This window comes from Amphibalanus amphitrite, unplaced genomic scaffold, assembly GCF_019059575.1.
Source record: "Amphibalanus amphitrite isolate SeventyFive unplaced genomic scaffold, NRLGWU_Aamphi_draft 001202F_arrow, whole genome shotgun sequence".
Lineage (NCBI taxonomy): Eukaryota > Metazoa > Arthropoda > Thecostraca > Balanomorpha > Balanidae > Amphibalanus > Amphibalanus amphitrite.
In genome coordinates this window covers 39,574-111,662 of record NW_024882696.1, presented here as the reverse complement: position 1 = coordinate 111,662, position 72,089 = coordinate 39,574, and the positions used below count along the sequence as shown (strand labels likewise).

The 72,089-nt window shown below is 47.5% G+C and overlaps 1 protein-coding gene across 3 annotated transcripts; it reads left to right on the top strand.

Annotated features, from left to right (window-relative positions):
• The first annotated feature begins 14,821 nt into the window (after positions 1-14,821).
• On the top strand, positions 14,822-51,410 carry LOC122371079 (golgin subfamily A member 6-like protein 22). 3 transcript variants are annotated; one of them, XR_006254666.1, is made up of 4 exons: positions 14,822-14,912; positions 44,577-47,437; positions 47,618-48,047; positions 49,859-51,410. XR_006254666.1 is itself a non-coding variant. In XM_043347169.1 (2 exons), the coding sequence occupies exon 2, from the start codon at positions 44,585-44,587 to the stop codon at positions 47,957-47,959; it is 3,375 nt and encodes a 1,124-aa protein (XP_043203104.1). In that variant the 5' UTR covers positions 14,822-14,912; positions 44,577-44,584; the 3' UTR covers positions 47,960-49,469. The 3 variants fall into 3 exon arrangements, 1 of the variants encoding a protein (XP_043203104.1); XR_006254665.1 differs by having other exon boundaries at positions 44,577-48,047; XM_043347169.1 differs by lacking the exon at positions 49,859-51,410 and having other exon boundaries at positions 44,577-49,469.
• Positions 51,411-72,089: the final 20,679 nt, after the last annotated feature.

Below are 72,089 nucleotides of genomic sequence, written 5' to 3'. Positions count from 1 at the left end.
CCTTAAGGATTACGCTTACATCCTTTGCTTATGAGGTCGGTGGTTGGAAATTGTGAGGGGCTCAGCCATTTTTGACCACGGATATGGCTTTATCACATGATGAGGAACATGCTGATAAGCGTTTTATGTGTCATAACAGCACAAAAGTATTTTTAATCATTTTTCAAAAATAGCCGTTCTGCCGTATCTTTCAGTGCAAGGTGCCGTCGGTCATCCCCGACGTTACGTCACGCCGGGGATTGCCAGATTTTCCTACTAGACTTCGACGCCCCCTGAGTACATGTATCCACAGTGTATATAAATACAGTGGCAGCAAATGCGCTTGGTCACGTGACCAAATCTGCACGTGCGGTTGTGGCGAGGGCACTTCCCGAAACTCTGGTGCCAACGGCCTCGCGGCGCCCATAGAGAATACATGGGACCTTTTCTTTTCAGGCCTATCGTGTCTAAACCAAGTCATTTAGTGCAAGGATACGACTGGTTTGAGATTCAGTATTCTTTTGGCTATAAGTCGGCATAAGAAACGTATTTTTATCGGCAAAATTCGCAAAGTACCGGGTGGTTTTCCGATACCCTGCACGCCTCCTAACCCCCGGCGGCCGACCGGAGGAGTCGGTAGCGCTCCACTCACGACTTTTGGCGATAGCTCAAAACACCTTACAGCTAGAGGACTGCTATTTGGCACACCTTATCCTTGCTTCCATACGCATCTTTGGAAACCAATTGCATTTCCGTCTCAGGTCAGATCACTGACTTATGACGTCACACGTGAACCTCTGCAATAGTCCCAAAATACCGAAACTTCGCAATGCCCTCGGTGCCAGAGGAGCTGTCACAGCGAGATGATATATACAGGACCTAGTATCCTCTAGAAGTCTCAAAACTTGTATATCTCGGATTTCTCCTAGAGGTCACATGAGGTCAGGCCGATCGCATGACGTCACCATTACAAGTCAATGGGGAAAATATAGAAACTGTAATTTTGACGCCGAGAATGATCTAAACCTAGCTCAAGCACATGGAATCGCAATTTCATGCAATTCTTGCAATGTCTAATGCTTCACTTTTGCATCTTTATCCTAGCGTGACGTCATTTATTACGTCACAAAGGTCACAAGTTTTTTCGTCAATAACTCCTGATAAAATTGAACTGGCAAGTCGGAAAAGTCGCCAATATACTCGGGAAGACTTACCGAATCGAATGATATACGATATTAACCTCCTCCGACCAACTTCGTGACCTGAGTGCCTCTGACCTGGCGTTGACCCGATGTGAACACCTTATGTTGACCCCACCCAAACAAAAGTGTACCATTTTGACGCACCGGAGCATGACAAATATGATGGTACTAAAATCGCGACTCTGCGCCGTTTTTGGCAAAGTTATTTCTCAAAACCCGAAATCGTATTTTGGCCCTCGGGGCACTTGACCTGACCCTCAGAGGCCACCAGTTGACCTGACACTTTTGAACCGTGCATCAAATATCAATCGCTGCGTCCCCGGTCCCGCAACGGCACACATGCTTGTTTTTCCCGCGAGGCTAGCTCAATTAGGGCGAGGGAGTCGTACCCGCCCGCTCTCGCGGCCGGGGCGTAGTAAAAAAACTAAGAAGTCTGGTGATGATTGATACAAGATTCTTACAGATAATAGTAGATGAAGGTAGGGCATAAGTTATTAAAGATAAGTGAAACAAATTTGCAGCCCTCAGTAGCCTTGATTTATGCATTTAAGAGAACCAAGAGCCAAGAACCATAGGCGGCGGAACGGGGAGGGCACCGGGGCACCGTGCCCCCTTTAATTTTGGCATTTTAACATTAGCCCTATGGGCGTTGCATGGAAAGAATCTGACCGAAAGTCGGCAGTGCCCCCCCCTTAATTGAAGGTGTTCCGCCGCTACTGTATAGAACAACTGTAAGCGCAGGCTCAGCTCTTCAGTTTCTACCTATGCCTGCAAGCACAATAAAATCAATGGAAGAGTAATAATAGATTAATTGTATTTTATTGATGATATTCAAGTTTCAGTGGTAACTATGTCACCGATGATTCAATATTATTTGCACGGTATCATTTACCAACACACGGCTAAATATTTAGTATCCAAAATAATGCAGTAAAATAAGCTGCGCCACGTCTGTCGACAAAATCTGGTGCCAACTCAAGGTCAAACGGAAAATGTGGTCACGTGACCAATGTCCGGCAGCTGCATGTATCCATGTCAACATGGTCAAAAGTTCGTTGACACATTTTCAATGCCAATAAAGCATATAAGAAAGAACAAGCCAAAAATATAAGGTTTTGATGCTTATGTGTACACTCATGGGCGGCGCCAACGGGGGGGACGGGGGGGACAGGTCCCCCGCTATCGAAAGTTAGGGGGGTACAGTACCCCCCTATCGGCGAGGCCCGTTCAATAGTTGATAATAATGCATTGTAGAGTTATCCGTCGTATTTAATGCATCGTTGGTTAATCAAGGCAGGTTCTGAATAAAGATTGCTGTTGTGATGTATCGCAGGGGGTCCTGGCCATCTGCAAAAGGTGTGGAGCTGTGATGCCTGTAGTTATAAGGTGATCGGCAGGGCCTCGGGGATCGTGCCCCCCCCCCCTTTTGGGGCGCCAGGCAGGGTTATTACCTCCCCACCCCACTGCCAGACCCCATTGCCGACAAAACCAAGTTTACTGAAATTCCATAGATTTCCGCTACTATATGGATATTTTCCATTCCTAATTAGTCGAATTCAAGCATGGCAGTTCTACCACAGGAACCATTTGAAATCTATGCCATTTAACCCCAGCACTTGTGGGGAGAAGTGTTCGGATAGATCACAGGCAGGACCAAAAAAAGCACGCAGTAGCCCAAGACCTTATAATTGGGTAGCATCGGCTCCCTCTCGTCAAGGGGTTCGATAGCACTCGTTTTTTTTTCTGCAAAACTAAGTTCGGTCGGCGGCCGAACGGCTGGGGGTCTAATCGAGCCAACCCCCCCCCCACTCCCCTTCTTACGTCAGCGGCTGTGAAAATCGGAATCCTACCCGGCATTTCACCTGCAGAGGTCGCCGGACCCGAGACCCTTTCACTCATTTTTTTTTTCAACGATGCATGCGCTCGTTTTTCCCGCGAAGCTCTTGGTAAGTAAAATCCATCAGAAAGTGTGATCAAATAATGGCTGGTGACCTTCCATGACCTAGCATGACCTTTTCAGTGACCACCGATGACATGACCACTGAAGGCTAGCCATTAGCTGCACCCTGCCCGTTGCATATGGATCAGGTGGTGGTGGTGATGTCATGATTCTGAAATTATATTGCAGTTTTGGCGCACTTGTCAGAGCAGAAGACATTCCCACTTTTCCTCCATGACTATATGATGGTGAAGCCATGAAGCTGACCAGACGTAAGATTGAAAATTTGAAAGTACGAAACGTAAGAATGGTTGGCACTGCTACTCATCATACCTAAGTAATTCGCAGCTTGTAGGAAACCAGCTTTGAGTTGGCAAGACTGCAAATTTTGATTTAGAGGCAAGGATGCTTGAAAAGGTGATCGATCTTAGGTGTCCTAGGATAAGTTTGGAAACGGGATGCACCATTCGATGTGTTTTGGGCTTTACCAAGTTTCGCGGCGTTACGTGCCTCGTTTTTTTTTTTTTTTTGCATACACGATCAGTATCTACTTTTGGGATTTTCGGTCAGGCAGGTCCCCGTCCCCCCCTATCGAAAACCCGTGGCGCCGCCCCTGTGTACACTACCCAAATGCACGTGCTTTGACAACGAATTCGGAATGTTTGAAACCAAACCTTGACCAAACCCTTTGCTGTAGCTCCAAAAATATTTGCCGGTACCGATTTTCGTCGCTCCGTCAGCTGATAAAAGGTGGCCTGCTATCAAGCTCTTGCAGAGAAATCCCTTGCAGTTTCTGCGTAGGCTTTAGGTTTAACGAGCTCCCCGGCCACATTTGCTTCTCCCTAAAAGCCGACAGCTTGCATCGACAGTTGAATATCATATATCTAGAGCAACATCAAGTGCAAACAATCTGCCAGTGAGAAGTCAAAATCAGTTGGAAATGAAAGCATTATAGTGCTTCATTTGATTATAAATCGCAACCACCTCACTTTCAATAAATTTATTTTGTTTTCTGCAGTCAGAGGTTGAGAGGGCATTAAGAAGAGGGACTGATTGGTTGGTCCGACGGAGAGGTGAAAGTTGTACTTGAGATAGTCGCCGAGAGGTGGATATACCAGACACTGGATGGGAAAAAAGAAGGCACAAAAATGTGAGTTAACATCTCTTTCTCATAACAATGTCCTTGCCATTTCTGCAATCTGGTGAAGAATAAAAGAAAAGCAGGTTATATTCCTAGTCCAGTTATATGGAGTAGAAAGTAAAAATTTGCTGTCATTTCTGGCCTTAATCTTTCCCTTAATGTATATTTAACTTCCTGAGTACTTCATGCATTCACATGGATATGCAGAGTTAGCTGCAGCTGCCCCCGGCACGGGGAGTCAAGAGATCACCTGACCAGATAAAAACCAAACTGAAAAACGTAAGGGCAGAATACAATAAAAGGAAGCTCAGTCTCGGAAGCTCTGGAGGAGGATCCCTGGACCCGCTCCCACACCAGCACATCCTTGACGGGATCCTTGGCTCAAGGCCATCCGCAACGGCACCAACGATGGCATTCAATGCCACATTCAACAGCCTGCTAAGTGAAGGTATGTGAAAATAAACCAAATTGTTCTCAGCCTACACAATCAATATGTGATCCAGGTCAATTACTGGACTGGTGGTAGTCAATGGAACAAAGGTCTACCCTGCCCTGGTCACCGCCTGTAGAGACTAGAGGAGCTTCGGTAGCAGGCGTCTGTTGCGGTACGGCTCCTGGCTGCTTCAGCTTATTTGGGAGCAGGTGAAGGCTGCTCTGGTCCCTATTGTCTTGGGTCTCACTGACATCTGGAGGATTAGAGGAGCATTGTTCTTTGTCCGATTCGTTTTCAATTGCTCTGGGACTGCGCAGACTTCAGGATGCTCCGGAGCCCCGGAGGCGGTGGTCGGTGGACATAGGCCAATCTGTTTGTCCATGCTCCGATTCCGATATTTCGTTTTGTCATGGGTATTGATGGAGGAGCTTGTTGACCTTCCTTGTTTCAAACCAGCTGTGGAGCTGTCAGGCGAGTATTCTTTACAAGCACAATCTTGCTCTTTCTTCTTTGGGTCTTTTGAAGGCTGTTCCTACGCCTATGTCAGGCGTTAGGAACAGCCTTAGTTAAAATAAATCAACGACATAATAAAATGCAAATAAAAAGTTAATAAAGTAAACTAAAGACATTTGTGAAAAATATTCACCTGGAAGACCAGAAGTCGTGGGCTGATCATAAATTGGAAGTCAATTCCATCGCCCGCCTGGAGCTCGCTATGACCGTGGTCTATCGTCGGGGGGGGGGGGGGGGGGGCTTTGTCATCGCTCTCGATGGCGGCGAGAGTGTCCATCACTGCAACCCAGTTGTCCAGGAGGGACGTGAGGCAGCGCTCGTTTGTTGTCCATCTTGTGCGCAAACAGGAGCGCAGACGAGGTGCGTCATCAGTTTTTTGGCGCTCAAACACCGCCAGTCTTGGGAGATGCCCCGATGAACTCTATGATGGCCGATGCTTCGTTGTGCGAGTTTCTCAGCGATGCAGTTGTGGCCCCCAGCGTTGTCAAGTTCCTGGTCAAGTTCATGCGGCGTGCCGCAGTGAGGGAACACCGCAACTGGCTGTACTTTACCAGTGCCTGCACTTCGTTGTACCGGCCAGACATTTGAGGCGCCATCGTAGCATTGCCCGTACAACATTTCGGTTGACAGGTGCAGGCGCTTCAGAGTGTCCAAGATCAGCTTAGCGAGTGTGGGACCGTTCATGACCTCGGTTGCATTGAAGCCGACGAAGAGTTCTTGTGGATGATCATATCTAGAATGATGATGTCTTAGCATCGCCTTAGCATCGGCACCCCTTGAGAACCCCTGGGTTTTGGGTTTGTCTAGGCATGGTCTGGGGTACTGGAAACAGCAACATTTTTTAGTTTGACCTGACCTGGAAGGTCAATGACTGACCTGAGAAGGTAAAACTGGGTATCATTGGATTCGTCTCTTCCCAAAGAATCTTTTTGGTCTTTACCGCTAAGCTCTATCTCCAACAGGAACGAAATGGCGCGGGGGGGGGGGGTGGCAACCCCCCATGTGCGTTCTAAGATGGGAAAATGGCATGTGCGGGCGAGGGTTAAAGCAGATCGTTTCGGCCTTGATGCACTCCTCTTACATACTGCAGACGTCCCTTCAAAATCCGAGATTTCATTAGGGAGGAGCCTGTTTCTCCTCTAAGCGTACAGTTTGGTGCGTATCTTGGTGCCCCCAGGATTTTTCGGTACACCCTATTGCAGTTTTGCAGTTTCATGATCTCGGTCTCTGTAAGAGTTACTACGTTGGTTCCATACAGTATTGACGGCAGTGCGACACTCTTCCAATATGTCTCCGATCATTAGTTTGTTGTAACTTTTACCCGTTATTCCATGTCATACTGGCCAGTTTCTGTGCCTTTTGAATTGTTTGCTTTTTCTGTTCGCTAAACATGTCCTTTTTGTTAACGATTTGCACTCTGAGTGTAATCGCCACGCCGATTGTGGATTGCTCTTGATCGTCAATACATACATACATACATACATACATACATACCTCGTCTGCTCTCCGATCGAAATGCCTCCGATTTCTCGCGTCTCTTGCGCTCCTTCTTGGAAAATTAGTATGACACTTTTCTGTTTGCTAATTCTTAGTCCACATTTTTCACTTGCCTGGGTTAGTACCTACCAGTGATGCCATCCACATTTTTGCTCCATCCCAAGATCTCGACCAGAATTTCCCAAGATTCTCGTCTCGAATCCCAAGACTACCCATCGCATATCCTTAGGAGTACCCCAAGTAAATCCATAGCTTATTTTGGACATGTTAGTGTGTTTAGTATTCAACTTTCTCTTCTTCGGGTCCACCCTTGTCCTTATTGGCGTCTTTACAGCAGCTAATGTACCTATAGGTCGGGGGGAGGGGAGGGGGAGGGGGTCGATCGGACTCCTACAGCTGATCGGTTCCTGACCGAGTATAAGAGCTTCACGAAAAATGAAGATGCTGGCCTAGACAACATGAAGCCGGTGATATCTGCTACTATGGTCAGGTCATTCGTCGACCGTCAATGGTGGGTCAATGACCCAAAACACAAAGTTCGAATCTGTTAGAACTTCTTGGAAACGAAGTCTGTGGCATTTTGGATTTATTTCGAAATTTGTCTCGTGACACATTTGGGGAAGCTAGGGTCAGGTGAGGTCAGGCTGATTTTTAGTGTTTTCCACCACTGAGTTTTGAAATATGGGCTCCAAAACAAGCTCTTAAAAGCTTATGTGAATCCCGAAATCGAAAAGCCTATGCTCTGAATCTGCGCGTAAGCCAGTGCCCCCTGGGGCCCATGAATTTTCAAGCCGACGATGGCGAGGGGGTCTAAACGAGGGCCTAACTCGTCCCCTGGACTATATAGTTACAAGACGTCAGCAGTGTTGTGAAGGTCGCAAGGTTACGCTTTGATTATTTTTGGTCCAGCAGAGCCCAGAGGTCAGGTGACCAGACACTTTTCCGAGGTCAAAGACAAATTGTCCTTATTTTGGTTCGCGGTCAACGGATAAGCCTCCATAGAGCAAAACCGTAAAATGAAACGCTTTGTGCGGGAGCCGCATTCTGAAATATTTTTTAGGCATAATGTTTGTAAAAGATTTTCATAGCCATCCAACATCATGCCGCCAAACCACCCATCCCCGTTGATCGGTAGTTGAAAATTAAACAAATGAGCGCCAGTTGCGAACAGCGACTGAAAGCTGCTACTATACCCATAACAAGTAATGGTACAAAAATAATCCTGCGATCTCGGGAAGATAATGCCTGCAAGAAACATCGCAAGCTTCGTCCGTTACTTCAATATGTTTGAATGCTATTAACCGTCCGTGAGGCAAATCCATCCTAAATTTATTATCGACCAAGGAAAAAAGCATTCGACAGCATGAGAAGACAAAGTGAAATCAGCTTCTGCCAGATCCCAAGATATGCAGCGCAAATCACAAGATCCCAATGTTAATGTTCAAATCCCAAGATCTTGGGACAAATCCCAAGGAATGGCATCGCTGGTACCTACTTAAATCATCATCTCTGTCTCTATTTCAGACTGTGAGAAAAGCAAGCCATCATCGGCAAACAGCAGAAGAGGGAGGTAGATGTTTCCAAGGCCGTATAAGAGAGGTAGAATCATCCCGCGATTTCCAATGGACCGGTCGCTAAGCATTAGCGTGACGTCACTGGTGGAGACCGGGCGGCGCCCGGCTCCAAGCTGTACGTCGGGTACATTTGGCACCGTATAGTTATTACTGAACGTAATGACAACTAATGACTCTTAATAACTTTTTTACTCAATTAAAGCTTATTTCCTTGCCGGTACATTGCCGACCCGAGCCCCAGGGTTGACAATCATGGGATATGGGTCGGATGGGCGACCTCGCGGCGGGAGAAGGAACAATTGCAATTGTTGTGCCCGCACCGCCGATCGCATTCTCTATCTGCATCGGGGGGGGGGGGAAGCAGGGGGCACGTGCCCCCATCGGATCAGGGGGCCTCTCGGGCCCGAGGGGCCTTGCGACGCCAATTGGCGGCTGAGGGTCCACGCTGGCATCTTTCGACTCAGAAGGGCCCCACAGGGCTCTGAAGAACACCTTATGTGCTCCGAAGAGCCACACTTTTATCCATAAGAGCCCCACACCTGCTTTTTAGTGTCACACCTGCTAGTCGGCCTTTGAGGGCCCCTTGCCGGCTTCTCAGGGCCTATTGGCGACCTCTGAGGGCTACTTGCCGGCCTCTGATGGCCCTTACCGGCCTATCAGGGACCAGCAGCTCTAAGGGTTCCACAAACGCCTGCGATGACCCCCAAAACCAATGGTTGAATGCCCCCACAACGGCGCCTGCGAGGGCCCTCACCGGCGGCTGTGAAGGCCTCACACCGGTGCCTAGCTGAGGGCCCCACACTGCCACCTCTGAGTGCGACCGGCACCCTTGAATGAGGTCCCGAAACCAGTGCTTATCGGCGGCTCTGGGGGCTCAACGCCGGAGCCTCTGACGGCCTCAGACGGGACCTGCGCGTCGGACGGCCACTCACCGGTGACTTTTGAAGGCCCCACACCGACGACTCTGAGGGCCCCACTGGCGTTTGAATGTATCTTGCTGGTCTCTAAGGACTCCACACTCCACAGGGCTCCCGAAGGCACCGCAGACCTCTTGAGAGCCCCTGTCGGACTGTAAAGGGTTCGAGCCAGCAGCTCTAAGGGTCCCGCACCCGACTGTGACAGCCCCACACTGCAGTGTCTCTGAGGGCCAACAACGGCAACTGTGAGGACCCTCACCGGCGCCTCTGAGGGCCCACACTGGCACCTCTGGGGACCCCGCACCAATGCATCTGAGAGCCTCACACCGGTACCTGTGAGGGCCCACACCAGTGCCTCCAAAGGCTTCATAACCGGCGGCCCTGAGGGCCCTTCACACTACACAGGTGATTTTGAGGGGCCTACCGAAGGCATCACACAATCCCTTAGTCTCGCTGAGCTTCCATCCCAATCCCATACCGGCTTCTATCCCAATTCCGGCTCAACTAATTAGCAGCCCCCCCCCCCCATGGGTCAGCAGCGCCGCGCCGGTGCCGGGGGCCAGCGCCATCGGGGGCGGCAGTCGGCCACGCGCACTCAATGGTTAGCGCTTAGCACCGACGGCTAGCGCACGTCCGGTGTGTTATCGGCCGTGAGCCGCTCCAAAACGGCTGCAGTAACTAGTCGATATAGGTAGTAAGCAGATGCAGAGATGCAGGTGGATTGATGACCGGCAAGCTTTTGTGTTTAACGAGAGTGAAGGGTCGAAGTCGGCTGCTAAGTGGTGAGCGGATTTTATCAGATGCCGGTTCACCATGACATTTGTCCGGGTCCTGGTACCCTGACGCACTCTTGGAGAGCCGAATCACAGCAAAAATCCACCCACGACTGTATCTATACGGCTTACGCTTTTCTGAAAACGTCTGCGTTTGGCCTTCTACGGGCCCGGCCGGCCGGCCCCGATTGGCGGTCCTCCAGTGACGTCACCGGTAGTGTTAAGCTGATTGGCGAATAATACATGGGAAGAACCGGGACGACATCCCCCTGGATGTTTCGGTCATTGTACCCCATTCTGGTTGTAATAAACTCTTTTGCTATTTCGGAGGTATCCCACAGCTCTCCCCGGCCGGGGAGGTACCCCCCAGCTCTCCCCGGGGCCGGGATGGCACTATGTAGCTTGAGTGTCGTCCCGGTCTGGCCAGACGGGCCCAAAAATCATCATGTGTTCACTTTTAATAACTATCCTGTCTCTGTTGATATGATGAATGTGTGTATATGTGTCAGATGATGTAAATAAACGTAAAAAAACTCTTGCTATTTCGTATGTTACCAACTTGAACAGAGTGGTACTTCCGGTGCAACCTTGTCTGATTCCGCTGGTTATGCCCGTTATGTCTATGCTCTGTTCGTTGCCGTTGTTCAAGCTGATGATCGTTCTATCTTCCCCGTATATGGTTCCTACTGAACTGATCACCTCTGGGTGGATCTTGTACTTTTTCATTATGTCTATTACCTCATGCTTCTTCTCACTAAGTCAAGGCCTTTGCATAATCAATGGCTGTTACCTACAATCAGTAGGGTAGTATGGGGTAATTTGAACCTATTTCTACTTCTCCGTTGTACCAAATTCCAGCTCAACCCTGGATGAAGAAAAACGTTCAGTAGCGCATGTGTCACTTGCTTTTACCATGCAAGCCTCATTTTTGGACGAGCCGAGCATACCTTGAATAGCATAGCATCACTTCTCCACCAAGTCACAGTGTGTTCAAATTGCCCCACCGTGGGGTAATTGGAACATACTGCCTTTACCTGCCATAAAAACGATATTCTCGCCAGCACCGATGTTGCTTGACCAGTGGCGCGGGAACTTCTTCCAGACTGGGGGGCTGAACCATCACAGAGATCAACCTAGGGTACCCCCAAATCTAGTTTTCTCATCGGTTTTAGGCCACTTATTTTTCAGATCTTGGCCTTTTCAACGAAAAAAAAGAAGAAAATATTTGCAAAAAAAAAGTGAGGTATTCCGTCTCAGCTGAGTGAAGAAACTACCGTTTTGGCAACCTGGAATAAAGGTTTTAAGCTGCCAAATGAGTTGCCGAGTCAGTGAAATAGGTAGATTTTTCACTCACATGCTTTCTTCCTTTGTTCTTCCTTTCTTCCTTCCACAACCCCTAATTTGGGGAGAACAAGCTGCCCCAACGGTTCCTGGCCTCATGAAAAGTTGTGAGGCACCGCCCCCACGGCCCCAGAGTTGTGAGGGCAAGCTTTCCCCACTGCCCTCTCCCCCGGTTCCCGCGCCTATGTATGAATCTATTAAATTGTGTTGGTAGATTTCCGATTTCGATCCCTCCAGCTGGGGGGGCTCAAATACATTACGAGCCCCCCCCAGCCAAAAAGTTGGAGGGGCTCAGCCCCCCCTAGCCCCCCCCCCCCGGTTCCCGCGCCACTGTGCTTGACCCTTAAACAAATAGGCAGAACAATTCTTAACATACCTTCACTTGAAAAATCAACACAACAACAAAAATAACAGTTGCAGTCGCAGAGTATCAATATCTGCACGCTGCACACCGGTCAGTTGTCAGAATTCGCCTCTCTTCAATTAACAGAACGTCTGTTATCTCCGTTCGATAAAAACTCTACCAAACCTTACTTCATCTGTTATAGTGGTGCCAATCGGAACCTGGACATTCGGAGTTCCTATTCTTTATAATGTCCAATTCGGAATTGACTTCACAAGGGTATAGTAGTCTGGACAACATTGGACGATGGCCTGCCACACTTAAGCATTTTTATCAAGTAATCGTGCGTAGCATTGATTGGCGAATGGAAAGCTTGTTAAGCTCTCAATATAATGAACACTTTTTGGCTGGTAAAATTACATGATAAGCAATATAAATGACGGTTTTGAGTGTTGATAGCTGCATAATTTTCGGACATATTTGGACAAATAGTAGACTTTAACATTTTGGACGGAAAATCAACAAAAATGCCGGACATTAGACGGATATTAGCCGTAAATTTTCTAAAACTGGCATCACTTATCTAATACTGCTTTGGGTCGAAAATATTGGCAAAAAAAATGGGAGCGTTGTTTTTCGGAGCTATCCCTGTCTTCATTGAAATTCTCACACTATGTTCAAATTACCCCACGCTTAAAGTTATTTTGCCATTTTTAAAAACAGGGTTCAAAAACAAATTTCTTGGATTGAAGGCACTGATTAGGTCATTGTACAAGAAAAGCCGTTGCGTATAAGGCCCTAGCAATGCAAGATTTTGCGCTGCAATGAAGTTGCAATGACGTGTTGTTAGGCGTTTATCCTTGCGAAATTGATTTTTTACACTGTGCGTCAACATCGTCATTCCCTGAAACTTTAAACCCCGTTCATATGATAGCCCTTTTAGTAACGATAATTTCTTTCCTTGGTCTTACTGTCATGCCACTTACGGATTTTCCGTAATTTTGTGTTATTCACACTATGTTCAAATTGCCCCACATGTTCAAATTACCCCACCTTACCCTAAATTCTTTTTCTTGTACGATTGCTCTACGCAGTATTGTAGCAGGAAAATATCGCCTTCTACCGCCCTTTGTCTGTGAAGCCAGCTTGGATTTCCATGATCTCCTTGTTCACTCTAAGGTGCTCTCTATCTTGTTTCTGAAAACACTCATGTATACCTACATCTTATAGGAAGCGTCTGTTAGAGCAATCGGTCGTAGTTTGTGTTGCTTTGCCGTGGGTTTGGAGTTCTTTGGGATCATTTTTGTAAGTGATCTTTTCCAGATCTTTGGCTTGTTGCTAGCAGACAACTCTCATTTGATGCATGCTTTTATGGTATCCACGCCTTCTGAGCTATTTGCAAGTTGCTGGTAGAGCTCGTTTCTTAAACCATCTGGTCCTGGTGCTGTTCTGGTTTTCAGTCCAACAAAAGTTGAATTTATTCGCGTTTCATTCATTTAATCAGCTGGCAACCATCACCCATCGTCCTCGATGTAGTCGAACTTGGCGCACTCGGATAGTGTTCGAAATTTGCGACGCTTGCTTGTTGCTATGGCGTGAGGCTGAGGCTCGTGAGGCTCCAAAACCATTCAATACATCTTCAAAAGAAGTGTTTTGTCACATTTTCGATGTTTTTTGGGCTTAATTGCTAGCTCCATTCATCCTATCTTGCAGGGCCTCGTCTAAGGAATTTTCACTGGGTGGGGTGGGGGGTGGGGGCAGAGACTGAAGGAGCCAAACCTAGGGTACCCCCAAATCCTGTTTTCTCACCGGATTTATACCACTTATTTTTCATCACAGCCCTGACACCATAAATATTTTTGTTTTTGTTTTTTTAACTAAAAAAAAAAAAAAATAGGTCATACGACCCATGCTTGTATATTAGTTTATAGCCTCCTCGCATTGCCCCATCAGACAATAATGATCACACTTCTCGTTTTTGAGCGTGTGTTTGAGTGGCAGTGCCTTGTCTAAGGAATTTGCATGTCGAGCCTTATGTCGAGGGCCCACACGCATCTATCTATCTATATATATATATATATATATATATATATATATATATATATATATATATATATATATATATATATATATATATATATATATATATATATATATATATATTTTTTGCGAACCACATCGGTTTCTGATGGGCCCCTCTGAGCGCTCGATGCCGATCTCTGAGGGCTAATGCCAGCTTCTGGATCTACGACGGCATCTATGGTAGCCCGCACTGGTTTTACTCGTATATGATGTTTTCCCAGAGTTGTTTTACTTCTTGAGTGTTCATTGGGATGCTTTTCGTGTTTGCCATGTTTTGGCTACAAACATGTAAGTTTTCATCAGTTTCGGACTTAAACCAAAAAATGCGAAGGAATTCTTTGGGTCAACTTTTTTGTGACACCCTGTACGTAAGCACTGCCAAAAAAAACGCAGTGTTGAAAGAGTTACAAACGGCAAGAAAATTAAAGTCACCTATGTCCACCTCTCCAAAAACAAGTAAAATGCCAAGATAAGAGTTAGATGTACAGTCCTCAGCAGACTGCGTGGTAGGTATTCTTTTTTCGACAAAACCGATAATTACTCAAAGGCTATGTTATCAGTCGGTCGGAACTAACTGCAAATAGATGCGCCATGCTCCACTCCTTCGATTTGGTCTATCACTAAACAAAGTGTACACCTTGTCTGGTAACAAAATGCAAAAGTTTGTTTTGAGGGCAAATATAAACTTTTGGGTTTTGTTGCCAAACTGGATGGAACATAAATACGATGATAATGCCAATCTAAGGTGCGGAGTCTCGCGCGTCTTGCTGTTACGATTTCCGAGTGACCGATAGCATAGTATTCGCGTTATTCTCGGTTTTGTCAAAAAAAGAATACCTACCACGCAGTTTGCAGAGGGCTGTACATTCAAGTTACCAAAATAACAAATAAAGCATTACAATCTAATCCAGCATGTAGTTAGTGAACTTTGAACAAGTTGAAGAGCATAATAATCTCATTGTCAGTGTCTACCACCCACAGAGCGATAAGCAATCTGAACGGCTAAGTGCAATGACAAAGAGATGTCCTTGATTTATGATTCATGCCCTGTGACCCGTTGAAAGATAGCTGCTTCATGGAGCGACAATCTCTGCACTGCGGAGTGACATCAGGTGACTGCGCACCGTTGACCCGGCCTGACCGCTCTCACGCGCTCCGGTCAGCCCCAGAGCAAAACGGTAAGTATGTAGATGCATCTGAGCTGCTGCACAATGTTTTCGCATAATTGATGTCAATGTAATTAGGCGCAGAAAGTGGTGTGGTGGTCTATAAAATATTTGTGTGAGACACTGGCGGATCCAGGGCTTGAGTACCGGGGGGGGGGGGGGTATGGGAAGGAGCCAAACCTATGATACCTCCAATTCCTGTTTTCTCATCGGATTTAGGCCATTTATTTTTCGCCACATCCCTGATATTATTTTTTTAATGGTAGGCCATTTGACCCAGTAATCTCTACCTGACCCCACTGGCGGATCCGGGGGGAGGGAACACTTGGGGACCCCATGGGTGCCCGAAATCCAGGATAATTTGCGGCTTATCAAGAATAAAACGAAAGCTTAACTTTTATTCTGAAAACAAATACATATTCGGAAATGCATTGTGGGGCTCTCCGAGAAGTCCAAGTTACCAAAATAGTACAGTAGGTCTATTAAAAAAGTCCCCAGCACCAGTGGGCGCTGCCTTCGCTGAGCGGAACCCCCGTCTGCCTGTCCCATATCGCGCCGGGCTCAGGTCACGTGGGGTCAGCGGGACCGCTCGGTCCGGCCCGCGGGCGGTGGACGGGCGGCCGGTAACGCTTTCCGCCAGCCAGCTGAAGAATCCAACAAACGGGACGGCTACCGCTCAGCGCAGCGAAACCGGTGTTAAAGAATGGCAGTAGATGATCATGGCCACAATAATTATGAGATAGTCATAGCCCGTGCCCCACAGGAATGCCTAGATCTCACGCCCTGTTGGAGGGGAAATGGGGATTGAGCATCATTCATATAACTCATACTCAGCTTTGGGCATTTCAGTGGTATTCTGGTATTCGAAGTAGCGTCAAAAGTAGCAAAGAAAAAAGAAAAAAATACTTCAGCCAATTTTAGATCGGGTCAGAGCCAGAGGTCATGTCACCAGAGGTCATCGATAGTAAAATTTTGCTTGGACAGGGTGCGTTGAGCGCACCGGTGCATTGGGTTTCCAATTTCCATGGAAACATCAACAGACTCGAAAGCTGGCAATGCTAGCGTGGAGCCGAATTCATATCAACCGCCGCAACAACCAATGCAGCAGCGCAGCGCAGCGTGCTGCAGCGCGGGGCCGTGAAACACCGCCCAGGGCTATCCATGTGTCAGGGCAATCCAACCCACGTGATGGGCTCGGCCCCAGCGGAGCATGAGGTCCAGGACTCCCGCCCAGGTCCCCTGTCTCCGTAATCCTTCCCACTCTGCAATCGACCGAAAGAGCCTAACCGCCCTAACCTAACACAACAATCAGCTCGTTTACCGCTATGTCGGAATAATATTGTCAGATTTAATTAAGGTCAACGGCTTAGCACGTAAATAACAGCAACTGCCACCATTGGTATGACAAGAAAACGGAAAACCAATTGCTTTTTCACAAACACTTAAAAGTTTTTAGCTTAAAACTTGCATGAAATTAATTTTACCAGCCTCGTGTTCCTCTTATCAAAACGCTTCGAATGAATCAAAAGTTTATCTTTAAAGGTCATTTGAAAAATTTGGCCAATGTTCAAAGACAAGACCTGGCCAGAAATGGTCATGATGCATACCAGGATATTAGATCCGTATCGTGGAACTTTACAAACACTTCAGATGATTTCATAACTTAGCATGTCTATCAAAAATAATCATTACATGGCTCATATGTAAGCTGGGTGTGTGATCAGGCTTAGGAATGTGTTGAACGCAACTGATAATGTTCTGTTGGCCACAATTTCTATATCTAATTTATCCTCCCGGATTTCATGTTTCTATTAATGACACCTTGACGATGTCGAGAAAAAAAAAACGCTTAGGAGATTTAACAGCCTGAGATACATTCAGTATGAGGAAGGGACTCTGCCGTCCTCGCTATCCTCAGGAAAAAAAAAACAATCCGCATCGCCCCTTGTCTTCATGCTTCCCTTTCTGGACTGGAGGCCACCCCACCAGCCAACCTGTAGTTGATGTCGGATCCATTCCAGTCCAGGACACATACCTAATCCTCTTCGGGTGACCATTTGGGAGACGGCTGGACCGTCCCGACAGGGCAATCGTCCCACGGGAACAGTCTCGCTTTCGCAGATCACTGGCGCTGGCTCGCACAACCCAATTACTACACCAGAGCAATGTCATAGCTCTGCAAGGGCCTTTTCAGACCGAAAAAGATGGCTCTCAACAAAACAAACAATTTTCTCATTCAGTATTGTATCTCATCAAGCACCACATGTTTTCAGAGTGTTTATTATGCGTTCCGTCCAAAAAAGCGCAGTTCAATTTTCTCCCATTGACTTGAGCGATCTCAAAATTGACCCGGCCTTTCTGTCAACAATGTCAAACTTGCAAAGTAAACGTTTCAATTACATATACTGTTGCCCATTGAAATCGCTGAAAGTTCTAAAGCGATCGGTTAGTCGGTGTATTTAGATATAATGAGCAGCAGGAACTTTCCTTGAGGTAAGGTCGCTTGACGTGACCTGGTGTTATGACCTTGAATTGAAAGACTTGGGCGGGAAAAATGGGTCATTTGAAATCTTAAAATGCTAGATTTTAACAATAATTGCAAGCACTATCCCGGCTTAATAGTGAATGAGAAGGTAGCGATTCCCCAACCCCATGTTTAGCTCCTATAATTGAGCTAGCTGCTAGATCCTCGCGAAAAAAAAAAACGAGCGCTTGCGTCGTTACGTGACGCAGTGACTGGTACCACATTTTAAGATATCAGTGACCTCTTAGGGCAGGTCAAGGGCCCCAAGGCATTAGATCGGTTTTTGGTAAATAACTTCGCAAAAATGGTCCCATTATCGTCATTTCGATACAATCGTGTTTTCTGTTCTCAGACGCGTCGATTTATATGCTTTTTTGTTTAGGTGAAACAATTTAGGATGTTTACCTCAGGTCAATGTCATGTTAGGGCAACACAGGTCACGAAGCTGTTGAAAGGAGGACATGTTGCATAACATTTGATTTGGCAAGTCTTGCAAAGTCCATTGATGGCTGTCCCGAATGGCTAGGTCATTTTGATCGGGAGTTATTGACGAAGCACTCCTATGACCCTAGTGACGTCATAAATGACGTCACGCAAGGTGAACAATGCAAAAGTGAAGCATTATACCTTGCCAAGAATGAATGAAGTCACGGTTTCATGTGCTTGAGGTATAGTTTTAAATAATTTCCGACGCCAAATTAACAGTTTCCATATTTCCCCATTATGCTCATATGACACTAAGTGCATTGCGGACTTGCACCATTTTATAACCGACAACCGTGCAGAGGTTTACTTAACCTGCGCCGGGCAGGTTCTCTGAGATTCCGCGCCGGGCCGGGGGGTGTCTGAACACCCCCCCCCCCCTTCTAACTCGGCTCCTGGGCCACGTAGCGACACGCGGTAAGCGCAATCGAAAGAACGTCCAAAATAAGGACGAAAACACTTCAGTCATTTTTTGGGTCAGGTCAAAAGTCAGGTCACCAGAGGTCACCAAAGGTAAAATGTTGACAATTTAAACATTTTGAAAACTGCCGACGGCTGTCTCGGGAACCGATAGAGCTACAGCGCCGCGGAAAAACGCATTCGATAGCCCTTTTACAGACCTTTCTGAATAATGTCTCAGATTTGACCTCAAGTCAACGGTTTAGCCTTCAGAGGGCAAAAACTCCAAAAATAGCCTTTTTTACGAAGTGTTTTTTCGGCAATAACTTTTGACTCAAAAGAGCCATCACACTACTTTTGCCAGCATTGTGTTCCTCTCGTCGAGACGCGTCGAATGAACTATAATTTGACCTTGAAAGGTCAAAATTGACCTGACCTAGGTCACCGATATCAAAATTCCGAGACATACATTTCATAGATAATGTTGCTCTCATCAATCGCTGAGAGTTTCAAGGCAATCGTTCAGTCGGTGTAGCTACGACGAGCATTCTTATTTTTTCTGTGAGGTCACTTGGCGTGACCTGGTGACCTGACCTAAGGCGACCTGGGTCTGAAATTTGCACATGTGTGGAAAAGATGCACGAACAGGTGTGCCAAAAACGGCGGCGCGGAAACCGTAGGGGGGAGGGGTGTTCAAACACCCCCCCCCCCCCGGCCCGGCGCGGATTAAGTAAGACGTCATAGCTAAGTGACCTGACCTGAAAACGTAGTTGATGTCAAATGATCCGGCTTGAATCAAATGTAAGGCATATGAAATGTCAGCCTTCTATCATCAGTTTTGCAAAAAACATGGTGGCGATATCCAGCCCTCTTCTCGGCCGGCGAGGGTTAACCCTCGCCGGACCTATTGGTTTTCTACATACGCGCCGGCCGAGGGGGGGGAGGGGCGGGTACGACCCCCCCTCGCCGTTTCGCCCCTGGTGGAGATAGCGCGTCGCGGAAAAAACGAGCGTGTGCGCCGTTACGAGACGCAGAGATTGGTACCCGATTTTAAGGTCCTAGATGAACCGGTGACCTCTGAGGTCAGGTCAAGTGCCCCAAGGTACGGTTCAGTTTTTGGTAAATAACTCCGCAAAAAATGGCCGCAGAGCCGCGATTTTGGCAGCATCGTGTTCGCCTGGCTCAGGCGCGTCGAATGATATACTTTTTGTGCGGGTCAGGTCAACTTAGGGTTTTGACCTCAGGTCAAGGTCAGGTCAGCACCCCCAGGTCACAAAGTTGGTCGAAAGAGGTCATGTCGCATATCATTCGATTCGGCAGGTCTTCCTAAGTCCATTGGTGGCTTTCCCGACTCGCTATCTCAATTTGATCAAAAGTTATTGACGAAAAACGAATATGACCTTGATGACGTCATAAATGACGTCACGAAAGGTCAACATTGCAAAAGTGACGCATCTAACCTTGCAAGGAGTGCATCAAATCACGATTCTGTGTGCTTGACACAGTTGGAGATCGTTCCCGGCGCCAGAATAGCAGTTTTAATTTTTCCCCATTGACTTATAATGGTGAGGTCACGAAAATGACCTGACCTCATATGACCTTTAGGAAAAATCCGAGATATACAAGTTGTGAGACTCATAATGGATACTAGATCCTGCAAGTTTCATTTCCCTGTGTCATCTCCTCTGGCAGTGAGGGCGTTGCGAATTTGCGACATCTGAAGACCGTGCAGAGGTTCACTTATGACGTCATAGGTCAGTGACCTGACCTGACCCAAAAATGCGGTTGGTGTCAAAAGATCCGGCTTGAATCAAAGGTCAGGTATGCCAAGTTTCAGCTCTCTATCGCCAGCGTGTTCGGAGCTATCGCGAAAAAAACCCTATGGGGGGGGGGGCGGCACCCGCCCCCCCCCCCCCCCTCGGCCGGCGAGGGTTAAACCTCGCTTTAAATTATTGCAGATAATGATGCGACCGCAAACAAAGTATTCATCTGTGTCTAGAACGGCCGCTGACTTGTGGGACAAGATCTCCAATATTGATTTGCTAGATGGGAATAAAATGCTTGGTATGTGATACATATATACCCCTCGATCTGCCCTCGCGCTAAGTCTATTCCAATCATCACTGTCGCTTTTTATACGAGATGATGTCGCCGTTAAACGGGCTGTTTTGTTTGCTTGCTTGCATTAAATGGTCATTACGGATTGATTAGTGAAGGATTATGATAAAATAGGAATGGGGCAAGGGAGGATATGCACTGCGTCTGCGTGTGTTCAATTTAGATCACAAAGGCATCATTTCCGGCATCGTGCAGAGTCACTATCTTCCCCTCCTCTGCACTACGGCATCTCTGCGCCCCACACACGGGCACGGCGTCCTCACTCCATGGCCGGCCGCCGCCAACTGACCCACTCGCCGAGCGCCGCGACCTGACCCGTGTCGCGTAACCTGCGCAGTAGAGTCGGGGCTGGAATCCGGGGATTCGGCCGGCCGTCCGCCTCTGGAGCGGGGGACTTTTTTAGTAGACCTACTGTACCTTCTGAGTCACCAGTGGCTGGTTGTCAGAGGCGTCGGTGTGGCGGCCCCAGAGAGAGAGAGAGAGAGAGAGAGAGAGAGAGAGAGAGAGAGAGAGAGAGAGAGAGGGGGGGAGAGGGGGAGAGGGGGAGAGGGGGAGAGGGGGAGAGGGAGAGGGAGAGGGAGAGGGAGAGGGAGAGGGAGAGAGAGAGAGAGAGAGAGAGAGAGAGAGAGAGAGAGAGAGAGAGAGAGAGAGAGAGAGAGAGAGAGAGAGAGAGAGAGACGCCGCTGTGGGACCATCAGGGTCGTGGTCTTAACTCGTGCATGACTGGGGAGGGGGGGGGGGGGGCTTTACAGAGCCCCCTCCCGTTTTTCGGTAACATCTTCCAAACTGTTTAAGTTAAACTTAATTTATTACTTTAAGTTCACTTAATTTTTAAGAAAATTTTAAATTCACTTAAATTGGTAACAAAGTATATCATTCGATGCGCACGGACGTGCTGAGTTCACACTCACAGTGCTTTTAGTTTTGCTATATCTTTACTAGATAAAAAGATATAAGCGAAAAACCTTTGACATGTTTTAGCGAAATTCTTACATTTGCAACCCCCGACCCCCCCCTTAATATTGACCTAGAGCAACCAAATTTCCACAAGGGCGAGATCTCCTACGGGCCCACCTACCCTGTAAATTTGGCGTTTCTAAGTGCCGTAGAAGCCAATCGTCAGAGGGGTCGTACCAACCCCCTTTGACCTGACCTGTGACGTCATCGGTTGGACTGAGGTCAATGAAATTGGGTCACAAGTTTTCCGGTGGGGCTATTGAACGTCGTTTGAATCTTGTAATCGGCCGGTCACTTTCCGAGAGCTTACGGGGGCCGAAACGCCCCCTCCCTCCCTTTAGATGGGCGTTGGATGCTCTAATTGGTTCTACTGAAATTAAGACCTTTCGTTTTTAATTGCCTTTAACTCAAGCTCACACGCATTTAACTCTAAACGTGTGATAGTACATTTATCTGGAAATTTGCACAATACCTTAACATTGTCGGTTTTACTTTAAGACGCCCTTCAAGATGTCCTTACCACGGAAGAACGTGAATTACGAGTGGTCGGAAGATGATTTTCGGCCAGACTTCTCATATTTCCTGACGGTAAGCTGGGAAGTGAAGCTAAATGTCACGTATGACCTTAGCGGTTGTAATACACAGGTCACGGGGTATAATTTGTCACGCCTGTTCTCATCCATCAAAATAATCATTTTATTCGAGGAACCTCACTCATTGAATGATGAATATGTTACAGGGAGTTTGAGAAATCCGTGAGTTTGCAAACTCCCTAGGGAGTTTGCAAACTCCCTAACCCATTAGTGACTTTGCAAACTCACTAGGGAGTTTACAAATTCACTAGGGAGTTTGCAAACTCACTGACCGGTCAGGGAGTTTGAGAAATTCCAGAGCGATTGGGCCAAATAAAATCAAATGTGTAAGATAAGGGTGGCATACGTGCCGTCCGTGATGTAAAACAAAAGCGACTAGTGGTACGGCCTATATAACCGTCGCACGCTGACAAAAAGCTTACAGATTCTTCAATGTTTTACCGAAAAAAAATGCTACTCGCGGCTATGTAAAGGGGAGGTTCGGAGCAACGTGCTCTTCCGTTGCGTCGTTTCCATCCTCAGGAATCAGGATACTGAAATCCCTCTCCTCCACGCTGAAACCCCCACTCCGGGCTGGACAGGCACCTTTATCTCATGCGGGAGCTCCCTTGGAGCAGCACCGCTGCTCCCGAGGGAGCGCACCCCGTAGCCATCTGTCCATTCGGACAGACATTCGGACAGTCCAGCTCCGGCGACTCTGTAGGGTGTGTGCCCAGACCAATGTCTCCCCGTACTTCCTATCATTCGTCCGACTCTGAAATGGTCTTGTCAGACCGAAAGGGCCTAACCCAACAAAACAAAAACAAACAAGCAGCGCGCACAGTCGCAGCTGGGCTGGCTGCCAGCAGTGCCGGCTCTCGATGACGCGTCTATGGCGGAGTGGGAATGGGCGTGAATTGGTGCGTGTGCCTGTACTGTACTTTAGCATAAGTGACCAACAGTGAGCTGTTTCTACTTTGATATAGAGCCTGACTCTGGAATAGCCACACTTGAGTGGAACGGATCTAATTGGGACGTGAACTAGATAAATGTATGACTAAATAAAGCGGCGGTACAACATGCATGGATAGATCACTGAGCAGTTTAAGGTAAAAAAGTATTTATGGTGTGCATATGATCTATAATAATCTATATGCTTTTTGTCAGCGTGCGAGGCCCTACAACTAGCCTCCTGTATGCTACCCACATGCTGCACACTTGTTTTTATTTGGCCCAATCGCTCTGGAATTCCTCAAACTCCCTGACCGGTCAGTGAGTTTGCAAACTCCCTAGTGAATTTGTTAACTCCCTAGTGAGTTTGCAAACTCACTGATGGGTCAGGGAGTTTGCAAACTCCCTAGGGAGTTTGCAAACTCACGGATTTCTCAAACTCCCTGTAACAAATATATAATATTATCGATGGGAAGCGCTCTGACTGGCTGCCGGTGCTCTCCGGAGTGCCGGAAGGCAGTATTTTGGGCCCGATTCTGTTTAGCTGCTATGTTGCAGATATTCCGAGATGTATCAGCAATGGTTGTCTTGCCTACGCTGATGACGTCAAGATTTTTCACCGCGTCAAAAATCACAAAGACATTGATTCTCTTCAGGCTGATCTGGACCGCCTTTGCGAGTGGTCAAAATTCTGGCGCTTGAAACTCAATCCATCCAAATGCAAGGTCATCACGTTTACTCTACGAAAGTCTCCATTCATACACTCGTATACTCTGGACAGTCACTGACTTGAGCGTTGTGAGCATATTCGTGACCTTGGAGTGATTTTAGACAGAAAGCTCACTTTTGCCCAGCACGTTGACGTGGTGACCAGGAAGGCTAACCGCATGCTTGGCTTGCTCATTCGGTGCATGCAGACCGCGCCATGTACATATGCGCGGAACTAGGTTCGACCATCGCCACGTGATGACTGCCTATATCGCCCACGTCCGGTCGGCGATTGAGTATACCAGCGGCATATGGTCAGGGGCTGCTGTAAACCACATGGCCCGCCTAGAGCGTCTCAATCACCGCTTTCTTATGTGGCTAGCTGCAAAAACACAGGGTAGGTGTCCTTCTCTGGACTACCAATCCCTTTTAAATCACTTTAGATGTCAGCCAATTAAGGCACGCATGACACAGGCTGATATAACTTTTATGCGTTCTATCTTTAGCGGCCGGATCGACTGTCACGAGCTGGTGGCGAAATTCAGCCTTGTCACTCAGGTTAGACGTTCTCGGCACACAGGCCTTTTTCATGTCCCATTTGGCAGAGTTAACGCTGTGAAGTGTGGCTTGTTTATTCGACTACCCAACCAACTAAACAAATTCTTACACGAGCATTCGGAGGCAGACTTTTTCCAGCCGTCATGTCATTGGAGAGCACCACTGCTCCGCTTTGCGAGTAGTCAGGGCACTTTTAATGAGTGATACCGTAAACCGGGGTGAGTTGATATGGATTTTGAGGTTTTTCTATATTTCTTTAAAAGCCACATTCATTTACGGAATTCTTTTTGTGCCAGTTTCATGGCACATGCCTTGGGGAGGCAATCAGCAAAAATGAATAAAAAATGTATATATTAAGCCCCCTTTTTAAAACGCCAAAGTTCATATCAACTCACCCCCTGGGGGGTGGTGAGTTGATATGGTTTTGGATTTTTCGAAATTGCTCGGCTAAAGAACCTCAGAGGTGAGTTGATAAAATGCCAGTGTTTAAAAAAAGGATGAGAGAACACATCCTGAAAGAAACCATTAGAAAAATGCTAGTAGTTTGGCAGCAGACCTCACATTCATGAAAACGCAATCATGTCCAACACAGCGCGAGCAAAATGGCTTGATTTTAGCAGCATCATTTTTTCGCTTTATGATACTTAGTTTTACTTAGAACATTCTGAACTTGGCTAGTCACGTGTCCTCAAGCCAACGGTATCAAAACTGGCAATATATTTTGGAATTACAAGTGTATTTTCTTGTAATTAAAACACATTGTCAGTTGCGGGTCAAGGTTGATATGCCTCTGACAGAAATAATGGATTGAAATGAAAGAATACATATACTTCTGAGCTTTTGTTGACTGGTAGTCAACAAAATATTAATGAAGTGAAGTGAAGCGAATCTAATTCGGACTGTATTCTAAGCGACATAAAACAGAATTCGGCATCAAAAGCCAAAATTAACCCTCGCACTTATAGGCGGGCGAACGGACCACCTCGGCTTTTCGCACATAACTCGCGCAAAAAGCGGCCGATCACGACGAAACTTTCAGTACCTCTCGAGTTTATCAATTTTACACATGTTCTAAAGATTTCATGACTCTGACTCAAATGGTTTTTGACTTGTGACCTGATTCTCGAGACCATGCTTGGCCGGAATCGCGATTTGGCGTAGTCGGCTCACATTATCCGCGCATATTATCGTCTTTTTGTGATTGTAACGTCCAAACATGTAAATGATGTTGGTCCCACGCAGTATTTTGGGTGTCAACTGTCAAGGTCACCTGAAGGTCAGGTCAGGTCATTGACCTTTGGTGACCTCGGTTCACTTTTTGGAGTTTTACATGTTTCTAGGGTAGTTTTTTCGGGCCGATTTCGAATTTAACATGCATTTGATCATTTATGAAGTAGTTTTAGTGCCTTCGTAACATGTTACGACACCGTCAGTGGTAGCTGACACTTGACACTCCCTATGGATAGCCGGCAGGACACCTACTGGTTGACCTGACCTGACCTGACCTGGCCTAAATGTACGAAGACATCTGTGAGCAAAACTAACATGACATTCGCGATCAGCAACAGCCAAAAAATAATAAACTCGCTTTACGAACTTCAAATAACCCCCCATTTTCCCGACTTCTGGGTAATTGACCTGGCCTGGAAGGTTAACCAATGACCAAGTTGGTTATCATCGGCTTCCTCGCGTCTCGGGCAACACGCTCATTTTTTCCGCGAAGCTCTAGCTCCACCAGGGGCCAAACGACGATGGGATTCCAACGGACCCCCCCCCCCCCCATAGGGGAGAGTGGGGAGAACTGGGACACAGGAGAAGTGGGACAGGGTCTGTCATTTAGAGAAGAGGCAGCCGATTTAATTTATTTTTCCATTTTTACGCATTACGATGGGTTATCTTCACCACTATGTCAACAACTTCCTCTTCTGCCGCGCCATCCCGACGATACGTGAGTGCTCCTGAAAAGTTGCGTTTTTTACTGGTTTCTTGAGTACAAACGCAAGCAATGTAACGACCCAATCATTTCTTTTAACCAATATTTGCGATCATTAGGAAATGTTCTGATGCATGCCAATGCTTGAAGCCGACGTGTTGCTTGAAATTGCATTGACATGTTTGTTCATCAACAATGGTCGCCAGGGGAGAACTGGGACAAGGTGTCCCAGGTCTCCCCCCTCTGTCCCAGTTCTCCCCTGCCGATTTATAAATCCCCTTTCAGTGTTTGTAGGATAGGTATAGTGCAGTTAGGAACGGATCCAGAAAATCTCCAAGGAGGGGCCAAAAGGAATTGCAAAACTGATACTTGATCAAGCATATAGGTTACCGTACCTACCTTACTGAATTATGTTTTGAAAGGGTGGCCGTTTCTTTATAATTTCCTTGTTCATGACTCTTCCAAATCCCTTCTGTCCTTTTCAGTTGCCCATCGCGCTCCTTATCTACCTACCTGCCTCTGAGGATGCCCAGACAGTATGCCAGGAAATCCCTTATAGGGTTGACTCCAGGGAGAGTCATGGAGCATGCTGTAAAGCGGGTCGTCGATGGTGAGAAGTCCATTCGAAAGGTAGCAGAAGATTTTGACATTTCAAAGTCAACCCTGGCCAGGTATGTGGTGAAGTATCAGAACGATACTGAAGCAAGAATGGAACCGGCCTATACGCACGCGCAGGTATTCAATACGGCACAGGAGAGCGATCTGAAAAACTTTCTGTTAAAATGTTCAGGCATGTTCTATGGTCTGACAACACGACAGACGAGGGATCTGGCCTATGAGCTGGCAGTGAAGAATAGCCTGGCCCCCGAAAAATGGAAAAGTGCGAAGACCGCGGGCGCAGAATGGCTGAAGGGTTTCATGTCACGTCACCCTGACCTCACCTTGAGAACTCCGGAAGCGACGAGTCTCGCTCGATCTGCAGCTTTCAACCCGCAGAACGTCAATGGCTTCTTCAACTCGCTGGAAGGTGTGCTTAAAGAGACAAAGGTAAACGGACATCAAATCTACAATCTCGATGAAACGGGCTGTACAACCGTCCAAAAACCACCGAGGGTTTTGGCACAGCGAGGCGCGAAGCAAGTCGGCCAAGTCACGTCCCAAGAGCGTGGAGAGCTCGTGACGATGGTGGGGATAGTGTCAGCCAGCGGCCAGGCACTTCCTCCGGTCTTCGTCTTTCCCAGGAAGACTTTGAGGGACTCGCTGATGATTGGGGCACCAGAAGGATCTTGTGGTCTTGTCCACCAGTCAGGCTGGATGACAAGTGAGAACTTTCCGCACGTTCTTGATCACTTCGTGAAGTACAGCCACTCATCCAAGCAAAGTCCCACTGTGCTTATAATGGACAATCATGTCAGCCATATCAGCTACGTGGCTCTGGAACACGCTAAGAAGAACGGCGTGTATATAGTCACGCTGCCACCGCACACATCCCAGAAACTGCAGCCACTGGACAGGGCAGTGTACGGTCCGCTGAAGACATACTTCAACTCCGCAGCGAACGGCTGGATGCTTAAAAATCCGGGAAGGAACATCACCATCCATCACATGGCGGATCTTATCGGAATGGCCTGGATGAAGGCGGCAACGCCGACCAACATCACTGCAGGATTTAAAGCGTGCGGCATCTGGCCACTAGACAGGAGCATCTTCTCGGATGAAGCGTTCCTTCCATCTGCGGTGACGGACAATCCTTTTCCGGAAGAAGCCGGACCAGACCCATCCGTCGAGCGAGGCGACGACACGGAGCTCGTCGGCTCGGAGCCAGGGCCGTCCAGCCAGAGAGGCGGCGACACGGAGCTCGTCGGCTCAGAGCCAGGGCCGTCCAGCCAGCGAGGCGGCGACACGGAGCTCGTCGGCTCGGAGCCAGGGCCGTCCAGCCAGCGAGGCGGCGACACGGAGCTCGTCGGCTCGGAGCCAGGGCCGTCCAGCCAGCGAGGCGGCGACACGGAGCTCGTCGGCTCGGAGCCAGGGCCGTCCAGCCAGCGAGGCGGCGACACGAAGCTCGTCGGCTCAGAGCCAGGGTCGCTGAGCTGGAAAATAGCATCACCAGAGCAGATCCGAGGATATCCGAAAGCCGCCGCACGTCAAGGAAAGCGGAAGAGTGGAACGTCCATTGTGGCTCGACACGCCAACTCGACACCAGAAATGAAACGCCTAAAGTGTGTTATGGAGAGCAAAAATGCCAAGAAGCCGAAAGGCAAATGTTCCGCCAAAGCTGCAAGGAAGCTAGTCGTAGAAAGCAAGGAGCGTCCTGGCTCCGACAGTGACGTCACATGCCTGGTGTGCGGCATGCGGTTTGACAGGTCTGCCGAGGAGTGGATTCAGTGTGTATCCTGTAAGGCGTGGGCGTGCGTTCCTTGCACGGATGTCGATCCTGGGCAGGTCACCTATGTGTGTGACCTGTGCCGTGACCTGTAAGTGACCCCTCAGACTGGCAGTCTGACACAGTACAGCATCATTGTTCGCCGAATTTGGCTGTGCATACACTAAGTGTCTATTAGTTCTTACGTTTGATTAGTCATTCAGTGTCATTAGGCTAGTACAGATACTAACGTTCTGTTTGGACGTGTCATGTTTGTCTCATTTGAGGATCGGTAAGGCACGTCGGTGATATTGTGTGTGGATCCAACTAAATATATGCACCGCTTCATAAACCGGAATTACATACATCCTTGTTGATGGGAGACATTTTATTATTTTTATTTATGCCATATGTATCCATAGTGTTTTATTTACATCACCACCAGCATATATGTGAATGGGCCGGAATTGAGTCGATTAGAGCAACTGTTGCTCTAGACTAGGATTTCGGAGGATTAATACTATGGGGAAATCCTCAAAAGATCAAGGCATTGCATCGACCAGAAGGGAGCCAGCACTGCTAGGATCGACACCTGGCCAGAGAGTCTCTGTTATCACCTGGAAGGGCGCCGTTACTGGTAAGAGGGGCTCCGTTATCGGTAGGAAGGGTCTCACATTTAACTGGAGGGCCCCGTTACTAGACAGGATATGCTTTTACGACGAGGTAAAACGAAAAGTTAAGATTTGTTGTATTCATTTGCGAGCAACCCAGGTCCTTGTCCCATTTCTACCCAGCATGTCCTATTTCTCCACCCCACATGTCCCAGTTCTCCTGTGCCTGTCCCATTTCGCCACCATTGCAACTTTTTATTTATGATGAAATATTAGTTACTCTATGGATTATAAAAGTCTCAGAATAACAAGTCTTGTAGAGAATTACTTGCTCTTTCCAATGACACCATTCGCAGCTATATAATTTGCCTGTGTGGGTATGTACAGGTGCTCAAAGTTGGTATTGAATTTTTGTCCCACTTCTCCCCACTCTCCCCTACGTTAAACGCTGGCAAAACACGAATACGGGCGAGGGCTAAACACCAGTCAATTTCTTTATATTGTTTGTTCCATTTCATTTTGCCTCTCATTCTCGGTTGGCAACTGCCAAGCAGGAAAACTAATCAGTTTCACGAGATCAGAATTCCCGCGCTGTTAGCCATACAGAAATGACAGTTCTGTCATTTTCGAAACTACGAATAAATATAACAGTTTTTTTAATCTGTATGTAATATAGGTGTTCTATAGTGTTCCTTTGTAGCTTGTAGGGAGACATCTTGAGACTTGACAGGGAGCTGTGCTGTGCCTTTTGCATGTTAGGTATGTCCACAGAAAAAAAAAACTTTGGGGTTACTGATGTTAGTTGTCGGACCTTCGTCCCCGTCTTGAGTTGAGATTCAGTTTCATAACGTTTCGGCCAGTTACTCTCCGGCCGTCGTCACTCGTCAGGTGTTCTTTGACCCTCAAGGACCTGGATGTTGGTGGCGTTGCGCCGTACGCGTCAAACAGTTCAAAAGCTCCTGTAGTCAGCGGGAATCGAACTCGGGTTTCCCCGGTGATGGTTCACGGTTGTAACCACTCCACTATCGAGGCAGGCTTTACTACGGCCGGAGAAGCTACTGGCTGAAACGTTGTGAAACTAACATCTCAACTCAAGACGGGGACGAAAGTCCGACAACTAACATCAGTGATACTAACAGGCCTCGTCTCAAGCATTCAGAAAAAACTAAAGCTTTTGGGGTTGATGGAATGATGTGGGGAAAGAAAAGGAGAAGAGTTGGTCTAATTGACTTTGTCTTACCTGCAGACCCATATTTCATGCTAATTTGCATGCCTACCAGCCTGGTATCAGCTTTTATCATGCATATCAACTCACCACCTGATGGCATATCAACTCACCACCTGTCACTTTTCTTAAAATTATAAAAAAGCGTTGTTATAGGTGAAACCCAAAACTACCTGGGATCAACAGTAAATTGATGGTAGTTTCTTTCCCAGTGCATGTTGTTTCATGAATATCCACCGTCTTTGCTGTAGGGTGGGGACTTTTCCTTAGTTTCAAAATCAGAAGAAAAAAAGGACTTTGAAAAAAGTAATGTGTTAAGAAGGCACTGCACCACATGCATGCCTTTCTCAGCTATATGCATCACTTATTGGTTGCTTCACTTCACAGAAAAATAAAACTAAAAATTGGTTTACAAATGGATGAGCAGCACACATTTTAACATTTTTCGAGCAATTTATATCAACTCACCACCCCATATCAACTCACCCCGGTTTACGGTATCGACTGATGTCAGCCTGCACTCTTTGCTACTTACTTTCTGTGATCGCGTCTGGTGTATGTGTATGTATGCTGGGAGGGGATTGTATGTGTGTAGGGGGAGGGCAGTGCGGGTTGAATGCCTGAGGGGGTGGGATGGGAAATTTTATTGCGACTGCAGCCTTAATGTGGGCCTCAGCCTGTGGTTGTTATGAAATAAATAAACAAATTTATATATCACTGAAGCGTATGCGTGTCAAGTGTGCACTTTGTAGATTTTAAATTATGATGTTGAATAAAAATGCCTATTATCCAATATCCTTATTACGCTAGAATGACGTTTACCTTCGAGAGTTCAGCCTACTATGGCTTTGGGGTAAACAACAGAAAACATTGTTTTTTTTCTAATCTTATCCCGCGCCGTGCTGGGGGGGGGCGTTTTTACGCCCCCCCTCAGGTTTTTCGCGAATATCTCAAAAACGGCGGCGCGCAGCGCCGCCGTTTTTGGTACACGTGTTCCTACATCATTTCCGCACATGTTGTGAAAATTTCAGACCTAGGCCGTTCAAGGTCAGGTCACCAGGTCACGTCAAGTGACCTTACCTCAGAAAAAGTTCAAAGGCTCGCTATAGCTACACCGACTGAACGATCACTTTGAAACTTTCAGCGATTGATATGAGTAACAGTATGTATAAAATGTATATCTCGGATTTTTGATATCTGTGACCTAAGGTTAGGTCAATTTTGCGACCTCTCCATTATAAGTCAATGGGAGAAAATTGAAATGCGCCTCTTTTGGACGAATATCGTTCAAAACGCTCTCAAACATCGGTTCATAGGTAAACATGACACACTGAATAGGAAAAATGCACCTGTGACCCCTCTGTGTGCCCCTGAGGTCATCTCAGGTCATGAACGGTCGCCAGCAGTTTTTTGGCTATAACTTTTGATAGAGACGTGCTAGAGCGGTGGAAACACGTCAGATGTGTTCAGCTCGACGATACGGATCGACTGATATGCAACATGACCCTTTTCGGTCAGGTCATGACCTTGACCTGAGGTCAAATTTTCAAAATGACCTTTCAAGGTCAACAAATAGTTCATTCGACGCGTCTCGACGAGAGGAACACGATGCTGGCAAAAGTAATGTCATGGCGCTTATGAGTCAAAAGTTATTGACGAAAAAACGTTTTTCGTAAAAACGGCTATTTTTGGAGTTTTTGCCCTCTGGAGGCTAAACCGTTGACCTGAGGTCAAATCTGAGAACATTACTCAGAAAGGTCTGTAAAAGGGCTATCGAATGCGCTTTTCCGCGGCGCTGTAGCTCTATCGGTTCCCGAGATAGCCGTTGGCAGTTTCCAAAATGTTGAAATAGTCAACATTTTACCTTTGGTGACCTCTGGTGACCTGACCTTTGACCTGACCCAAAAAATGACCGAAGTGTTTTCGTCCTTATTTTTGACGCTCTTTCGATTGCCGCTTACCGCGTGTCGCTACGTGGCCCAGGAGCCGAGTTAGACGGGGGGGCGTGAAAACGCCCCCCCCCCAGCACTCGGCGGAAAGTTCAGGCCACCAGCACGGCGCGGGTTATTATGGATTCCGTTGCAGCCGGAAGAACAAGACGAGGCGCTGAGGCGGTCTCCGGATCTATTGCCGCTCTACGATCTTCCCGTCGCCGACCCGTCTCTGACCGACACAGGGATAACGTCTCGAACCACGAAGGGAACACAACTAAGGGAACAGGGGAAACACAACTAAGTGGAGAAGAAATACGCGAAACAGAGGAACGAATGCGGAAAGAATCCGATGATAAAATGAGGGAAGAAATTAAATGTGAGAGGCAAACATATGAAGGGGGGAAAGAGGGCCATTTGAAAGCAATGGCAGAAAAAGAATCGCGAGGCAAACAGTTTACACAAAGTGATTTTAATGATCACCAGAGCTGCGCGAAGATAATAGCCACTCAAGAGCAAACGATTGCTGATTATCAACGGAAGATCAGCAGCTTGGAAAGGAAGCTGAAAAGAGAAGAGCAGCAACAAGAGATCGAAGAAATGAAAAATGAAGAGCTGACAGAATACCTAGCAAAAATGGAAGTCTGTGAGAAAAGCTGTAAAGTATGCAAAGTAATGTATAGGTAAACAAGAGACATTTATCAAAGGACCAAGGGGCACACAAACATACGAATATGACAAATCGATAGGATGCAAATCTAGGTTCGTATAGTTCGTTTTTTTTCAAAAGGACGCTGGCTCCAAGTATGTTTTTCGAACAACCACGTGTTTTAGCGAGCAAAACGGGCAAAAACTGAACCTGAGAAACTCGAACGTCGCCTTATTTTAACATGTGAATTATTCCCGATAAATTCCATGCCTGCGTTTTGGAACTAGGCATGAGGACAGTGGTGACGTCATGCTGTGGAACTTGCATTGCAATGCAATGCAAAACTATCATGGAAAGAATCGCTTACTCGATTCGGGACGCGGTCAGAGCAAAAAACAAAGTTTTTCCAAAATTCGTTGGTAATGAATGTTTTCGTACGGACATTGGGTGCCAGCTGCCACCAGTGACGTCATCAGTATGCTAATTTTTGAAGTCACAATTTCCATGTATTTACCGAGCACAATCTGAAATCGATCATTTTTTCGGCAAGAAATTCTTAGCCAGACGCTGAAGTTGCCAAAACTCACGTGAGAGCTTCGATAATGAACTTTGAGCCAGCGTCCTTTTGAAACTAGATGCCGGCAGCGCTCGTGCGTTGCCTTGGGCCAGAATTGGAGGATCCATAGCCCAATGAAATGTGCATTATTTTGGAGGCATTGCCTGGGACTACCATTGAACCGATTTTGAGGTTGATAGCTTAAAATTTCTTTGAGCCAGAGGACCTCACGTCAAAACGGTTTTCCGACCCCAGCACGTGCAGCCTGCACCCCTCGCAGACGGTGACCCCTCTGGAATCTGGCTCAAGGTGTTACCGATGTGTCCCGCCAGTATGGCTTTGCCCGTGACCTCGAGTTGACCTGTAGCCTTGACAAAAAATTTCGTGTCACCGAAACTTTGAAGCGGAATAGCATGTGCCACGAAGCACCGAGTGAACCGAGGCCAGCACCAAAAGTTTACCTCGCCGGAGACGAATCAAACGGTCCCACTTTCGTCCCGATCGGTCCACCCATTTTGACTCCAGGTCCAAAAAAGCTTGGACAAACTCACATACTCAATCACTCACTCACTGACAAACAGGTTCAGCCGAACTTTTTTTCAGCGACCCACCAATGGGAATTTCCGGATGCAAAAGCATGCTATCGCATGCTTTTGATCCTCCAATTCTGGAAAAACGAACTACAGTATATGGAGTTTTCTGTGAGGTGTGTGAGTGTGTATTGTCGCATCCGGAAATTCCCATTGGTGGGTCGCTGAAAAAAAGTTCGGCCGAGCCTGTTTGTCAGTAGGGTAGCCTGGGGCAAGACGCCCCAGATAATTTATTTTGCTACATAACTTTTGTCCTACATCACCTGGAAGGCCAAATTTGTGCTCAATGCGTTCTTTGGACATTTTACTTTAAATTCCACCCCTCAAATTCATTCACTTATGATCGGACTCCCAGCTATGAAGTGATTTGTGAAGCAACTGCAAATGGGGCATTTTGCCCCAACCCCAGGGCAAAACGCCCCACGGCCCGGGGCAAGAAGCCCCAGACTCTAGATTAAAGATTAAACATGCTAGTTGACCAAATCTTGTATGAGAGGTCCGTTAGACCTTGGGAGGCACGGCACTGAAGTTAGCACCTTCCATCCTATCAGGTGTTCAGCTATAACACTATTGTATGAGCAGGTTTTTCACCTGCCTCATAAGGCCAAATAATAAATTATTGCCATGCAACTGTCAACCAAATACTTCCTTTGCCATCCGGTTGCTGAGAAAACTACACATAAATGCATAGAAACTTACTGTTTGCCAGCTACCGAACATTAGGAAGTAGGTAGTACGAACAACACATGAGGCAAAACGCCCCATGGGGCTTTTTGCCCCGCGACCTACTGGGGCGTTTTACCCCATCACGTAGTTCAGTCAGAAAACAACGCCTTGCACTCCAGCAAGACATAATTTAACACGAACCAACCCGGCATTATAAGCGTTAGATAATAGTTGTTCAAAATACATAAAAGTCGTTAACCTGATGTGGACCATAAAAGAACGCCATGATGCATAACCTGACAACAAAACATAAAAATCACTCCAAAAACACATTTTTGGCTATATCTCCCTAAGGAGTCATCACAATTTCTTTCCAGTCTGGTCATATAATGATCATATAGTGCACGTTTTATAGAAGAGAGAATATTTCCCCAGATCCTTGCCAGTTCCGAGAAACATCGGTGAGGCGTTTTACCTCGGCGGGGCGACTTGCCCCGGTCTACCCTATGTATGTATGTGAGTTTGTCCAAGCTTTTTTGGACCTGGAGTCAAAATGTGTGGACCGATCGGGACCAAAGTGGGACCGTTTGATTCGTCTCCGGCGAGGTAAACTTTTGGTGCTGGCCTCGGTTCGCTCGGTGCTTCGTGGCACATGCTATTCCGCTTCAAAGTTTCGGTGACACGAAATTTTTTGTCAAGGCTACAGGTCAACCCGAGGTCACGGGCAAAGCCATACTGGCGGGACACATCGGTAACACCTTGAACCAGTTTCCAGGGGGGTCACCGTCTGCGAGGGGTGCAGGCTGCACGTGCTGGGGTCGGAAAACCGTTTTGACGTGAGGTCCTCTGCCTCAAATAAATTTTAAGCTATCAACCTCAAAATCGGTTCAATGGTAGTCCCAGGCAAGGCCTCCAAAATAGTGCACATTTGGTTGAAATAAACTATGTGGTGCATGAGCTATGCACGTGCAAGCCGATTGCACCCCTTCGTACGTTGCCACGCCTGCAGGGTAAACGGCAGCTCTAACTGGTTCAAAACTTGCAGGTCATAAGAAGAATACATTGAGTCATGACATTCCGGCGAGATAATATCCGAGGGGTGCAAGCTGCGCGTGCGGGGGGCGGATAAAGGTTTTGACGAGGGATCCTCTGATCCTGCAGGAAACGTCGAGCTAGCGACACAAAAGTCGGTACACTGATAGAGCTAGACACACGCTACAGGGTGTCATGAAAATGACTGCACTGAGGTGCCTGGAACATGAACTATGCACGTGCAGTTAATTCATATTTTACTGTAGGTAGATATCCACACCAAACTCGCGTGCTTTCAAGCATTTTTGGGATGATCCGGTTGGTTTCAGGTTCAGTCCAAGCTTAGTCTGGGTTTCGGTGGTTTTGCCCGGTGTGTGCCCTCAGTACCGTTCCTCCAATTCTGGCCCAAGGCAACGCAAGAGCGCTGCCGGCATCTAGTATGTAGGAGAGACCGAAACGACATTATATCAGAGAGTTCAAAATCACTTGTCATCTATCAGAAAAAAAAGATAATGTAGCAAATCACTTCAATGGGGAACGGGGCACGATCTGTCCAAGGCTAAATTTGTAGGGCTAGCAAGGGTATGGGAGGATAAGGTGTCCCGTAAGACAGAGGAACAAAGATGGGTGGATCAGCTTGGCACACATAGGAGCATGGGAGGATTGAACACAAAAAAAAGTGACAAATTACACTGACTTATCACAGCCACTAGCTACAGTAATACATGACTGAAAGTTATATATAAGTAGGTAGAATATTTTCAGCCTGGTTGATCGCTTTAAGTGCACAAATTGTTGTCAATAGTTAACACTATTCGTTAAAATTGTGTTTTTCTATTGAAAAACAATAAGCAAGGCACGATTCGAGCTATTGCAATGAATAGAGAGTCGAAAAAAATCTAGATTAGATTCGAGCTATTGCAATGAATAGAGTCGAAAGAAAAATCAAGATTAAGATGAAATTTTCAGCTGAACATGACCGCGCATGACTGGGGTATTTTCCATAACGCAAGTGACTCAGGGGGCTCTCCAGAGACCCCCCCTCCCATCTCCGAAACTACTGGGCCGATCGTCAAAATTCAAATGATGTCGGATAGCCCTTGAAAAACTGTCGAGCAAACCTATTTTTATTTACCTTGAGGTCACCGATAACGTCACAGGTCAGGCCAAAGTAAAAATTATCGTCATTTTTGCTTGTTAAAGGGACTATCCCACCTTCTAAAATGTTGTTAAAACCAGTTACCAGTTAAATTGTGCCCGACTTTATAGATTGGATGACCAGGAACACGGTTCTGGCATTTATTTTTCATTAAACATCTTAGGCTTCCCATATTCCAAACACAAACTTTCAAATATGTGACGTCACAGCCCAAAATTACCTCCTTCCCCAGGCCACATAACTGTCATAAAGCTGATTCTTTTTACTCTGTAGGCACCACAACAAAGTTCAGACCAAGTTTTAAGCGATTTTTCAACGGACAAACCCATTTAAATCAGAATGACTAAACGAGGTGACGTCACACTAACGGTCGCTCCATGTTGAAGATAGGGCCTTGTACAAGGCCCATTTTCAAATGAAGGGAACGAATTTCTTCAACACCAAGAGGCCGCGGGGGTTTCAACCTAGATAGCTAGTGGTTTCTGAACCTCGCGGCAAACTTGGCTATCTCAACTCAAACCCCATGTTAAAGGTGGGATAGTCCCTTTAACAATCTAGGCTCTAGCCGCCGGCTGACAAGTCCGATCAGGCTCATTTTTAATTTACGCACTCCTTGATATATGTCTTAGATACCCTGAGGGTACCGAACTTTTACTTCGAATTTTTCAGGTCAATGCCAGGTCATCCTAGGTCACGAAAATTGTATATCATGTATCGGTCACATGACGCATGTTTTATGGTCCATTTTACTGGTAGATTTCGAAACTTATGTCATCTGTGTCATTTGAGGTCATTTTCAGCTGAATTTATCGGAGGTCAGGTCACTTTCAGGTCAGAAAATGTCAAATTTTGAAATTGAAATTTTTCAACAAAAAAGATGCCTATCAGATGCAGTTGGAGCTCAGCAACACGTTGGTGCCATTTATATTGCTGTACGATGTCAAAAACGCACTGAAAAATGGTTTTGAAAAATATATAATCGTAAAATTTTGACAATATTGCTAATAACTTGGCTATTTTTAAAGATATTGGGCTAAAACTTGCTAGAGTAGTTCATCGGTGTGTGTTCTACCATATATGTTTCGGTTTTTGCGAAAAATCAAAAGTTTTTTGAAGAAAAAATCAAAAAAATCTTTTCTATAAATATAAAATTATATTTTTCAAAATTTTCAGAATTTCGAAAATTCGAGATAGCAGTTTGATAGCCACGTGTATATGTAGTCTACTGATGCAAAGAAGTTAGATCTAGCTTTAAAACTAAGCTCTTGAGAGCGTTTGCCGTATTTCAATATTTTGCATGAAAATTGGCCGACATGACGCCACTCTGACGTCATTTCCGGCCCAACTATGGTAGTTAGAAAGTTGAAATTTTAACATAAGATGTCAAATTGATGCCGCTGAGGGTATACCGCAAGTTTCGTGTTGATCCGTCAAACGGTTTAGAAGATATTGCCGAAAAACGGCTCTGTAGAGCCCCCCGTCATGCGCGGGTTAAAGGTGTGGAGGTTTCACGTGGGCTTTTCATTGACGCTTTAAACCATGCTTTAAACGATTACACAATACACAGGCTTAAAAAATCAGACTATAGTTGGGTTTCGATGTGCTTGCATTTGTGTGCAACTTGTTTTAACAATATGCCTAATGATGATTTGTGTTGATCGATTGTTATATTGTTGTGTCTTTGGGTCTGCAGATAGAGGTAGCAATTAATACAACACACAGTTCCGCATGAGCGTGCCGCCCCGTGCGGACGCGAGCGCTGCTCACTCCTCCCCGTTTACTCGCTTTAGCCTTTTCCACCGTGTACACAAGTGTGTGAGTGTGACCATGGACCGACATCCATGCCAACTCGTGATTTTGGTGAAATCAAGTTCTTTTTCCTGCTTAATCACCTCTTCATCATGCATCGCGACAAAACGCGTCTTTTGGCCTTGTTGGCGGTTGTGCGGGTCGTTACCATCGTGGCCTGTCCATTTTGTTTACATAATCGCTTATTTATATAGTGCCGGATTTATTAGAACTGAATTTATTTAATTTGTTTATTAGAATAGAAATGTTCGTGGTCAGATAGGTGGAGACTGACTCTGAACCCGGAAAAGTGCAAGGTGCTGAGTCTGACGCTGCGGCGCAATCCAGTGATGGCAGCTTACGCGATCGGAGATGTTGTGCTTGACGCGTTCAAGTGATGCGAGATCTGGGTGTATTTTTAGACCAGAGGCTCACGTTTGGCGAGCATGTCGACCGTACTGTACGGAAGGACAGCATGGCTCTGGGACTGTTCATGCGCACATACGCAACAGGAAAGCGGGGCCGTTCTTTCAATATGACGAACTATCGTGCCATCATGTCGACTTACTTCGCTAATGTCCTTTAAAATACTTTGTGAATGACCTCTCCTTGAAATTGTATGTAGGATATATTTTACAAAAAGTCAAATACAGAAATGATAAATTTTCGATCACGGATCTTTTTCAAATCACATCATAGGCGGTCCCAGGGGGGGGGGGGGCACGGGGGCCGTGCCCCCCTTGGTGCTGAAAGATGGGGCCATACTATCTTTTGGCCCCACCTTTTCAGATCGAACGAAAGTTCTACAAAAGCTTTTTGTATGTTTCATTTTCTCGTTTAATAAAAGGTCTTTCTTTCGCAACCAAAATTCAAAGGAAGTTGATTTCACTCATGAGTGGGCTCAGTTTCGCATTCTTTCAATTTGGCGGTCAGCGTCGCTGGCACTGGTTCACGAGTATGGCCGGATGTGAGATATATTCTAATTTATATGGAATATCAGCGTGGGTTTACTTTAGGCTCTCGTAGGCCCAGCATTGGCTGGCATGAGAACCTCTTCGGCAGTGGCGAGTGGGCCCTGCCAAATGAGCGTGGCTCTTCGACACTTAAGTACGACCGCATGGGCAGGTGTTGTGCTGTGGAACTCAGAAGCTCGGTGGTGACCCCGTATGCCGGCTTGGTTCCTCAAGGATTAGCGTGGGGCCTGCGTAAAGCTTGCATGAGCAAGTATATGATCTCAGAGGCCTCTGTAATGTGTACACAGTGGCGGTCGCTGCGGGGGGGGGATCAGGGTCATGATCCCCCAAAGGCAAATATCATTTGGCCCCTTAAACAACCGATGGGCCCCATGGTCGTATGGGGCCCTGATCCTTATTCGATTGTTACAAGGCTCAAGAAACTTACGCCCAGCTATTATAATAGCTCCCACACCGGTCTATGAGCGTCCTACATTGACGTCTGAGGGCCCTTCAGTGGCGGCCAAGCGCCCACATTGACCGCTAAGAGCCCACATCGACCTCTGATGGCCCTCCACTGGTCTTTGGGTGCCCCTAAACAGGCCCCAGGGGCCCAGCTGGCGTCTGAGGGCCTCACATCGGTTTCTGGTGGCCTAATTTCGGTCTCTGGGGTCCCAAGACTAACCTTTAGGTGCCAATGAGGGCCCACACTGGCTGCTGAAGACCCGATGCCGGCCTCTAAGGGCCCATATTGGCCTTTGAGGGCCCTCTGCTGGCCTCTGGGGTTCAAAATCGACGCCGGCCCATGCCGGTCTTTTAGGGCCCCACGCTGACTTCTGAGGGCCCATGCTGGCCTGTAAGGACCCTCATTAGCCTCTGAGGGCCAAACTCGGTCTCTGATGGTCTCAAACTACTGGCCTTTGCAGGTCCTGTACTGGTCTCCGAGGGCCCTAAACTGGCCTCTAAGTGAAAAGGGGTGGGCTTCTCAAGTTCTGAGGACTCACGCAGACTCCTGCAGAGCCTAAGGCTGGCCCCGATGACCCGCGCAGATTCCCTCACATTTCGGCGCCAGGGCCCCATGAGCCGGCGTGGGTTCTGGGGCTGATAGAGACCCATGATGTCCCCAGGGCCTAGGGACAGTCTTTTTAACAGTAGGACCGGTTGGGTTGAGTGAACCCCAGTAGAGCCGTTGCGAACCCCCGCAGGAGTCTGCGCGTGGCCCTCAGATGCCAATTTTGAAAGCCAGGAACCTGTGGCCCCTTTAGGGGTCTCTCCAGAGGTTGGTGCCGTGTACCTTCTCTCTCCCGCCGTCATACAACTAAATGGGTAAATGTCATTGTCTGAAAATGTTTTATGGGTTTCATATGCTTGTTCAAAGCAAAAGGTATTTGTACCTCTCCGAATTGTTTTATAGTGGAAATGTCATGAATCCGCCTGCCCGACCTTCCAGTACCTATATGCTGCACCGATCCGTCGCCATGGTGCAGCGGCCCGACCGGTGAGCACACCGTGGGACCGTAAATGGAGCTGGTGATTTTGCCTTAAACCGAGTTAAAAAAACGCAAAATGAGATGGATATAGCCATGTAGCATAACTGATGCCAGCTGCGTGGCGATTCGTGGCGTAAATTTTGCTACACACGTAAAAACTTTGCCGATCACCCCCCTCCCTCCCGGGTGACTGATAAATGCTATGTCCCGCGAGTGTGACCTCGCCCCCCCCTTTTGCTAGCGGCTGCGACCGCCAGTGAATCACATTCAAAATTCAGATGAGACACATTTTAAATAATCAACGCAAAATCGACTCATTCAAAATAGAGTTTTTGACAGCACATGCACCTTGCAAGATACACTTCCACTAAATAAAACACAGTCAAATGCCTGCATTATCAGTCATGATATACAGTGCCTACCACCAGTATAACGCCTTTTGGGGCGACTAACGGAGCGAGCGAGAGGGTGGGCCTTGCACGTGCGAAATTTCGAGAGGGTACCTCCAACTGACATGTGCACGGCACCTTACTAACCGGTCTCTAGCGATGTGCCATATTTGAGCACAATCGGCCCAGCCGTTCTCGAGATCTGGAAGCGGCACTCTGCACGTGCGCACGTGCAAAATGGGTCCCAACTGACTTGTGCACGGCACCCTACTAACTGGTCCCTAACCGTGTACCAAATTTGAGCGCAATCGGTCCAACCGTTCTCGAGATCTGGAAACGACCCCTACACGTGCGCACGTGCAGCAGCACCCCAACTATGGCACATGGAATTGGATATACAGTGCCTAGTGGCAGGGACCCGGGAACGACTTTCAAGTTGGGGGGGCGAGCCTAAAATGCCTGACATGATGCATATGAAGCAGTGGCGTAGTTAGGGGTCTAAGGGGACACGTACCCCCCCCCCCCCCACCCCACCCCCCCACCCATCGGGTTGAAAGGGACCCTCGGGTCCGAGGGGACCTGCGGTGCCATTTGACCGCCGAGGGTTAACGATGTCCATATTTCGACTCAGAATGGCCTCATAGGTCTCGTTAGAGCACCTTATGGGCCCTAAATAACCAAACTATAAATCTCAACAAGGGCCCCACGCCGGCTTCTGAGGGAATCTTGCAGATTTTAAGGGCCCCTCGGTGGTCTCCAAAGGCCCGTTACTGGCCTCTGAGAGTTCTTACCGGCCTATGAGGGGCCAGTTCTAGGGGCATTTCCCGCCTGTGATGGTCACACACTTATTTTTCCGAGGGTCCCATAACGGCAACTGTGGGGGCCCTCATCGGCGCCTATGAGTGCCCACACCGGTGTCTCTGAGCGTTTCACACCCCCAACTCTGAGTGCCTATACCAGTGCTTTTTAAAGCCCTATATCGGCGGCTCTAAGGACCCAACAGTCAACACCTGCGCATCTAAAGGCCACCCACTGGAAACTTTTGAGGGCCCCACACCGGTGACTCTGAGCCCTGAGGGCCCCACCGGCGTCTGACAGTACCATGCCGGTCTCTAAGGACCCCACACGACTTCTTCTGCCGGCCTAGGGGCCCCGTGCCGGTCACTGAGAACCCCCTGTTGGTTTGTAGAGGGTTCGCGTCAGGAGCTCTAAAGACCCCACACCCGTCTGTAACGGCTCCACACCAGCGTCTATGAGATCCCAGAGCAACGCCTGTAAGGACCCTCACCGGCGCCTCTGAGAGAATCACACTAGCACCTCTGTGCGCCCGAACCAGCACCTGCATGGCGGCCCATACCAATGCCTCTAAAGGCCCCTTACCGGCGGTTCTGAGGGCCCTATACGCCGGTGATTCTGAGGGTGCTACCGATAACCGAATGCATCAGACAAGCCCTTAGTGTCGCTGAGCTTTAATCCCATAGATACCGGCCTTCCGAGGGCGCCACGTCAGTGCACTCATTGCCCCACACCCCTCCCTCACACCCGGAGCGGGTAAACTGTGGTATAACTTATACCTATATTATAGCAATGATTTTACCACCGTTGTACGTTATATATTTCTCAAAGTTTTCTCAAAATGGTCTAGTATAAAATCTGGCCTGCCAAACTCATGGCCAAGGCCAGGCCCAAACCAAAGCGGGATGACAATAGCAGATGTTGTGAAATCGATACTGTATCAGCAGAAACCATTCAGATGGCTAGGAAAATGCCGTGTGATGATGTTTAGATGGGAGACAAGAAGGAAAGAAGTCCGGAAAAGGGAAGAAAGATCCTTTCACGCTGCCTCAATGTTGAGGGGGCGCCGCCCCCTCGGCTCTCAAGTTGGGGGGGCAAGCGCCCCCGCTGCCCCCCCTGTTCCCGGGTCTATGCCTAGTGGGTGCCTAACTACAGGCTAATTTTCAGCGCAATCGGCCAGGTAGTTACCGAGATATTGCAACAATTACAAAACTGACACCTCCTCGTTTTGCACGTGGCACGTGCATAACTTGGTAGAAGGAATGAAGCTGCCGTATAAAAACTACTGCATGTAAATCGGTCAAGTGGTTGCGGAGATAAAAGCTTCGCAAAAACGTGACTACGGCCGGCCGCTCATACTCAGAAATTTCCGTTAACCTACGAAAGGCTACGCTCGCCTCGCTCGCACCGTAACGAAAGACTCCGCTCGCTCCGTAATTATATTCGGCAATGCATTGAACTTTATTATGAGGCTATACGGTTTCTCATCATTATCTTATCAATCCATTCTTACATAAAGCACACATATAAAATCCAGGAATGCAAAATCTAAATCACAAAGTGCCCGATTTCGTTTTCGTCACAGATAGGCCACTCTATCGTCGCTCCTCGAGAGCCGCGATATCCAAGCGATACCACGGGCGGTTCAAGGTGAGGGGCTTCGGGGGCTAAGCGCGCCACCCAACACGCCGCCCCCCAACCATATTGGCCCCTGGCCGAAAAAAAAAACTCATGGATCCGCCCCCCTCCCCCCCCCCCCTGAGCGATACCCCAGTCCTTGTGTGCTGCGAGAAGCCTTCCGTTACACAGTGAGTAAATTCCAAGTCACGAGTCAAGTAAAGTCTTACAAACTATATAATGTCGCATGTAATGAGTGGAAAGCTACCTGAAGGTAAGTGAAAATGATTTATATCGTTACATGAGAGTATCAACCGATTTTAAAAGAATGTAGTGATTTGTATCGTTATTGCCTTCCCGCGCCGTTATTTAGGAAGAGGGTACGTACTTTCAGACGGACGATTCCAGATCTTAGCATTTTAGCAATGAGAAACGGTCTGGCTATCACACTTCCAGAAGAATTCGAGGTCCAAAAAGTTCTCTAGATAAAGACATTTCAGATATTTGAGCTGCATACGGATATTCTTTTCCTTAACCAATAATTTTGCCATTAGCATATTGTCCGAATGCAATTTAGTGGCCACCGTATCAGCTAGTTGGCGGACATCGGCTAAAAACAAACTAAGAATACATTTTCAATCACGCCCCTGTGTGTTACAGACGCCACGATGAGTTTCGCACGACATGAAAGACAGCGGAGTGGACAGCAGCAGACGGCCAGACAACTTCCTGATGTGTGCAACGACTACAACCGTAAGGGAGGATGCACCCGCTCCTGGTCCAGTTGCCATGAACTGCACTTGTGCACGTACTTCCTTCAAAACAGATGCACAGACGAGCGATGCAACAAGGCCCACGCCCTGGAGACGCCCAGAAACATCCTGCTGCTCGAGGGTCTCGGATGGCAGGGTTCCGACGACCTGGCTCTGGCGCTGGACATCCTCCGCCGGCGGGCTCGAGGTCAGGCGACAAGCATCTGCGTCATGTACAACGAAGGCATCTGCAACGACCCCAGCTGTGGACGGCTTCACATCTGCTACCGTCGTGTAGTGGATACCTGTCCGCTGGACGACTGCGGCCTCAGTCACGACCTGCAGGATGGCGGGCACAACGCAGACCTTCTAGCCAGTGTGGGTCTAACCGATACCCCTGTGACAGAGCTCCTCAGGCGACTGCAGGAACAGGTGCGCCGCCGGGCGCCCCAGCCGGCGCTCTGCAGAGCCTACGTCATACAGGGCTGCCAGGGATACTGCCTGCGACTACACTACTGCGAGGCTTTCCTGTATAGTCGCTGCAGGTTCGGAGACAGGTGCTCCAATAGTCACAGCCTGAAGGAATCGCACAACCGGCGGGTGCTGACATTCTTTGACTGGACGGAGGAACAAGTGCTGGAAGAGCTGAGGAAGGAAGGAGTGGGCAGGTCAGCTTCTCGGACAGCCAGAACTCGAACTCCGACAGAACGGGACGACGAGGAGGAAAGGTCCGACCGACAGGACCTCTGTGAAGGATCGCAGCGGGGCCCCAGTGCCGAGACCCCCGTCAAAAGGATAGATAGCGCTAAGGAGGTCGCAAATCATGTGAGCGATTCAATTGACTTGTCGAACCGGCATCCAAAGAGACATTGCAAAGTGCGTCAGCATATAGCAAGAGCGCGCCAGCAGGCAAAGGAAGACGTCTCGAGCCAGCAGAAGGAGGCGGAGAGACAGCAGTGGAAGACGGAGAGACAGCAGTGGGAGGCAGAGAGACAGCAGTGGGAGGCGGAGAGACAGCAGTGGGAGGCGGAGAGACAGCAGTGGGAGGCGGAGAGACAGCAGTGGGAGCGAAAAGAGACGGAATGGAAGGAAAAGGAAAGGGATTGGAGGGAAAAGGAGCGGGATTGGAAGGAAAAGGAGAGGGAATTGGAGAAAAAGGAGAGGAAATGGAAAAGCAAGGGAAAAGAATGGAAAAAGAAGAAGGCAGATTGGCGCCAAAAGGAAAACAAGTGGCTAAAAAAGGAAATAAAGAACATACGTGAGCGACAGCAGTGGCAGCAAAAGGAAACTCAAAGGGAAGCAAAGGAAAGGAAATGGGAGGAAAAAGAAACGGAATGGAAAAACAAGGAAGCGGAATGGCAGAGCAAGGAGACAGAATGGCAGCAGAGAGAAACAGAACGGCAAGAAAAGGAAAGAAAGAGAGAAAGGGAGACCCAACAAAGGGAACAAAAAACACGCGAGACAGAGGAACGAGTGCGGAAAGAATCCGAAAATAAACTAAGAGAAGAAAATGAACGTGAGAGGCAAATATATAAACGGGAAAAAGAAGAACATTTGAAGGCAATGGCAGAAAAAGATTCGCGAGAAAAAGAGTTAATGCAGAATTATGCAAAGCTGATCATAGATCAAGAAGGCAACGAGAAGGCCATGGCCACTATTCAGCAAATGAACGCTGGTTACCAACGGCAGATCGCCAGTATGCAGACTCTGGTAAAAGAGCTGAAGGATAAAGACCAACAGCGAGAGACCAAAGTAAAAGCAGAGGAGGAGAACAAGAAAAAGAAAATTGCAGAGCTGACAGAAAAGGTACAAAGCAGCGAGAAGATCATGTCCATCACTCAGCAAAGAAACGCTGATTATCAACGGCAGATCGCCAGTATGCAGACTCTGGTAAAAGAGCTGAAGGATAAAGACCAACAGCGAGAGACCAAAGTAAAAGCAGAGGAGGAGAACAAGAAAAAGAACATCGCAGAGCTGACAGAAAAGGTACAAAGCAGCGAGAAGATCATGTCCATCACTCAGCAAAGGAACGCTGATTATCAACGGCAGATCGCCAGTATGCAGACTCTGGTGAAAGAGCTGAAGAATAAAGACCAACAGCGAGAGACCGAAGTAAAAGCAGAGGAGGAGAACAAGAAAAAGAAAATTGCAGAGCTGACAGAAAAGGTACAAAGCAGCGAGGAAATCATGGCCATCACTCAGCAAAGGAACGGTGATTATCAACGGCAGATCGCCAGTATGCAGACTCTGGTAAAAGAGCTGAAGGATACAGACCAACAGCGAGAGACCGAAGTAAAAGCAGAGGAGGAGAACAAGAAAAAGAAAATTGCAGAGCTGACAGAAAAGGTACAAAGCAGCGAGAAAATCATGGCCATCACTCAGCAAAGGAACGCTGACTATCAACGGCAGATCGCCAGTATGCAGACTATGGTAAAAGAGCTGAAGGATAAAGACCAACAGCGAGAGACCGAAGTAAAAGCAGAGGAGGAGAACAAGAAAAAGAAAATTGCAGAGCTGACAGAAAAGGTACAAAGCAGCGAGAAAATCATGGCCATCACTCAGCAAAGGAAAGGTGATTATCAACGGCAGATCGCCAGTATGCAGACTCTGGTAAAAGAGCTGAAGGATAAAGACCAACAGCGAGAGACCAAAGTAAAAGCAGAGGAGGAGAACAAGAAAAAGAACATTGCAGAGCTGACAGAAAAGGTACAAAACAGCGAGAAGATCATGTCCATCACTCAGCAAAGGAACGCTGATTATCAACGGCAGATCGCCAGTATGCAGACTCTGGTAAAAGAGCTGAAGGATAAAGACCAACAGCGAGAGACCGAAGTAAAAGCAGAGGAGGAGAACAAGAAAAAGAAAATTGCAGAGCTGACAGAAAAGGTACAAAGCAGCGAGAAAATCATGGCCATCACTCAGCAAAGGAACGCTGATTATCAACGGCAGATCGAAGGGCTGACAAAACTCCGAGAGCTGGTTAGAAAGCAGCAAGACTACGTGGAATGCAGCGTCTGCCTCGACACCTTCGTTGAGCCAGTAACCCTGGAGTGTGCCCACACATTTTGTAAAGTCTGCATTGAAAACACACCGAGACCTGGCGAAGCAAAGCTCTATAACATATCCCCTCCCCAACGACCTCAATGTCGCATGTGTCCGCTATGTCGCCAATTGTCAAAAGTTCAGGTCCTCAGTCTGGTTCTCAAAAACATATCCGGCACCTTCTCTGGCGATCTACTGCAAGGAACCGCCAGTAGACCAGCGGCGCCGGCACCAGAAGAACGGCAATGATACGACGAGTGTGCGAATTCTTGCGGCAGGGCATTTAGTGTTATCGCGAAGAGCGGCGGAGTCTGATAGATGGTGTTATGGCGCTACTATGTATTTCAGACCCCGCGAGACCCTGTTTTTCGGCGATAATTTCTTCAGTTTTTGTCTAATTGGCTTGAAATTTTGACATTGGACATTTCAGCTCAAGCGCCAATTTTCATCAATATGGTCTCTTAACAAAATGCCAATATTTAGAGCACTTGTCATTGGCTCGTAATGCTAATTAGATTTTGCACCCGGATAGAGGCTCGTTCGCTACCGCAGCGGATTGGATGGGAGCGCTGGCCAATCACGTTGCGCCAGGCCCAACTAAGCTCCGCCCACTGGCCGTGACCGCGCTGGGTCTATGCAGGCTCAGTCGGCGGCAGCACCGCGGAGAGGTCGCACGGGGGCCGTGCGTTGGAAACATACATGGAATCGACAGGAAGTGCCTGAGCGAAAGCTTGCTCTTCATTTGGGGGAGTTGGTAACCGCTTCTCTCTTTTTGGTATATGAATACCGATCCAGCTCAGAATATGAAGAATAATCAAAATAAGGATATTAACCTCACCAGAACCAACATTAAATAGGGAGCTGACTGCTGAGTCATGCACTATCTGAATATCTGAATGAATGCACATTCTGGCGCTTACCTCATGGTCAGGTCGTGCCACTATTCTGTGACCTATGACATCATGCGAAGCCTCTGCACTACTCGAAAATATCGATGTGGCTGGCTGCGTCAATTGCTGTTTCTGAAGACGCTGTTATACCTAACTATGCAGAAAAAACAGAGTAGGATTATTAGTCGCGAGCACTTCCGATTGCGTCAGACATCGCTCCACGAGCTGTGTTCGTTATTCAGGAAGCGTTGAGAAGGGAGCAGAAATGTGATGTTGCGATTTATTGCGCATGGTAGAAATGTGACATCAGAATGAGGGAAACAAGCGCATAGGCTAGTAAAGAAATCGCGTCTTTTTGTGAAACTAAAGTAACATTTCAAGCTCTCTAATAGTGAGGCAGTAGGGTACTTGCTTACAGGTATCTTAATTATTTGCAGTTCAACACGAAAGCCTGGGGTCAAGTCAGTCCGCTGACCTCAATCTAGCCAATTATAAAATGGGCTAGTTCTGAAGGTGTTCAATCACACGAATCCAACTCAAGCATGCGCATAAGCATAACATATTTCATATTTTAACCACACTTCTTAAATGCTACGGTTTAAATGTTTACCATGTCTTGCAAATTTGACGTAGGCTGACCGACGTCTTGCATCAGTTCACAGTCAATTGACATCAACGGCCTTTTTTAATGACGTTCAATCAAGCAAAAATGCAGTCACTAGCCCTGAACTTAGTATTAAAGTAGATATATCTTTATTGATTGACAAGGTGCAGGTTAATTTGCGATAAATGCAATACCGAAGGCTAGTGCGCTAATAACGAGCGCTAGTTTCTGCTGTATCGTTATTACTGCAACGGCAACCGCAAGGCAGCCACGTCCAATGCGAGCCGCCCCGGTCCGGCATACGGCCTTGGGTGCGGCGGCTACTGCCCCGTCGGCTCCACGCATCCGACTGACCGGCCAAGGTCACCGCTCCGTCCGCCGGGAGGGCGGAGCTTAATGGTCACGTGCCTGTGACGTCACGCCTACGTACGGATAGCCTCTACTCCACTGACGGATTTACGGAGCTGATTTTAACATTACGAGGCAACGATAAGTACCCTAACAATTGATATTTTGTTAAGAGACCATATTAGCGAAAATTGACGCTTGAGCTGAAATGTGCTGTGCGAAAATTTGAAGCCAATTGGATAAATATTAAATAAATTATCGCCGAAAAACAGGGTCTCATGGGGTCTGAAATGCATAGTAGTTATGTAGAAGACGAACCGCCAGTGCCCCCACAACGACTGTGCGGCGGGCAGGTGCATCGTGTGTCGGGAGGCGTCCGACACGCCCCGGCACTTCTTCTTCCGGTGCCCGGCCCTCATGAGCCGGCGCCTCCGAGGGTTCAGGTCAATCTGTCCGAGCCCGGAGGCATAGTCCGTTATGGAAAGGTGGCGGCCCTGGCGACCGCCATGAGAGACCTCCAGAGCCGTACGGCTACGCCGCGAGGAGCGACTGGAGGGACAGCACGACAACAACTGTGGGGATGAAAGGGAGTCCCGCTCCGGTATTGTGATGCTACAGGGATGTTCACGAAAAACTGACACATTTTTAAACGACTTTGTGAACAAGTGAGAGCTCATAGACACTTGATTTGTATACCTACCATTCGAAAGCCTGTTGAGAAAAGTTTTGTATGTGCATAACTCCTTTAGGTAGCATACCAGGAGTTTTCAAACAAATAAGAAAACATTAAAATAGGGAAATTTGACTTGGCGACGAAATTTAGCGGAAAAACAATGAAGCTTTCGCGGCGACGATCTGGCACCAAGACTGAACCAGTCCACGAATTCGTCTAAAATTTGGCATATTAATTTTTCGAGGGATTATTTTTTATACTATTGGCATATTGTTGGCAAATTCCTAAGGAACGCCAAGATTGGTGGGTATGGAAGTGCTGTTGTCATAAATCATAGCCACAGGCTGACAGTGGCTGTAGAGTGTTACCGCACCATCTTTTAACGGCTCCCGTTAGCTGCTACAGCGGAAATGCGCCGACACCTACACCATTCGGTCGTTCTGGCACGTCGGGGCCACCCCACGTGCAGTAACGGTGATCATCGGTCTCATACGAGAACAGGGGGGAGGGGGTATTATCTCGCGCATCGCCTCTCACCCATAGCCGGCCATTTCTCTCTACCTCAACACCGACGTCTTTTCCTGTAAGTTCACGTGAGAGACATGGTCTGTATAGCAGCGGCCCAAAGGACTTCAAAACTCCTGACGAGTGCGGTGGGAGGTGTTGCAATTCTCCAGGCACGTGCCCGTAAACGGGGGATAATTTCCTGTTTCGGGCTGAGTCGTGCACTGTTCCAAAAACTCGTCATCTGCAAAATACGCTTTAGAAACGAAAATGATAAGTCCCCAAAATACCTCAATAAAAACTTAAAAGTCCACTCTATTTGCACATACCATGATCAACGTGCTGAGGGCAAGTGTTCTCTCGTTATTCGGAAATAAGATATGTCAGTTTTTTGTGAACATCCCTGTATATATTTATTACACGGGGTTAAGTGCCTATAGCAGCGACGCGCTGTGATTTTGTTATGTAATACGATGCATAGTGCTCACCAATGTCCTCGGGCTCAAAGTTATTTGGCACAGCCGAGCTACTGTTATTTCGTTATCTGTGATGTTCATGTATTGTGTACAGTGTACATTATTTCTCGCTCGCCACGGGCAAGGGCTTGATGGGCCCAGCCAATCTGCTGTGATTTCAGTATCTGTGATACTCATGTATCATATCCCCAAATATGAATGTTTCTGGAAGTCATTTTTTACGCCAGGAAGTTTGTTTTGTTTTTTTGTTTTGTTGGGTTAGGCCCTTTCGGTCGACAAGACCATTGCAGAGCCGGAAGGATGATAGGAATTAGGGGGAGACATTGGTCTGGGCAGGCACCCTAGTGAGTCGCCGGGGCTGAGCCCGTCCAGAGGACAGGCCACCCAGCCCCAAGGCACTCACTGCACCCGGCTACGGGGTGCGCTCCCACAGGAGCAGCGGTGCCGCTCCAAGGGAGCAGCCCGCATGAGATAATGTTGCCTGTCCAGCCCGGAGGGGGGTTGCGGCGTGGAGGAGGAGGATTTCAGTTTCCTGAGGATAGAAGCATGGAACGGTGACGCCAGGAAGGCCATGATGCGTTGACGAGTGAGCGCGTTTCACGCGTAACGCTATGAGAAACGTTTTTCGTAAATATCTAGAGCATCGTTGCTTCGATTGCCTTTGTTTTTGGCTATGTTATGAAGGACGTTAACCTCGTCATCACAGAGTGGTTACCGTTGTTCTGCAATCCACATATAATGAGCAATTTAGACAAACATATTGCAAAATCAAAATTTCAAACGAATAGAACTCAATAACGGATTGCCGTACGACTGTGATGTTTGCAGTTTTGGACTGACGAAGTCAAGGAAAATATTTCCTAGCAAGCCTTTTTTTCAAATTTTGTACTATGTTTTGCATGATACAATTTTCATCTTGCAGTGCATTGCATGAAAGCCATGACAACAATTTCAAAAATGTGGCTGCTAGGAATCATAAAGACATCGATTCTCTACACAATCCTGTAGAGTGAATCATCATTGCATGCATCACTATGCAGTTCTATTCATTTGAAAGTCATTGCACAGCTAGTTCATAAAATCGCCGAGAGATGTCTCTGGCTGTATGGCCCGCGCGTTTCGACGGTCCCCTCGGCCCGTCACTCAGCGGCGTTTGTTGACACAGTGTCACTCCCATTAGTTACGGCGCTCCGCTGCATGCTGGCGTTCGGCCGCCGTCGAGGTGCTCTGAACCCTCCCTGCTAAGTTTCGCCGTGACCAGACGGGTCGGAGACTCATCCCACGATCTATTCATGAGCGGCGCCCAGCCAGGTGTCTCCACCATTCCGTGCTTCTATCCTCAGGATACAGATCTCCTTCTCCTCCACGCCGCAACCCCCCTCCGGGCTGGACAGGCAACTTTATCTCATGCGGGCTGCTCCCTTGGAGCGGCACCGCTGCTCCTGAGGGAGCGCACCCCGTAGCCGGGTGCAGTGAGTGCCTTGGGGCTGGGTGGCCTGTCCTCTGGACGGGCTCAGCCCCGGCGACTCACTAGGGTGCCTGCCCAGACCAATGTCTCCCCCTAATTCCTATCATCCTTCCGGCTCTGCAATGGTCTTGTCGACCGAAAGGGCCTAACCCAACAAAACAAACAAACAGGTGTCTCCTATCGCGCGCCTCTCACTCTTGATCGGGAGTACGCCGGGAAGAGCTCGTGAGAAACTAATAGCTTTGAAAGATGTCACAAGTTTGTGTGAGTGGTATTACGAACAGCGAACAGGTATATTTTGACAATAGGTATTTGACCTGACCTGGGCAGTCCGTACTGAACATAAATGATGAAAATAGCTAGCAATGCCTACAAATTCCATGGAGGCATAGACCCTGAGTGACGTGAGACCAAATATCAGTTCGACTGTTATGTCAAAAGTCAAAACCCTCGCCCTGGCAGGGTATTTTTCATACCCCTCCCCCGGCGTTTCGAAACTTAAGCGTCGTAGCTCGCTTCGCAACAAAGAGTCGATGCAGTCGATTGCTCTCAACGAGTACCTACTCGCGATTGGTGGTATATTTTTTACCCTAATTCAATATTTGGCCCAGTCCCCAGTTATGGCAGGTCAAAGATCAAATTTCGGGGAAAGCTGCAATTATCCATTTTTTTAGCCAATATTGCCGAATCTATGAAAGATAGCGACATGAAACCTTCATTACCGTGTTTCTCAACGAATTAGCAACAACATGATGTATACATAATTGATTGAATTGCAGTCAAAATAGCGTCTCTAGAGATAGTTTTTCACGTATCACTTTTGAAGCAATAAAGCTAGGCAAAAACTGCATAATGGCAATTAGCAGCATCGTAGTCCTCTCGTAATTTCGCCTCGTAGCATATATGTGTTGACTTCGAAAGGTCAAGGTCAAATATTGACCTCGGATCACATAAAAGACGCACACTGGTGGGGCTATTTTTGCCCCCCCCCCCCCCGCCCCGTAGCTCCGAAACTATTGGACGGATTCGCAAAACTCAAACGGCGTTCGATAGCCCTGTTGCCTTGAGAAAATTATTTTCATTGACCTCAGGGTCACTGATGACGTCACAGGTCAGGTCAAAGTTAAAAATTTTCACCGTTCACGGGCCTTATAGACAATGCGTTATAACATTGAGTAAAAGGCATTTTATCGAAAATCATCGATAAAGCGTTGGTTGCCTAGTACAGATGTTGCTAAAAGACGTCACTGATACCAGGTCAGGTAACCTAGAGGTCAGGTCACCAAGGGTCAACACATGAACCCAACTTTACTAGGGCTGTGTGATGCATGTTTTGTGGCCAATTTTTCATTTCCAACTCAATGGTTTTGGTTAGACGGCCATGAGGGACGGTTTAGGTTACTTTCTGGTGGAGGTTAGGTCAAGATCTGGTAAAAAGGTCAAATTACGAAGTTGATACTTTTGCATAAAAGGGTACCTATTTCGATGTACATCATCACGGGGAATCCAATCGGTCGCAAAACGTCCTCAATTTTGCGACCGATACCCCCGAACCCGATTACGTCAATCTGTCAATCTGAGTGGAGACCGTATTCTCCCACTAGGGCCCCCTCAGACCAGTGTAATGCCTGTGTATCAACTTGGAGACTGATGGCTTCTCAGGTGGATTCTCCGTAATCGCCACAACCTTAACCCTCGCCGGCACAGGCCATTTTGAGTCCTTCGATGGCACAAGGGGGGGGGGGGTGGTACGACCCCCCTCGCGTTTGGCCCCTGATGGAGCTAGAGCTTCGCGGAAAAACGAGCGTGTTGACCGTCACGAGAGGAAGCCAATGATACCCAATTTTAAGGTCCTAGGTCATCGGTTGACCTTCCAGGTCAGGTCAGTGACCCAAAAATCGGGAATATCGGGACCTGTTAGAAAGTCGTAAAGCGTGGCTGCTAAGGGGTTTTCCGGGGTGCTGATCACGAATATCGTGTTAGTTTTGATCACAGATGATTTCGTTAAGCGTTTAGACCAGGTCAGGTCAGGTCAGGTTGACGGGTATTCGTAGTACCTGTCATCCGCCTCTGACAGCTTCGTAACATGTTACGAAGACACCAAAACTACTTAGTCAATGTTCAAATGGTTACTAAATTCGAATTCAGCTCCAAAAACTAGCCTAGAAACATGTAAAACTCGAAAAAGTGAACCGAGGTCACCAAAGGTCCATGAACTGACCTGACCTTCAGGTGACCTTGACACCCACCCTAATGCATGGGAGCAACATCAAATCACATGTTTGAACGTTTGAAACCACGAAAAGCTTGCAAACGCGCGGCTAATGCGAGCCGACATACGCCGAATCGCGATTTCGGCCAAACATGGTCACAGAAAAGAGGTCACAGGTCAAAGGTCATTGGGGTAGGTGTAAAACTGATCAATGCGAGGGTACTGAAAGTTTCGTCGCGATCGGCCGCTTTTTACGCAAGTTATTCGCGAAAAAACTTTAGGGGGGGGGTTGCATCAACCCCCCTGTGCCGGCGAGGGTTAAGGTTGTCAGAGGCTATAAACGAAACAAAAATGAAGATTACCCCGTGTAGTAGTGCTTTGAGGCCCGTTGGGACCCTAAGTGGCTGGCATTTGCCCTCCAGGACTCCATGCCGACTTCTTTAGATAATCCAGCTGTCAGAGTTCCCGTTCCCACAGACAGACCACCAATCTGGCATCTGCGCCTATCGTACGACCACCCAGAACGGGAGCCTGCTTCATTACGATTAGGAGCTACTCTTGCCGCACACCGGTGACCGTCCAGCCAGAAGTTGGACGCTGCATAGCGAGGTCGACGATAGGCAAAATCAAGATTAAGGCATATTGACGGACAGGAGAGCGCCGCACGGTGAGGGGAGGGCGGAGGGGGAAGGGGAGGCAGGGGCGGGAGGGTGGAGCGAGGGGAACGCGCCGCCGCCCGGGCGGCAGTCGACAGAGCACAGCGTGCGCGTGAGCACGCAGCGTATTTTTTTTTAACCTCTTCCAGGGCCTCTAGTATTTTTTTCTTTTTCTCTTCACTCGTTAAAGGGGTGGGGCCGTTGTGAACCCACAGGCGGCGGTTCTCTCGAGAGAACTCGTCAGTGGGGGATCGACTTTACATCAGCCAAATATGCGAATGTGATGCCCGTGCAGAGCTGAGCGGCCCGAGGACGTCAAGTAACAGTCCAGGTTCGAAGCGCGACATCGCTCGATCTTTATGAGCCTCCTGGCGAGTATGGTTACGGTTGGTGGCAGGCCGTAGCCATTCGAAGTCAGTGAAGGGACCGGCCGTGCGCGGCTAGGTGCATACGTTAAACTTTGGGCTCTAAATTCTGCCATAGATCACGAATTGCGCGATCGGAGGGTAGAGGGCAGGGCCAACGCAAAGCTCTGCTTAGCGGGAGCTCTGACTTGCTCTGTACTTGTGAATCTTTCCATTCAAAAGGGTCGGACTAAATTTATGAAAAAAGAATATCCGGGACACGGAGTTGGGCGCCTGAAAAGACGAAATGTAACGTATTGCTGAGGGAAAAAATGGTTCAGGTAAACAAAATAAACACAACAGCTCTAGGTAATGGGGTATTTCAATGTGCTCACATTGCATCGTTTCGTTTACGCATTTGTTTTTATGTGCACTGACGCCTCGAAATAAAAATTCGTATGCCTTTAGACTATTGCCAGCCCCCCAGTAGTGACTTTTTGCCCTGACTGGGGGGGGGGGAGGGGCAGGTCGATGACTGCGGGGGTTTGGCCCCCAGTTAACATGTTAGACGAGGCCTTGCTATCTTGCGTGAGGATAGTCATCATTCGGGGACCAGTCGTTGAAAGCAAGAGACAACGACGAGGAGAAGGTCTTGTAAAAAGTCGCAGCGATTGCATTGAGCATTAAATGACGAAAATATTTTTACCCCCCACTGCCTCAGGCGATCACGCGTTGTCACCCACCTGACAGGCTGAAGGGTGTTTGGAATATGGAAAGCCATGTCTATATGATCGGCCTCACTTTTTCTCCAGTCCATCTGTATCTGAGCCTGTTATAGTTCTTGTTCGTAGTTTTTTGTGCCTCTTCTCTCCATTCTTTTGTCATATCATTAGTGTGTTGTTGGTAGACTCCTCTCCAGTAGTTCACAAGTTCTTGCTTTTCCTCACTGACAGAGATATGTCCGTGAAGTTAGCCAGCATCCAATACAACAGAATTTGCAACGTTGAACTATAGCCATAAAACTGGGTTATAGGTCAACTCGACCACACTCGTCCTGAATATCACCCTTAAAGTTCCATCAAAAGAATGAAAACCCAAAAATATTTTTAAAAAACCCTCCAAAATGACAGTGTACCTTTTTACGGGAAAACGGTGCATTGCACGGCGTTGCAAATGGTCCCAAATGAAAGAACGCCTTGAAATGCATGTGGGTCACTTTTTTCCGATTTTTTATGTAAGGGACCCATGTCCCTTAAAAAATAAAAACCCTAAAAAATGACAGTGTACCTTTTCCGGGAAAACGGTGCATTCCACGGCATTGTAAATGATCCCATATGAAAGAACGCCCTAAAATGCAGGTGATTCATTTTTCCGATTTTTTAAAAAAGGGATCCTTGTTCCTTAAAAACAAATCAAAACCATAAAAAATGACAGAGTGTACCTTTTTCCGGAAAAACGGTACATTGCATGGCGTTGCAAATAATCCCATATGAAAAAACGTCCTAAAATGCAGGCTGGTCATTTTTCCGATTTTTTTATTTAAGGGACCCTTGTCCCTTAAAAAATTAAAAACCCTAAAAAATGACAGGAGTTTACCCTTTCCCGGGAAAACGGTGCACTGCACGGCATTGCAATTGGTCCCATATCAAAGAACGCCCTAAAATGCAGGTGGGTTATTCTTGTGATTTTTATTCAAGGGACCCTTGTCCTTTTAAAAATTCAAAAACCCTCAAAAATGACAGAGTGTACCTTTCATTTTTTTTAGGGACAAGGGTCCCTTAAATAAAAAAAAATGGAAAAATGACCCACCTGCATTTTAGGGCTTTTTTATTTTGGAACCATTCGCAATGCCGTGCAATGCACCGTTTTTCCGGAAAAGGTACACTACGTCATTTTTGAGGGTTTTGACATTTTTAATGGACAAGGGTCCCTTAAATAAAAAATCGGAAAAATTACTCACCTGCATTTTAAGGCTTTCTTTCATATGGGACCATTTGCAACGCCGTGCAATGCACCGTTTTCCGGAAAAAGGTACACTCTGTCATTTTTTAGGTTTGTGAAGGTAGTGCGTGAATCGGGGAATCCTTTGGGACCGTTTGAGACCTTAACATTGGTAATCGCCAATCGGTCGGTAACTTTGGCGTGTAGGGCGCTTTCTGTGATTTGACCTTGGTGTTGACCTGGAAGGTCATGACCTTGAGGGTCATAAACCTCGGTGAATGTAGTCCGTGAATCGGGGAATCGTTTGACACATTAACTTTGGAAATCGGTCGCTAACTTCGGTGTGCAGAGCGGTTTCCGTCGTTTGACCTTGATATTGACCTGGAAGGTCATGACCTTGGAGGTCACGAACCTTGGCGAAGGTAGCCCGTGAATTGGGGAATCGTTTGAGACTAGTGATGTCAATTACGGATAATCGGAATACCGATACCAAACCAAAAAGCAACCAAAACCGTGGAGAAATATCGAAACCAAACCAACTTGGGAACATGAGGAAAATACCAACTTTTTACCGATTTCTTAGCCTCTTATACATTAGCGAGGCTTCATGATACCAACAAAATACCAAACGAGATCATCGAGAGGTGATCACCAGTGTGTCGGTGAACGCTCGCCTGTTCTCCAAGGTGTCTCGCTCTGTGGCGTTCAACTATAAAGCTGCAGATTTTAACGGCCTGCGCCGCGCACTGAACTGCCTGCCATGGAGCGATTTACGAGATTTGGACGTCGACTCTGCCACTGAGAAATTCTACGACCTTGTCAATGCGGCTATTGCAGACTACGTGCCCACTGTGCGCCTCGGTACTAAATATCCACCTTGGTTTGATCGTGATGTGAGATGTGCATTGCGCGACAAAGAGGCAGCCTTCAAACGCAAGAAGTCCGACCCTTCGCCTGAGAACTCTCGTGCCTTTTCACTTGCCCGATCCGCTTTCAAATCTCTATCGAACTCGAAATATCGTGATTACCTCACTGGTCTAGTCCATGACTTCAGAGAAACGCCTAAACGTTTTTGGTCATTTATCAAGTCCGTAAAATCTTCATCGCATTCTTCTCCAACTTTAGAGTACGAAGGTGTGTCGCATTCTGATGACTATGACCGAGCAGTTTGTTTCAACAAATGTTACAGTCGCAAATTTTCAGATTCCAAAATTGACTCACTGCCTCTCACACCAATGCTGAACGTGTCGACTTTGTGTAGCTTTCATGTGCCACCGGGCAAGGTTGAACGGCTACTGCTAGAACTGGACAGTGGACAGACACAAGGCGTGCGGTCCAGATGATCTCAGCGCACGTATACTGAGGGAGTGCGCCCGTGAGATTGCTGTTCCGCTTGAGATTCTGTGCCGACTCTCGGTTGAGCAGGGCGTGTTTCCATCTCGGTGGAAACAAGCCAACGTGGTGCCAGTGCACAAGAAAGGAGACAAACGTCGCCCGGAAAACTATCGTCCGGTCTCACTGCTACCGCTCTGTTCTAAAGTTTTAGAAAAGGTTGTTTACGACTGTCTGATGTCTCACTGCCGTCCTGTGCTGCCGCTGAGCCAACACGGATTTTTATCAAACCGATCTTGTGTGACCAATCTTACATGTTTCATGAGCGATGTATGGGGTGTCATTGCCGAAGGCAAACAAACTGATGTTATTTATACCGACTTCTCTTCTGCTTTTACTAGTGTTAATCACGAACTTTTACGGGCGGGCGTTTGCTTATTTTTTGCGACCTTTGCGTTGGCGTTTCGGGCGTGCGTTTTGCGCGTTTTGCGGTGTTTGCGTTTTGCGGCGGGCGGGCGTTTTTCACAATTCAAAGTTCAAACCTTCGGGCCACAGCGCTCCTCGAAAAGCGCTGCCCTCGAGTTAATCACGAACTTTTACTCTATAATAGAGATGCCCTTTTTGAACCCGCGAACCCGCTTTCTGCGGGTTTTCAAAACCCGCAGGGTTTTTGGCGGGTTTGAGAAGCAAAACTTGTCGTGTGGCGGGTATTTGGCGGTCAGACTTAAGAACCTATAATTTTTTTTATTTTTTTTTTTAGATGCAAAACACAATGCCAAGTGCATTTGCTCAGGTTAACAATACAACATTCATCAAAACAACTTTTAAAACAGAACCAAATATAAAAATATATCAAGGAAGCACATTTCAAATGCAAAACTGAAAACAACCAGCAATAGCATCCACAGTCTGGCAATGACCAAACCAGGGTACAAGCAATAAACTACTAAGCATAAATAAATGCTGATGAAAGCATTCCATAAAACATAAAAGACCCTGAAAGCAAACTTATAGGAAGCTGAACTGAAGTCTATGTGCACTGTGCAGTGTGCACTAGATATACATTATGGAAGAACCCAGACTTAAATGAGATGTTGAAAATCAGAGCAAATGCCACATGTTACTTTATTTGCGTCTGGTCGGCATAAAAAAGAGCTATCAGCTAAACAAAATTTGATGCAAATTCATTGATTACCTATCCTACTCTATGTTCTGTTCCACCCTATATTACGAAAATAACACACCAATCACCCTTACAAAAAATCAAAATATAGACTGGCCGGCCCAAACATAACGCAATACAATACTGGCGCACTTCCGACATTCTGACAAGGATGGGCATTTGACTGCGTCAATTTTGGTCTCTGAGGTGAAGGAAAGCTGTCATTGATGACGCAATAATTTTCAATCAGTTTTTCTGTCTTGGTTTTTGAATGCCTCAAAATAGCAGTTATACATGTTACAAAACCACGTAGCTGGTCGCATTTATTTCTTTTGTCTTTTTACGTCCTTATCATTTGTATGCCGACAGATGACCAGCCGGAGAGCATTACCAAGACCATCTATAAAATCATTACATTTAATTTAGTATTTACTGTCTCTTTATTTCTAAACCGGTGATTAACCTCTAAATTGTAAAACTTTAGCTGTTGTGTAAAATAATTTAATCAGAATGGCACATGAATATGCATTATACAACAGTGTTTTCGCAACAAGTTCGACTAACTACGGCCGCAATAATTTAGTCGCTGTAACATTCCTTCATCAGCTGTTGGTGACGCTTCTGACGCATGTTTCCAGAAATGCGTGGTTCATTGGTGGTTAGTTGCAAGGCCATATATGTTATTATAGTTGGTTTTTGCTGGGATTTTGCATGATTTGTTTTATGTGTAGATCGACTGGATACTCATTATTCACTGTGTCACTATTTATTTTTAACTGGAAATCGCATATCTTTTTATATCAACATTCATTTTGATAACAATATCATTCCAGAGGCCTAACATTGAGAGGGAGCCAGAGTGAAATTTTGATCCTCAGCCAATGCTGAAGGGTAAGGTGAGAGAAAGATTTTACTGAACTCTTCAGAAAGGAATTTCAAATGTATTGATGCATTATTCATTTTCCACTATCCAGTGTGCACTTCCTGAGGACTTAGCATAGCAATTTCAAGTCCTTACTATTTGTTTGGCTGTCTTTTTCTGCACAGCAATGAAGCAAGTAAGGTTTATATAGCTCTAGCATTGACTCAGCTGTATTTTTTTCTTGCAAAAGTATGTTTTTAAGATTGCGGGTTTTTTGCGGGTTCGGCTCAGACAAAATCAGCTTGCGGGTAGTTGTGGTTGGGCAAGGGGTAGCTGCGGGGCGGGGCGGGTAATGAAATTGCAAATTTGGGGCATCTCTACTCTATAAGCTAAACAAGTCTTTCAACGTAACGGGTCTTGCATACAACCATGGCTTCATTCATATCTTAGTGACCGTAAACAGCGTGTTGTTGTCAACGGGAAGCAGTCAACATGGACACCTGTGCTGTCGGGCGTGCCGGAGGGAAGTGTGTGCAGTAGTTTGTTGTTCGCGTGCTACACGGCCGACATCCCGCTTCATGTCAAGCACGGGTGCACGATGTATGCGGATGATATCAAACTGCACAAAATGGTTCGCTGTGAAGATGATGTTCATACATTGCAAGCTGACATCAATGCATTGGTAGACTGGTCTCGCGCTTGGAACTTGCACCTGAACTTTTTTTTTTTTTTGCTCCGCCAGCCTAAAGCCAGTCTGGAGCCGGGGGTCATTACATCTGGCAATTTTGGCCAGGAACAAAGTTTTACGTTAAGCCGGTTTATGTGAACCCGGAAGCAATAGCAACGTGGGAGCCTATCCTTAGTGTGTGTGAGCAAATTTAATGGGGGAACTTACTTTTGCCGAAGTGCCGAAAAAGCCGGAACAAAACACAGATGAAGAAACGGTAACATTTATTTACATCACATATTCATACACTTGTGTAAGGTGTCAGTGTACTGGTGTGGGGTGTATTGGTCAGGGAAAAAGTCCTAAATAACAAAAAACCTGACGCCTATTGCAAAGGGGAAAACCCCGCGCTGAAGCCAAAGAGCGCGGGGAAAAAACCCCTACAGTTGTTTAATCTAATGTGTAGGAGGTAAAAGGGAAGGGATAATGACGGCCCCGTGCTGGGGAGGGGCGCCCGGCGACCACAGGCGTAAACACCTTGGCTGCCAGTCGGCGTTGGCTCTCAACGACTCCGCCTTAGCGGGTCGGAGAGCGCAATAGGGGGCCGCCAGTTACACATGCCAGTTACACAGTGCAAGAAACATCAATGGCTAGAGCGCGAGCACACGATGCAATCAAAAGGAAAATGTAAATAACAGAGCTGGGCGCGTTCCTCGATTTTCGGTAGTGCGTTAGCGTTCCTGCGTTCCTCCGGCCGCGGTTAGTGCGTTCCTGGAATAGCGTTCCTCATTTTTTTTTTCGTTCGGTGCGTTAGCGTTCCTGCGTTCCTACGTTCCTCCCTCAAAAATACCGCCGAACCACGCGGCGCGGGCCCAACCAAACACGGGGCGAATCGATCACAGAATACCCAGAATGGCGACGTGGGGCCGAAAAGCAACTCGACATCTCTTTTCCGAATCGAATATCTGAAATACGTTTTACGAACATCATCCGTAGGGTTTTCAACAAAAATACGACCTGCTTAAAAACAATAGTTAAGTTAAAAGATGTATCTTAGTAAAAGTTATCATATTTATTTTACACATTTAATGCCTGAAACTGAACCGAATGGTAAACATCACGACTAAAAATCTTTACACATTTAATGCCTGAAACCGAATCGAATAGTAAACATCACCACTAAATCTAAGCAAGCCTTCTTCGATTCGACCGACAAGTGGCGCCTCTACCGGCAAACACACGTACTCGAGATTCAAACATTTGACACAGAGGTCATTGGCAGCAATATAATTTTTCGGGTGGTTCCGCAAGAACGCAGGAACGCTTCAAAATTTCGGGTGGTGCGTTCCTCTTACTTGCGTTCCTTTGAAAAACCTTGCGTTCCTGCGTTCTTGCGTTCCTAAAAAGGGCGGTGCGTACGTACGGAAGAACGCAGGAACGCACTAAAGGAACGCACTTGCCCAGCTCTGGTAAATAAACGACCGGGATTTAGGTTGTACGAGTAAGGAACTGGGCGCCGCGTTACTATCGTCCCCACGGCGCCCACTCATGCCCGTGCTCGGGGTTCCTTTTGTCTCAGTGAGGTGGTTTCTATATGCTGTTAATAAGACGTGCCTCCAAGAGAAAGATAAAAAGCAAATCATGAAGCTCTGGATGATGGTCGTCAAGGATAGTTGGCAAATCCAGACTGAGGCCATGTGTGGTAATGTGTCTTATAATGTGTCTTCTGTGGTGCTGTAGGCGTGGGCAGTGGAGTATGAAGTGTTGTATTGTGTATCTTGGATGTGTGGGGCAATAGTGACATATTGGAGGTGGTACACGGTCGTATATATGCGAGTGTGTAAGATACGTGTGTCCTAGCCTCAGTCTGGCCAGCACGGTTTCTTTTTGTCTTGTAGGTTGATTTGAAGAAGAGAAATGGGAAATTGATGGTTTAATCGGATAGAGATGTGGATGTTTGATTGTGTCCCAGTCTCTTTGTCGAAGTTGCATAAAGGAGACATAAATATGGTTGATGAAATCTATAACTGGAAGAGGAAGATGATTTCGAGACGAGAAGAGGAGTCCAGTTTTGGCAAGGTTATCTGCCCGTTCGTTACCTTGGATCCCCATATGTGCGGGGATCCAGAGGATTCTTACTTCTTTCTTTTCTTTCTGCAGAGCAATCAGCTGCTTTTTTATTTTGTATACCAAAGGATGTGTTTCCGTTTTTCTTGTCGTCAGAGTCCTAACAGAGGAAGCCGAGTCTGTGCATATCACTGCTTTCTGAAAATGTTTGCTTGCAATATATTTAAGAGCTGAACTAATCGCTATCAATTCAGCGCTGAATATGCTGTGGCTGTCGTGAAGTCTGTTTGTTTTTTCATAATTTTGCGAAGTTATAGCTGCGGCAGTGTCCGTCTTTCCGTGAACCATCGGTATAAATATATGCGTCTGCCTGATGTTCTTCTTTGTATTCAAAGAACAGCTGTTGTGCTTCCTCTTTTGTAATTTTTGTCTTTTTATCGGTAAATAGGAAATCGATATGCTTGATTTGTTGTAAGAAGAAAGAGGAAAGTGGAGGTGAGGGCATGATGTTCGGATGGGATATTCGAAAGACGTTGAGTACCATTTGAATTCGAGAGGCGATAACCAGGAAGCGTCTTTGAGCAGCAGTCGGCTGCAGATCTTCAGTGTAACGGTTATTTAGTATTTTATATGTGTGGTGAGAGGGGAAGGAACACGACCGAGCGAAGAACCGAAGGAGCTGGTATTTCCGACGCTGTACAAGTAGAGGGAGATTTAGTTCAATATGGAGACATATTATGTTTGTCGTGGACATCGCGCCCGCAACTATGCGGAGTGCTTTGTTCTGGATTATTTGCAATGACTCAATTTTCTTAGAAGCTATATCATCAAATAGAAAAGCATTATAATCCAAGATAGGGCGAATTAGGGAAATGTATAGTCTGAGAAGTGTGCTTCTATCTGCGCCCCACTTCTTACCAGCTATACATTTAAGTATGTTTATACGTCTTTCGCAGCGTTGGGCTATATCTTCGAAGTGTTTATTGAATGTGAGTTTATTGTCTAGGGTGACTCCCAAATATTTAAATTGGTTTACATATTCAATAGGTATGTTGTTTATCTGTAGTCTAGGGGGGTTAGTAAAACGGCTTCTAGGGGGAGCGAATATCATTGCCACTGTTTTAATTGGGGACACGGTAAGTCCCCATTTGTCGCACCACTTTCTAATATCATCAAGTGCTGTGTTCATGTAAGCATACGCCGTTTGTACAGATGAATCAGTAACCCAGACGGCTATGTCATCGGCATATATTGAAAATTTAAGTTTAGCATTATGTGTTTCTATTATGTCATCAATCATTACAAGGAAAAGGGTCGGGGACAACACACTGCCTTGTGGTAGCCCGTGCTCCTGTCGGAAAGGAGGTGAATATGTGTTGCCGCATCTTACGTTAAAAGTTCGGTTGCTCAGAAAGTTCGTAATGTATGAGGCCATTCTGCCCCGCAATCCTTTTTTATGAAGTTTTATTTGAAGGGCAATTTTATTTACTTTATCGAATGCGTTTTGGAGATCAATAAAGACAGCAAGGGTATATTTTCTTGTTTGAAAACCACGTTGGATATCATCTACAATGTATGTTATATTGTCTGCAGTTGATCGGCCGTGACGAAAGCCATTTTGAAACGGAGAGAGAAGGGAGTTCGTTTCTAGGTAAGCCCTAATTCGCCCATTGACCATACGTTCCATTATTTTAGAGGCACAACTAATTAGAGAGATAGGACGATAGCTAGATGGGTTAGAAGGTGGTTTCCTAGGCTTTAGGATAGGTATAAGGGTGCTGGTGCGCCAGGGTTCTGGGTAGCTGTTGTTCTCCCATAGAGAGTTTAGGCAAGACAAAAAGGTATTGAGACCGGATTCAGTCAGATTTTTGAAAAAGGAGTAAGAAATCTGATCCGGTCCTACTGATGTGTTGCCACACCGCGAGATGGCATGTGTAAGTTCGTGGTTCGTAAATGGAGTGTTGTACAGTTCACGGTTGCTTGAGTGAAAGTTCAGTGTAGACAGTTCGTGTGCGAGTGTTTCGGTGAGCTGCGGTGTGTATTGTTGTGCTGAGGAGATGTTCGCGTAATGCTGTGCGAAGAGTATTGCAACGTCTGAAGGGATAGTGTAGTGGGTGTTGTTGATGTGAAGATGAGGGATTTTGTAAGGGTTGCTGCGTCTTGCCGAGAAACATTTTATTAGTGACCAAATTTTGGACAAAGGAGTAAAACGATTAAAGTTATTTGAAAAGTTTTGCCAGCCGGTGGTTTTAGCATGGTTAATTATCAAAGATGCTTCATGTTTTGCTTTGCGATAGGCTTCCGCATTTGCTTCGCACACGCGGCGGTGGAACTGGCGGAGTGCGCGTTTCCGAAGGGCTACGGCGCGTTGGCAGTCTGCATTCCACCAGGGAGCTCTTCTATGTTCTTTTGGGGGGCCAGTATGGGGGATGTTTTGATGCGCAGCGGCAAGAATGACGTTAAGAAATGTGTTTATATCTTGTGGAGGTGTAGACAATGATTCGTCAATATACTTTTGGAAAGACGCCCAGTCGGCCTTCTTAAAGTTCCACCTTGGCAAAAAATTAAAGTTTGTCTGTCCTGAAGGGACGTTGAGTAAATAATGTATGGGGTAGTGGTCACTGAAAAGAGAGTCATCTTCAACGTGTTGTGTAAAAAGTGTCGCGGTGTTTGTGTCTGTAATGGCGAGATCTAGGACGGAGTGTACGACCTCTCCATTGCGTGTGCGTGTGAATGTGGGCGTGAGATTGTTAATGAGTATTAAATCGAGTGAGTTAATTACGTTAAGAAGTTGTGTTCCGCGCGAGTTTGTTTCTGTGCACCCCCATGTGCGGTGGTGTGCATTGAAGTCCCCCATGATTATAAAAGGCGGAGAAAGTTGGGAGAAAAGGTCTAGGAGTAGAGGACAGGAAAGTGGGAGGCTAGGTGAAAGGTAGATCGAAAGGACAGTGAGGTCTAGTTGTGCAATTTTAACTTTTACTCCGACTGCGTTAAGCGTAGTTCGGAGGAAAATTTCATGATGCAAAAGTTTATTTGAAACGTAAAGAGCCGAGCCGCCCCGGCGGTGGGTTTCATTTACGTTATTTGTATATAAAGAGAAATCACGAATGTTGAAATTGTAATTATATGTATCTGAATCTTTAAAATGGGTCTCTTGGATGGCGGCTAGTAACGGTTTTTTATTTAACATATAGTTCTTGAATTCCCCCCAATGGGATACCAACGAGTTCGTATTCCATTAGAGAAAGAATTCAGAAAATTGAGTCATTTACCGCGTGTGTGTTTGTTTACTGGTGTTCTTGGGTATAAGCGTGCGAACGAGTAAGTCGTCTTCCCGTCGAAAGGGAGCGAGAGCTGGAGCGAGATGAAGACCTTTCTCGAATACGAGCGGGAGAGGGTGCTCGAGAAGACATGGGCCTGGGTTTTGGGTGGTCGGCGGAGACGAGGCTTTCGAAAAGTTCCTGTGTGAACTGTGCCTCAACGACAGTATCGTTGGGCGAGTCAAGAGAATCTAGAGATTCTGCGGAGTCAACAGACGTGCTGGCAACGTCTGGGGTCTCTGGGACCGCGGAGCCTGCGGGAAGCGGAGCCTGAGGGGTTTCAATGGGCATCTCCTTGACAGGGGTCACCGACTCTGAGCCGTCGAGAGATGCCTTGGCTACAGCGACCGCGTCAGTTTGTTCTGCTGCAGGGGTCATGTGGACGTGGTCTGGCTGGGTCTCAGTTGGCACCTCGGCCAGAGGCTGAGCTGCTCCCTTCGGAGTCTCTGTGACCGTGTCCGTCTCGTCGAGGGTGGGGACAGTCTGGGGGATTGGTGCCGTGACAGTTTCCGTCGACTCTGTGTGCGACGGACGAGGGAGCTCCACTGCCGTACTGAGCGGCGGGGTCAGATTCGGGTCGGAGCGCTGCCCTGGTCCAGCCTGAGGTCCCGAGCAGCGGGGGTTAGTCCCCCGGACGGCGTCGGCGTATCGACGCTCGCTCGGGATAGAGTGCCCGGCCGGGCGGGGTGGAGGGGCGGAGGGCGACTTCCGGTTCAGTTTCTCCTTGTGGAAGTGCCACGCCGGGCACTTCTTATCCCAGGCGGGATGAGGGCCGCCACAGTGGGCGCACTGGACCTCCTCACTCTGGCACTCATCCGAACTGTGTCCCAGTGTGGCACAGCGGAGACAGTTTGCCTTTTTGGAACGGCAGGTCGATTGGAGGTGCCCGTAACGTCCGCAGCGCCGGCAGAGTCGCGGGTTCACCTCCCACGGGCTCACAGTCAGGACCTCGTAGCCGGCGTACACGGCAGGGGGACACTCGAGGCCAAGGAACCTCAGCTTAAGCAGCGGGTTTGGGTTAGGCCCCTTAGATCGGAGGCGCGTCACCTCTACTACTCCTTGTGAGCGGAGCTCCGCCTGAATCTCGGCCTCCTCGATGTACTGGAGTGCTGGGGAGTAGCAAGTGCCCGCCACGGTGTTTAGGCGGGTAGCCGGGGCGGCCGTAACGGCCGTGCCACAGAAGGTGGTGATGCTCAGGGCGAGCCGAGCCTGGTCCTTGTTAAAAACCCTGATCAATATGTTGCCTGACCGGATCACTTTTGCGTTTACGCACGGGCCGATTAGTAGGTCCATCTCCCTCTGCAATTTAAATGGGGAGAGGCGGCGGAACGAGCCATCCGGAGTCAGATGGATGAAGGACTGGCCCTCTGGAACTTAGTCCATCATCGGGTCAGGGAAGGGTTCGGGGGTAGGCTCAGATGGAAAAGGGCCCGTGAGAGGGAGGACAAGAGGTGGGCGGGGGCGAGACAGCGTGGGTGCCATCCTTGTTTTCTTAGAAATAGAAATTAGAATGATCAAATTCAGTGGCAAAAATAGAGGGTTTCACAAATTATTATGGCCAAAACAGAACTGGAATTACCCGCGAAGATGTGCCCAGGCGCGCCTGCGGTTAGAAAAAAGCGCGCCAACAAACCGCGCCAAGAAACCGCGCGAACGCCGCTAGCCGGCGGGCTGACGTCACGATCACGTGACCAGTGTCGGCCAATCACCGCGGCCGGCCGCAACCGACGAGGAATGGAGTGGAGCCGGAAACCGATGGAGGGAGAACGAGAATGTGAAAATTAATGTTATAATTTAAAAGACAAAGTGAAATATAGACTTGAATAAAGCAAGATGACGGAGAAGGGAGGGAAATGCACCGGTCTGTTGTCTGAAACAAACCAACCAGCGCACAATTCGGATCGGAGCAACCTAACTAATGCGGACCGTGGCAGAACACGTCCGCACCCGTCGGAGCCTAGTCGCCGAATGTTGCACCTGAACCCTGTGAAATGTCATGTGATAACTTTTACTTTGCGCACCTCACCTGTATTAGCATCATACAAGATAGGTGACGCCGCACTGGAACGATGTACGCAGGTGCGCGATTTAGGAGTTGTGCTTGACAGCAAACTGACCTTTGCTGGTCACGTAGATGCCGCGGTCGCCAAAGCGAAACGCATGGTCGGTCTGCTGATCAGAAGCACGCAGCGATCGGCCGTCCCGCGCCGCGCCAGGGTCAGTTTTAAGCCTTTACTGTCTGTGTTTTACGCTCATGTTCGCTCCATCATCGAATACGGCAGTGTGGTCTGGTCTGGTGCAGCTACGACTCACCTCAAAAGACTCGAACGTATTCAGCACACATTTCTCATCTGGCTGGCCTGTTCTAGTGACACTTGCTCACAAAATCTTAGCTATGATCACCTACTTCAGCCATGGGTGTAGTTTTCCAAAAATCATTGGGGGTGCTCAATAGCTTTCAGAAAGGCATTCCATAGTTTTTGTAGTTTTTTTAGCTATTCTTTTTTACTGTAGCCATCAGGCATCATGCAAGAAATGATGTTAAATCGGTTCGAGAGCTTGTTTTAATAGCGCCACTGTAAAACAATTTTGGCTCACCCAATGCATTAACCCGCGCGGGGCTGGGGTCTCCACTCTCCAGCCGAACGCGCGGGGCTGGGGGGATAAATTTTACCCCCCCCCCTGTTATCTCCCGAACTATTGGTCCGATTTGGAAAATTCAAACGCCAATCGAAAGATCTCATCACGAATAACTAAAAACATGCACTTAACAGGGCCTCTTCTAAGGATTTTTCACTGGGTGGGCAGAATTTTCGCTACTCCCCTGCCCAAGGGCGAATCCAGCCACTGTTTTGGGGTTCAACCATTTTCAAAACCTGTTACCGGGGGGGGGGGGGGGGATGAGGCGAAATAAGCAGTGCCGTTTTTGGAAATACAGGGTGTCCACGTCAAAAGTGTACCCATTTCCCCGTATTTTATCTTAAAAACATCACACTCACAAACAATTGCCCTCGTTTGAGAGCCAAGGCAATGGCAAAGCATTTGCTATGCTTTTCAACTGTGTTCGGCACTCTGCTGACCAGCGCGTGCCGTCTAGAGCAACTGCTCTATATGAGCCGCTTTGCGTCGGGCCACCGCCGGCAGACGGACCGTGGCATGTGAAATCCCACAATGCCCCGTGCACTGGGGATCCCATTGCCTAGAAAAAGTTCAGACCATGCCTCTGCACAGCAAGAAAGTATCGGTTTGGGTGGCAATTAGGCATGGAGGGGGCATTATCGGCCCCTTCTTTTTCGAAGACGACAGGGAGAGGCAAACACAACACCGTAACGCTAGAACGCTACGTCTCGGAGGCACTGGAACCATTCTGGCGAGAGCTGAAGCGGAGACGCGGGATCCGTCGCCATGAAGAATGGTTTCCACAGGACGGGGCGCCGCCTCACACCGCCAAACGGTCGCTAGAATTCCTGGAGGAGCACTTTCCTGACCGCCACATCAGCTTGAAAAGCGCAGTGGAATGGGCTCCCCACTCGCCCGACCTCAGCCCTCTAGATTTCTTCTTGTGGGGCTTTCTCAAGGACTGCGCGCATACGCTGGCAATCCAGGGTCGACCCTGGAGCTGAAAGACGTCATCAGCGACGAGATCCGTCGCCTTCTTTCCCACATGGTTGACCAGGCGATCACCCACCTCCAGACGGTGGTCTGCCGGCGGTGGCCCGACGCGAAGGGGCTCATATAGAGCAGTTGCTCTAGACGGCACGCGCTGGTCAGCAGAGTGCCGAGCACAGTTGAAAAGATAGCAACTGTTTTGCCATTGCCTTGGCTCTCAAACGAGGGCAATTGTTTGTGAGTGTGATGTTTTTAAGATAAAATATGGAGAAAAGTCTGGGTACACTTTTGACGTGGACTGGACACCCTGTAAGATGATAGTTTGCAAAGAACGTTTGTCGTATGTTTTATGGTTAGCGATGCTCGAGCGATTCGTTCCAGAGTTACATGTACAGCCCTCCGCAAACTGCGTGGTAGGTATTCTTATTCGGTATTCTTGCTATTTTGACAATGTACCAGTTTTTGTGACCTTGTGACCTGGCCTCGGGTCACTGGAACATAAAACTCCAAGGCCAAGTGACAAACAGATGCTCCAAGTCGTGTCTTAAATTTGGTAGCGCTACGTGCTATAGAACTCACGCTATCAACGAAAAACTCTGGCATTCGGTTGCCGCTAAACTAGTCCAATTTTCCCCTGACCTTGTACGGGGTTTGTGACCTGGTGACCTAACCTGAAAAGACTAGAGATCTGAAATTTTCAGGACAAGTGCCAAAAGGCTGCCCCAGAGGGTATACCAAATTTGAGCGCCGCCGTTTTTACGTTATTTGTGAAAAACCTTAGGGGCTGCATCAACCCCCCTCACCGGGCGAGGGCTAACTAACATAATACATTGTAGTAAAGGCTACCTGAACCGGTAATGATTCTTGCTTATTTGTTTAGCTCAGCCGTATTGAGATTTAGCTGGCTTTGTCCATGAATAACAATATCGGCAGGGGCGTAGCCAAGGGGGAGGGGCCACGGGGGCAATGGCCCCCTCCCTTGAGCGCAAAACGCGCCATGGGGGAGCCCCTCAGGCCCCGGGATATTTTTTTCCTTCAAACACTGGATAAAACGTCTTTTACTCGGAAGAAAATTGATATCGAAGTTTCATTTCTGTGGCCCTCTGATGACCCAATGGGCCCCTGCACTCATCCGATGACCCCCGGTTTCCTGGGGCCCCTGGTCGCCTAGAGGGCCCGGTCGCTTGGGGGCTAGTCGCATGGGGGCCCCTGGTCGCACTGGGGGCCTGGTCGCCTGGCCCCTG

What these genes read in the sequence shown, in the direction of transcription:
- LOC122371079 (XM_043347169.1), top strand. Translation starts at nt 44,585, where the DNA reads ATGAGTTTCGCACGACATGAAAGACAGCGGAGTGGACAGCAGCAGACG.